At 32.0% G+C, this 72,089-nt stretch overlaps 2 protein-coding genes and 1 pseudogene across 2 annotated transcripts in view; 1 reads left to right on the top strand and 2 right to left on the bottom strand.

Annotated features, from left to right (window-relative positions):
* Nucleotides 1-417: 417 nt before the first annotated feature.
* On the bottom strand, nt 418-42,367 carry LOC133186953 (inositol 1,4,5-trisphosphate receptor type 2-like). The gene is made up of 67 exons (XM_061322336.1): nt 42,285-42,367; nt 40,027-40,097; nt 38,086-38,210; nt 34,279-34,365; nt 33,951-34,028; nt 33,678-33,758; nt 32,907-33,010; nt 31,894-32,069; nt 31,466-31,573; nt 31,152-31,294; nt 30,621-30,699; nt 30,086-30,171; nt 29,584-29,709; nt 29,207-29,257; nt 29,045-29,125; nt 28,625-28,683; nt 28,256-28,385; nt 27,977-28,099; nt 27,661-27,766; nt 27,092-27,273; nt 26,689-26,821; nt 24,632-24,717; nt 23,937-24,068; nt 23,574-23,703; nt 23,239-23,332; nt 22,935-22,989; nt 22,604-22,716; nt 22,114-22,201; nt 21,561-21,668; nt 21,084-21,220; nt 20,718-20,785; nt 20,442-20,497; nt 19,991-20,152; nt 19,504-19,742; nt 19,114-19,195; nt 18,561-18,748; nt 17,412-17,525; nt 16,579-16,657; nt 14,773-14,859; nt 14,386-14,490; nt 13,235-13,306; nt 12,805-12,934; nt 12,457-12,595; nt 11,960-12,112; nt 11,285-11,441; nt 10,954-11,051; nt 10,740-10,839; nt 10,451-10,534; nt 10,071-10,304; nt 9,567-9,710; nt 9,127-9,276; nt 8,874-8,975; nt 8,682-8,795; nt 8,415-8,423; nt 7,710-7,778; nt 6,836-6,908; nt 6,342-6,460; nt 4,952-5,121; nt 4,694-4,801; nt 4,457-4,612; nt 4,211-4,325; nt 3,732-3,855; nt 3,259-3,437; nt 2,885-3,034; nt 2,649-2,726; nt 1,098-1,352; nt 418-739 (listed from the first exon to the last, which is right to left on the bottom strand). Exons 1-67 carry the CDS (start codon nt 42,365-42,367, stop codon nt 620-622), a joined length of 7,737 nt encoding a protein of 2,578 aa, XP_061178320.1. The 3' UTR covers nt 418-619.
* A 28,026-nt stretch (nt 42,368-70,393) lies between these two features.
* Nucleotides 70,394-72,089, top strand: part of LOC133186601 (uncharacterized) — a 2,758-nt pseudogene continuing 1,062 nt past the window's right edge.
* The window catches only part of LOC133186605 (uncharacterized), a 2,824-nt gene continuing 2,589 nt past the window's right edge, over nt 71,855-72,089 (bottom strand). Inside the window, exon 3 of the mRNA XM_061321836.1 lies at nt 71,855-72,089. This exon is cut by the window's right edge and continues 4 nt beyond it. The gene's annotated coding sequence lies outside the window, so the exon portion shown is untranslated.

Below are 72,089 nucleotides of genomic sequence, written 5' to 3' on the forward strand. Positions count from 1 at the left end.
GCAATTTTGGTTGAAATGTTTCGTTATTTATCGGGAAGAAGCTGAAAATGTGAAAGTTTACAAAGGATGCAAAAAGATAGGCAGACGGACACCGGAAATGATCTCTATCAGAAAAACTAATTAATGTCTTGACTCAGATGAGCTTAAAAAACTAAGTTATTGTAATTTGTTAAAATGCAAGCTGAAACACAATGAATTAAAGTCATACCAAAAGTAAGTTAATTCAACTTTTCTGTCGTGGGATTATGCAGACAAAATAAGAAATAACAAAATAAAATAACAACAAATGTGTTCTTATAAAGCAATGTGTTCTTATAGAACAAATAAAACCAGATAACATTAATACATGACTGTATAATACCCAGTGTTTACTCAAATTAGCGCCCGAGATATATTTCCATTTGACGCTCTGTGTATGTAAACGTCATGCATGCATATTTCAAAGGAAGCACTTTTTAGTTTCAAAATTCTGTTTCCTTTCCTCTTCTTGTGTAATTTAAATGTTGAACGTTTACCCATATTAAAAAAAGTCTTTTCCTTGGTTACTTAAGAACTTCTTTTTATTGGCTACTTGAGAATGTTCTTTTTATTGGTAACTTGTGAATGATCTTTTCATTGATTACTTGTGGATAGTATTTTTAGAAGACTTTGGAGACATTTTATTGGTCACAGGAGCCTTATGCTCCGCCTCCCAGGCCAGCTGGCGCTGCTTCTCTTTTTGTCTTTCCTTTTCAGCTGCCTGAAATTTGAACATAAAAAAATGTTGTAGAATTTATGTTTTAAAAGGGGGGGGGGGGGGTTGCACAAATTCCCTCTTCCTAACCAAGATCTAAATGTTTACAGAAAAAAGTCATATAGTGCATTTAATAATTTTTTTAATAATTTCTTGTTATATTTTGTTTAACTTGATCATCTGGTTGCTGTAGGAATGACAATACCGATCTGAGTCATGCCTGCACGCGCTTTATCCAGTAATGTACAAGATACAATTATTCTCTTTCTTCAAATGTCTTAAGTAGGCCACTTTAATAATTTTTATCATGTTTTATCGTTGCATTTGTTTTAAATTCAACAATAAAAACATAAACTATCCCCACCTCTTCCTTCATTTTGTTGACCATGTACTCCACTTGAATACGTAAAATCTCTACTTTTCGTTCATTAGAGTCCTCTTCGTTTTGTAGACTGAGGGCTCGATTCAGGGGGAAGAAATCATAAATATGTCTCTCTAGCTGGTTGTAAACAAACAACTCCAGAGCGGAGAAATCGTTAGGACGTGTTTCTGTCAGGTGGATGAAGAAAAACAGGTAGGACCACTGGTGGTGCTCTGTTTTCACGTGTTTCTCAAAACCCTGAAATCATTCCGTAAAAATTCTGTTTTATATTCACTTTAGTACAATGGGAAAAATGTTGGGCTTCCAAAAAGGTACCATTTATCCCTTTTCTTAGATAAAATCTATCTCCACTATCCGAATAAATCAAGCACAGTTATATAAGAAATAATTTACTTTTTTTTTTTCATTTTCATGTTGATCAAACAAATCACAGAAACGATTGAATAAATAAACAAACAAAGTAATTTGATATTGTACAAGGGAAGTCTTATCATTTTAAGGTATCCTACCCATATTAGGACCTTATTTTCTAACCTTAAATATCCATCATGTGTAAAATATTCTATTATTAATTCAAAGCATTTTAGAGTAGAAGAAAGTATACCAAGAGAAATTTTCAAAAATATAATTACCTAAGGAGTAATTACATGTAATCAATGTAGGTATTACTAAGGTCTATGGGGACAATCAATGTTTATGAAAATGAAAAATATTGATAAATGCTGTGATGGAAAGTTGTATTGATTGAAGACTAAATTTTTACCAGATAGATTTTTTCAGAATTGATTTTTATCGATCGAAAGCAAAGGGAGAGACAAAGGACAGGACAAGGTCATTAATAAGGGAACATTCTGCTCTTACTTACTGATAATAAAACATATAAAAATATGTCTGAATAACTAAGAATTCAGCCCACACTTATCTATTATGCATTACTGCACATTCATCGATTCTGAGGCTATTATGGGTCGGATATCTTAAACGATACGTAACGGAACATTTTAGTTTCTGTTTAGAACGAATCAAAATTCTTTCATAAACATTGGTTAAAAAAACATCGTATAGAAAAAGGAAATATTTGTTAACAACGGAACCATTTCTTTGTACAGCACAGAATAACATGATTCTCAGGCATTGCTATCGAGGGACCATGATTATTTTTATCTGAAGTAAAGCAAGGTTTTGGTTTCGAACATTTACGCAAGTTGTCAAGATATATGTTCAATAAACTTCAAAGCAGTTTTATAAAGATAGCAATAACAACGATTAAACAACAACATAATTATAAAATACAACAGCTATAAAAATCTTCCCTTTTTTATGCTTTTTCTTTGATGCTGCTATTATATGGTATAGCAACTACAAAATGTGACGCACTAACAAACTATTCTTAGAGCTTGCAAGTTTTCAAAACACATTCTTTATAATGTCGTTTTTAAAAATAATCTATAACCATTGTAAGTATTTTACTTATAGTATTTTAGTTTTAAAATATTTAAACTTTCATAGTATGAGTTTAATCGTCATTCTCACCCCGCCATGTCTCTCAAAATCATAGGATTCTCTGCTGCAAATGAAGCAGTTATTCATCATATCTTTGTCAATTTCCCACTGAAAAAAAGATGAATTATCATAAAAATAACGATGACTGACTTCTGGTGTTAAAGTCAAACAATCGCCTGGTAGGGTCGTTAGAATTTGTTACAAAATTGCTATTATATAACCTGGTGTGTGTTTGTATAAAAAGAGAGAGAGAGAGATGGTCATACCTTGGCATCTCGAAGCTGTGAGAACGTGTCCACTATGATACCAAAGATAATATTCAGCCCAATAGTGGTGATAAGAATGAAGAATGTGACATCAAATATCGTCACTTTGATGACGTCAGTATAGTCAGAGGTCATAATACCTTCAAAGGTCTGAAAAAGGTCAAATAAAAGTTAATTTAGCAAATTTAATACATAAATAAATTGCCTACTCAAGGCATTTCCTTCTTCATTATCAATTTCATATATAACATGTATATTTGCAGTAGTGCACTTCGCTGAGTTTATGCATTTGTTTCTTACAAAGATTCCTAAGTTATATTGTGATTTCGTATAATTGTTCATTACGATAAAAAAAGAATACAACAAATATAAACCGTATAAGGTGTGTCAACAAAGCCATGATGAATCATAGTGATAAAACACTGGTAAACAGTTCGACAATGTCGTCCGGCTGATTCTTGGAAGAATGACTCCCGCAACACAGCAAAGGCCACCAAGGAGTAGCAGAAAAAAATAGCCAAGCCAAGGAGGGCAACCATTAACAAAGATTTACCTGAAATACATTAAATTATTTCATCTTAAGTAAATTATAACAAACACTGTTCTTGGTGTATGAAACCAGAGCTTCTAAGTACTTGGAAAAATGCCAATTTAAAAAAGTTACTGGGTTTTCAAGGGTATCATATTTGAACAAATCGAAAATGGAAGAATAAAGGATAAATTAAAAATGCATAAAATAAACTAGAACCAGATATTAACCGATTTTCTGGAAACTTTTTCTCGGACACAAAGATATCATGCAAGCAGAATGTACTTAGCATTACATATCATAAATATAATTGCTCACCATTGGTGGTAACTGCCTGTCGGACCCTCTTTAGGAGCTGATTTAATTCAGCTAAATGGAGCAAGTGGAAGGAAAAGAAATACCCATAATAAACTGTACCTAGAACGGAGCACACGAAAAACAGCTGAAAGTAGAGAATTAGTGCAAATTATTATTTGATGCGGTGAAAAGGAACTAAAAATGTTATCTTTGAAAGAAAATATTTAGATACATATTTTCCAAAAATAATGGAGTAAGTATATCTTAATCTCTTCTCAACAAAGAAATTAACAGCAAGTACATTTACTTATTTAAAAAAGGAAGTACAGTTATTTGATTTATTGATAGTTATATTAATTTCAGTTACATACTCTAAAAAAGAAATATGCATTATATTTCAAATTTTCCCATATGTAATTGTTAAATGATGTGTAGCTAGTTCTTTCATGGATCGAAAAGATGATTATATAATTAAAGTGACAAGTTAATATTTTTCTTACAAAATAATAAATTGTGTATATGTTGTAAATTTCAAATTCTAGATGTGATTGGTCCGATTTCTTTTCATGCCACGATCTGACGTCATCATCGTCGCCATCTTCACGATTAGACGACCTGAAATAGATGGGGAAATCACAAAATAGGATTTGCATAAAGCGTGTTTTATTTCATTATCTTTAATCATACTCAAGAGGGCTGCTTCCCTAATTCAATTTTATATTAGACACAAAGTTTAAAGTACTCACAATTTCTTTTTGAGCCAATTGTATGGAGGGAACGTTGGCTGGTTAGAAATTAAAAATGTCACCAACATACTTAAGCTAAGAAAGTTGTGTATTCCTCCGCACACATACAAAAACAGATAGTATGTACTGCTATCTATGGTGAACTCAGGGACTATGCTAAAAAACAAGAGAAATTGAAGTTAAGATTTCCTTTTCCGTCAAAATATAATTGTCATTCAATGGAATGTAAAGAGTTACCTCCCCGTGTTCGAGGTTCCATCCGCGTTTTTGGGGTCTCTCCATGTCACCATGATGACGCAGCTAATGATGAAACTCAAAAAGAGCACGATATAGTTCATGGGAAGCCTAGAATTAACAACTACAGGTATGGAAGATGGAAAGTTTAAATATCATGGTATAATTTTTTAGAAAATGAAAAAATGTGACATTAAATTAAAACAATCGTCACTTTCCTCATTTTAATCTGAAAAATCTCTAGCTTTTATTTACACTGACCACATTTTAAGTAATATCCTTCCGACAATGTTGGAGTGGATCTTTCGTTGATATTTGATGTCCTGGATGATATCACTGGCCCAATCCATGAAATCTCTAATTTTGTTACTTGGGGAGGTTCTGTCAACCTCGTATTTAAACTTTTCTTTGATCTCTTCTCTTAACACGTTCTGAAGCAATGAGAATTATTTTAAATGTATATGTGCTATTTGCATAAAGCAGTTTTATTATCAATAATGATAACGTCAGATTCAAAATCAATGTTATTTTCAATAAAAACCTTTTGGATTTGAAATTAAAGAGTACCTTCTGTCAAAGAGTAGTTCTAGATTTTAAATTGGATATATTGATAAGACGGAGAATGTATTTATATTGCAAAAGTATAGTTAACATAAAACAGTAACAATACTCATAACCTGTGATTTAAAATCAATGTTCTTTGTACCAAAACCCTTGTTAAAATTGTTATTTATCATCCATCTTTTATTTTTTTTTTCAAAGAGTAGTTCTAGATTTAAAATAAGAAATAGAGGATATTCTATGTTTTGTAGCTGGATATGGAATTTATTTCACTAGAGGGACAGGATTTTTTTAATATTTTCACGAGTGCGAAGCAAGAGTGAAAATATAAAATAAAATTCTGTCTCAAGGGTGAAATAAAGTCTATATTCAACTACACAACATTGAGTTTTCTGTTTATTACTATTTCGTTGATTTTCCCTCTGCCTCTGTCTTTTCTTAACACAGTGTCATAGGCTGTGACGTCATAGTTGAGCGGTTGAGACATTATAGCTCAGCAATTGTGAGGTTTAGAACATTGTGACATGGATTTAGCAACATATTTGGGAAGAAATTGGCAATTATAGTCTCAATTAAGACGGTTTAGTTATTATATCTATCTTATAATAGGCCAGAAATTATTTTTTACTGACTTTGATATCCTTTCATACTGAGAGAATATCACTTTGGTATCCTTTCACACTGTGAGAGAATATCACTTTTATTCAATAAATAAATCACAGTATTTCACTGTTGAAAATGTAATAAATATATATATACGACACAGAGTTATATCTTCATATCAAAATTAATTAAATTGTGAAGTAAAGACTTTAAATTACGAAAAGGTGCAATAAACTTTACAAGGAATGAACATGATATAGAAACTTATAATAAACATATAATTTCTCATAATGTGCTCATTATAAATTTCAAAAGATTATCAGTAACCATACAACAACAGTATTGAAAATTTTATTTCTAAATTTCAATATTAACTAAGCACCTCATATAATGAAGGAAATGTACAAGTAACCTTCAATTACTTACAAATTCAAATTAAGGCAAATATCTTATTTATAAAGGTCCAAAAAAAAATCTATCCGCTTACTTTATCTTTGACCCGGAAATAAACTTTCTGCAAGGCATCGTCTTTCAAAATCTCAATGGACAAACTACTAGCTGCATAGTAATCCCAAGCAGCTCGCTGCATGTCTGTCTTAACCAAGTCTGTTAGTAAGGTAAGACAAATAGATATAAAGTATTCTAAATAAGGAATTTAAGAGAATCGTGAAACATCACATCTCTCTTTAGAATTGAGACACCTTAAAAAATCAACTTAAATGGTTGAAAAATAAAAAAATAAAATAAATTAAAAATATGATTGAAGAGTAAGAGACAAAAATATATAGAATGGATTTTTTGCTTGAAAAAAAAACCTTTCAGCAATCATATTTCCCATTGTGACGTATTACTATTAAGTAGATAACATACTCAGTACACAATCTGTTATTGATTATATTGACTAGTATAATATCATATTGACTAGAATAAGATAATACATACTGTCCCTCCCTAAACTCGGGTCCATATCCATTTCACGACACAGTATATGAAAGTAGGCGAAGCCAGTACTCTCAATCAAATCATACAGTTCTTCAAACTCTCTGCGATCACCCTGAAATCATTTTAATAAAAAATATGCTTTTTAAGGAGCTCAAGAATCAATAACTGAATAAGTTGATATTGATAATTATGTAACCAAGTCCAGTCCTGTATTAATTATCAAATATCACATCTTATAATAAATCAGGGGAAAGTTCTTTATCAAATATGTTACAGAGTAATTGCAAAATATTCTATTAGTAAAAAATCAAACAAATAATTTGTTAAATATTCGTCTAATTAAGGTGTGATAAACAAGTATTTTTAGCAGGAGTATAGAATGTGATTCACATCTTAAAGCTGTACTGTGCAAAAAATTGAAAAATCCCAAAAGGAAAATTAGTATGTTCATGTACTTGGCTGAATGCAGTTCTCTCGCATCCTTAATTTAAATATTTACGATTTTTTAAAATGATTTATTCATAAGCAACGTACAATTTGGAAAATAAAAATATATGTGCATATGAAAGCAACTCGTGATTTTTTTTTTTTTTTTTTTTCATTTCCTTTTTAAAAATATTCTAAAATGAAAATAATATTTTTTCAAAGAGGAATCATGCACGTTTTACATGTACCAAAGTCTCAAAGGTATGAAGACACACATGTTGTGTAGTGCAATCGATGGGGGAAATGAAAAAAAGACTCAACAGAAAACACATTTTTATACCTTAGATGAACGAGATTTACTCATACTCTATGACAGAAAAGAATGAGCAAAATAATCAAGCTTATCATTTCTTTTCATAAAAAAAGAACTAAAAAAGAAAGGTATATGTTCAAAAATAGATGAAACATTGCAAACAAATATTATTACCATGATTTGAGAGTAGGCTTCAGTCATCGTGTTGACGCAATGGTCCTCATCGAGGTACTCCATTACTTCCTGTGCGTATAGATTTCATAACAATAGCACATTATTTTAAAAACGTAGTTTTATGTTAAACATGCATTTGTATTTGATTTAATGAAAAAATCTTCGATTTTTTATTATAGAATTTTGAATTTACAGGGTTATTCACATCCTTTATTTATATTTAACTTTTTTAAAAAGCTACATATAGACAATATTTCTTAAAATATATGTTTGCACCACCTGATAATACTTTAACAGTAAAAAAAAAACACGTCAACAATAATAAAATGATAATAAAAAGCAATAATAAAACAATTTGCAAAAAAGCTTACAGCATGTAAGCCTGTTACATGTACCTTAGTCTTGTACTGTTGAATAAAATACAGATATAACGAATACACCGAGAGGAGATTTGGACAGACAAAACAGTTGCTTTATTAGCATTAAAAGCAAATGTTATCACTATATAGGGCACACACTAATACAAGTAATACGAAGATCCTATGGTCTATGAATTTATTAGAGTATAGGAAAATTTCAAAAACCTTGCTGACAAACAAACCTATGAATTTCTTTTTATTTACTTTCTACACAATAATTTCTTAAAGTAAAATCCAACCAATATAAAATTATAAATTTTAATAGTTTTTCACCCATGACACCGACCATAGTGACCTTTTAGAGACGTTCAATCGAAACATTGCTCGACATTTTCCGGGAACAATAAAATCGGAAAAGGCCCTTCAGTGTTTCCAATGAACAATTGCAAAGGAAGTTCAAAGGGTGACAACTCTTACCTGTGTTGTGCTCAGTTCATGCCGAGTTTCGTTATTTAAAACACTCTAAACAGATAAGTATGGTTCGAGAGTTATATCATTTCAACTTTGTATTGTTTTCCTAAATATTCATTTACACCTACCATGAAAAAAAAACTTTTATACTCATACACTTCCTCACCTTTGCCATGATTTCTTCATCTACATCCGGGGTATTTTCTTCTGTCAAAGATCGTATCAGCACTGCTATAGACCTTTTCAGGATATACTCCTGAAACAATAATTATTGAATAACCTTTCGTGAAAAAAAGAAATGAATAAATTTAGTACTAAATTTGTTTGCAGTTACCTCCTTGAGTCCACAGCCCGGGAAATGGCCCGTCCTAAGTATGTGGTTGATGTAATCACAAACCTTGTTTTCAAACACTACCGACTGGTTTTTCTTATTGCCCTGATAAAAAAAAACGCTATGTATGAGAAAGATATCCTCCATACTCTGTTACTCATTTTGATGCGATCTTCTTTTTTCATATCTTAAATTCAAATTACCTATCATTTTGATTTAAGCTAGCCATTTATTGATAAAGAATACACATATTTACCGATGTGAATTCTACCAATGTGTCAAAGAGCTGCACCACTAACGGCATGGTCCTGTCGTTGATGTTGGAGTATAGAATGTTTAGGAACTTGGTTGTTTCTGCCACCAGGTTTACCGACTTGATGTTGTCATATTGCTCTCGTATGTAATTCTACAGTCAACAATTTATTAAAACACAATATTCACTGTGGAATCATTAATTATTCTATGGGGACCAATGTTTGTGGATTTCTTGGGTCACCTTTATCCATGAAATTACACATCAACGAACAATTTTTGGTCAACGTATATGTCCATTGAATCTGCTTAAAAAACGATTTATCCGCTTATTTACGGCCCACGAACAAATGAACATTTTGTTACCCATGAACATTGACCCCCACGAATAAAATCTGAGATAGCAATTTAAAATTCATTTCTAGTTGTTTGTCTCCTTTTTACCTGAAGTTCAAAGTGCTGGTTATCGCACATTAGTCCCAGCATACGAAGTACAAGTTCTATGTAACCATCATCCCTGAACGTGAAATCTCCTGTCATACTCATAGCTGCTCCCATCAGCTCTTTTAATTCTTCTTCATCTACTTTCTACAATTTACAACATATTACAACATATTATATATATATATATTATATATATATATATATATATATATATATATATATATATATATATATATATATATATATATATGCTATACCTTATTTGCGTGCGTGTATTTATATGTATTCTTCATATAAATTTACATATTCTCCTGTGCTTATAGAACACTCAAATATATTTCCATCTTCCAGGCAACATGAAAAAGTCATTTTTGACTAATTCCTTAATGCATTCTTCCTTTATTCTTTCTGAAAGGTCTAGTATAAGGAACTGTTAAAAATCGTAAATACGTATTAACACTTAAGTATTAGTTAATTTTATAAAATGCTAACTTTAACTCATACCTCGATCTGAATTTCTGGAGGATTTTCCATTGGTGCAACCTTCGATTTGGGGTTGGAAAAACCATTTGCACTGCCATTCATTTGAAGTGTGGATTTCTGGACGCCATTAACAGTAAGGGTAGGAGGCTGTAGAAAATGATTGCCCATCATTGTGTTCTCTCGACTAAAACCTCCTCCAAGTTTCGCTTTGGAGCCAAATCGCGATGCTGGTCTTGGAGACCCAGGTAAAGCAGGCTGTGGAAATAAATAATAATGCCATTTACAGCATTTTTAGAAGCTTGCAGCTCTCAGACGATTCATATTAATATATAACGAAAGAAAAAGAAGAAAAGGTAGTAATACTGTTATTTTATCATTGAAATGACTCATAAAAATCCTACCAAATTACTTCCTGGACGGAGTTGTGCCATGGATCGTTTTGCCATGGACATCATTGACCCTATTCTATTGGCCTTCAATATTTCCTGAAATATCAAAATATTTTTCATTTTAGGGTTTATCACCTTATCATAACTATTTACGTTATAATGATGAAAGGATTTATGAGATTCATTAAAATTTGCTATCTTCACGTTTTTCATTGTTACGAAAGACTAATTTTTATACATTTTCTTTCTGAAATGAAGGTTATAAAATCAGAGCTAAAGAAAGTTTGATCATAAAAATCACCAATTGTGCCATTTTGCCGGACGCCATTGCTTTCTGTAATGCTTTAGCCTGTTGGACGGCTTCATCAACCTTAGACTGGTACATCGCATGTAATAGTCGCCTGTCACAATAAAATGTTGGTCATACCCAAGATGTCTATACATTGTCTAGGTTTAATTATTCAATAAATGAAATAAAAGACTTATTATTTAAAACTAACAAAAATAAAAATTACTTCTCTCGTGTTGCAATGGCAGACATCTGCATACGAGCTTTTAAGGTAAAGAAAAACGACTCCTCTCTTGTACCCGTGAAATACTCATAAAGTTTAGTCTATAATGATAAAAATTTGATTAAATAAAATGTGTATAACGTTTTTTTTAATCTGTTCTTAATAAGAAATTTTTTTACTTTTACTTTTTTTTCTCAGTTACAAAAATTGACATTAAATATATATATATGTATTTCTCTTCAGATGATTGGTGTCTCTCTTTAAAACAGCAACCGATCTATTATTATTATTATTTATTTATTTCATCATTTTTCAAAATTTATATAATTTCTACCTGCACATTTTCGTTTCCATTATAGAGCAGCATGCATATAAAAGACAGTGTTTCCCGGACCACATTATCCTGGGGACGATTCAGGTGTTCCATGACGCTGATAACAACATCGAAATGATTCAGAGCATCTTGGACGTCAGAAATAGCCTTCAGTTTTCTGCAAAACAAAAACAAAGACGTATCAAAAATAATATGTTCATTTGTTTCATTACATTAAAGTCATTTGCATTGCAACTTAAAAAAGGATCAACTCTTAAAATAAATTGCAACAAGCAATTCATTTTTGTAAAATAAAATTTTATAACTTTTGAGCTCTGCACTCTTTAGTCCTTTAATCACATTCAAAAGAAAAAGAAAAAAAAAGTAAATACGTTTACTTAAAAGATATATTTTTAATGCATTTTTTATCAATCACTCAAACATTTCTCTTATTCTCTTCTGATCTCATGAAATACGAGTTTTTTGTTTTGAGTCTTTTAGAACCTATTAAGTGTTTAAAATGTTTAAGAGTTATGTATTGTGTACAAGTCGATAAACACTAGTTTCAACACACACTTGAAAACAAATATGAACATTACTAAGCTTATAATTCATCTCTCTCCCACCATATCTACTTTCTCTCCTTTTACAAAATATCAAAAATTACAATTTTATAAACCTTCCAGTAAGACTCACTTTCGATGGGCGGATACTTCAGCCTCCCAGTCATCTGGAAGCTTGACCACTTCATTATAAATCATGGCTCGCAGAAGCTGCAAACATTTAACATCGAGCTGTTCTTGTTCCAACTTCTCTTTTTCGCTTAGATGTGTTAACTGATTTGATATTCTGTTGAGGAAAAAGTCTTGTATTTGTAAACATGACTATTTACTTTTAAGTACCAGGATTAACGTTCTGACACTAAAATGAAAAGGTTAATCATAAAGTACTCGTAATTTATCAAATGAAATTATTCTCATGATTTTTAAACAGCGGAACTTCATTAATTTATACGGGAAAAATGCTAGAAGCATTATATTGGTAATTTGTTTTTCATAAATAAAGATAAGAGATCTTATTCGCAATATATATCATACAAATAATGTTTTGGCATATTTCTTGTAAGGTTTAATTCTTTTATTTCTATGTCATAAAATTAATATATACTTCGCTCGATATGTAGAAAATCGTACTTTAACTGCCTGATGAGTTTTTCGCTCATCCGATATCGTTGGATCGGATCTTTATTGCTAGGATCCATGAAACATTTGAGATGATCCTGAAACTCTTGACCCAATGGTAACTCCTCATCTCCGCCAACCTCAGAATAAACTGTAGAAGAGAAAGTGTTTTCTATAAATTCTATTTTTAAAATTTCTCATGTACAAAGTAAATAATAAATGTAGCAGTATTATATTTAGTCGAAAAGCATTCTTCTTCAGTACATTTAATTGGTCATAGGTGTCGATTTCATCCATATACTACATAGTAAACTGACAATGTCGAAATTATCTAATTAAAAAAGTGAATTCTATACTGACCTGCATTTGAATGGTAGTCAATCTGAGCCTCTATTGTATTTGGACCTCCATAAGCAATCCTCATGTTTACCGAAAACACATTTAGCTGTCTATTAATCTCTTCTTCCATTTCGTAGTAAGATTCATAAGACTGGTAAAATATTAGGGAGAGAATAGTCGTCAGTTTTATATTTCTTAATATAAATTCTAAAGTAAAAAAAACAAAATTGTTTTAAATTACAATTTATCAAGGAAACTCTTTGGTTTTGATATACATGTATGAAGCATGTATTTAGTTGAGAGGGTCTTTAACATTTATTTAGATTCATAATCTAAGACCATTGCATAAATGCAAAGTTTTATGTGACATTGGATTCCAATAAAAATTGCTTCAAATGAAAAAAAGGTATGTTTTGCTAAATGAATACGTGTTGTATACGTGTTGTGATACCTTTCTTGCATCACTCCGAATATCATGTGAACCCATTGTCTGTCCATATTTCTCATTGAATTCTTCCATGATCTAAAATAAAGGAAAAATTCTCTATAAGGTTGTTGTTTGATTTTTCCTAGTATCGATTTAGGAATACAACTGTATATACTGTAAAAGTGGTTATTTACACTGGTTGTTAAGTACGCGTTTGTGACTGTCAAACATTACGCGTGGGTGTAATATACGCGGTCGCACGAGTTACCGAGAAAAATTTACGCGATCATCGTTTACTAATATCGAGTTGTCCCCCTTTGAAAAGGTCAAGAAGTTTATACTAATGAATAAGAAAAAATAAATTAGAAATTAAACAAATAAAACAAAACAAAAAGAATTTATACTGGTCATCGATATGTGCATGTTCCTTGGATTGCTAAATATAACGGCGATCTGCACAGTCAAAAGCGGTGAAGTGTGAACAACCGGTGTACGCTTCATTGTAATTATTTACGCAAGCTCCAACTTCAAAGTGGGATCTACTTACCTGTATCTGGGTGGCGGGTGTTGACAATTAATTCAATAGGTATGTTTGAATAGTTAATTCAATAGATATGTTTGAATAGTGATTGTGAATTTGTGTAACATTTTGAACTAATTATTTGAAATTAAGAGGGACGTACTCCTACAATCATACAAAGGAAATGAAAATGAGAATTACGTTTTGAAGCTCTACTTGCGTGACGTTGCTTTAAGATATTTAATACGAAAATGCATTTTCATTGCACAATTTAATTAAAAAAAAAACAGAAACATTTTCATCACTGTTTGTGATGTATTTATCTACTCGCGTGCGTTCAATACCACGTTTAATACATGACAGGTTCGACCGGTATATCAGTATTAGAAAAAGTCTAGAATTATTCCAGAACTTAGAAATTTTGTGACCATACGCGCGGGGGTATTTTACGCGGTTCTAAGCTTACCGCGTAAGTAGTGTAAATTTCCCCCACGCGTAAATAACCACTTTTACAGTATATAAAAAAGGTAATGCTTATCAAAATATTGAACGTCTGTTAGTCGGATACTTTACTGTCTTTCAATTGCATAAAACTTTTAAGAAAAACATTATATTTATATGCGTAGTATTTTAATTTTTTTAGCCGATTTATTACTTTGACAGGAAGAGTAGACGCTGACAATAGTGACGTCATACAGGAAACCAAGTTCTTCATCTGTCTCTCTACGCATATCAACGGAGCAACTACCTCCATGAATTCCTGCAAATCATTTTAAAATCAGGCAAAATTGAACATGATTATCTTCTTCTGGTTTAACCATGTGTGTATGTGTGTGTGTTTTATTTTGAAAGTATGATTCAAAAAAGAAAAGAGCAAAATCTAAAGGTAAAGATCTGCATCATCCTTAAAACTCTGTTTGAATATATATATATATATATATATATATATATATATATATATATATATATATATATATATATACAGAGAGAGAGAGAGTAGTTTTGTAATCTTTTAAATTGTGATATTGTCATTATGCTCTACCTTAAATGAATTTGCAAGTTTATCCATTTTTTCTGGCTCATCAGGAAACAATGACGAATCAGGCTGATAAAATGAGCGACAGAAAATCTAAAAAATCAATGAGGGAAATACATGTATGAAATATATGGAGATAACGAACAGTATTCAAGCTCAAAAGTCCATTATACAATACAAAATAGGAGCAGAGCAAACACGGACCTCCAAACATCAGAGGTGGGATCAGGTGCCATGGAGAGTGAGCATCCCCTGCCGACCGGTCACACCCGCCGTGTGCTCCTTGTCATGATCAGGAAATAACGGAAAAATCCGTCGACAATTCAGTGTGTAAATAATGGCCTAACAATTAGTATGAAAAATGTCAGTCAGCATTTGACTCAATGATAAATTGTATTTGCTGACAAGGTCATTGTATCGACCATAGAACTTATGAAATGATGATTTTAAACGAGACAGCTGATATTCTTGTTTCATCAACTTATTTGTCAATAATTTACCTCGTTTTAGAAATTGTACATACGTAGAGCATGCTCTTGCGTATAGAATCAACTGAGAGATATATACCCCGTATGCAGGTGATGAAGGTATATTGCTGCATAAGTAAGGGAAGTTGACGATTGAAAAGTTAAAGTCATCACGTTTATCATAAAGCTTGGTTGTTAGATTACCATTAACGTCTTTTTCAAGTAAAATATCCAAATATGAAACAGATATGTCAGACTCTGTGGTATCTTTTATCTCAAGTTCACTAGGATATATTGTATCGACATAAGAATGAAAATAGCCATTGTTAATTGACAATACGTCGTCGATATATCTAAATGTCGAGTTGAAGGCCACAGCAAGTGTTTTCTTCTTTTCACGTGCAAGATTTTGGACAAATTCTGCTTCATATGAATACAAAAAAAGGTCTGCTAATAACGGGGCGCAATTGGTACCCATAGCAATTCCAATAGATTGTTGGAAGACCTGGTCTCCAAAAACCACATAGATATTGTCAATCAGAAACTCAAGCATCTTTTTAATGTCAACTTCAGAGTACTTGTGTGTACAATCAGAATGTTTTTTAACAAAATAATTTTGCAAATGACCAATGACAAGGTAAGTATATTTATGAGTTCCATTTTTATTGAAAAAGCAGCTATCAATGATATCAAAAAGCCTAGACTTTAATTTATCGTGGGGAATGGTTGTGTATAAAGTTGAAAAGTCGTAAGTTTTTAAGCTGTTGATTTTGGTAAAATCTTGTGATTTCAAATTTTCCAAAAGTTCCTTGGAATTTTTAAGTATCCACATCTGATTTACACCACTTCTCGAATATATTGTTGCACAGTACTCTTGAAGTTTCTCCTTCACCACTGTTAATATCTTAGTGAGGAGTAAAGATAGAGGCTTGGTTGAACATTTACTGGAACCCGCTATGTATCTTTGTTTGTAAGGATTTTTATGAAGTTTCGGAATCCAATATAAATATGGTAATTCGAATTCATTTTGGTTGTTTGGAATATTAAAAATATTCAAAAATATTTAAAAATTGGATAATAGAGACACATAATTAAATGCTTCAGTCTTCCGTACCTTTCCCATTTTGTATATTTTAAGTCCTTAACAATATCCTGTAAATTCCATCTCAAATGATAGTTTCCTTTACGTCTGAGGTAAACCCTATTTAACCCCCTGAAATCCCATGATGTCGACCAGTACTATTGCATATAAATCATTATTCAGACTTTCACAAAGGTAGATGAATTGTTTCCCTAATAAATGGTAGATTCCCTATAAGTAATTTTATCTGGAGGAATGATTTACCTGAAGAAATGGCATGATTCCATCAAATATATAGTGAAGCGTTCCCTGTGTCTCTTCTTCCTTACTCCCTGTGGTGTTACTGTAAAAGGGAATACATAAAGATAGTATACACAGTAAAATTATAAGGTAACAAAAAATCATTTTGAAAATATTTTTTGATATTAAAACTTTTAAGTATGGGAACAATATCATTCTAATATTAATGTGCAGTAGTAAAATTTTGCTTTTTCGATTTTTATAGGTATATGTACTATACTTCAATCTTAAAATACATTGGGGTTTTTTTTATTATTATTGAAATTAGAAATTTTCGTATTCTTATGAGAATTTTGAACAGTTAAAAAGTACAAAAACATAGAACTACTATCTATAAATTGCGAAAACTTGTACATGTAGTTGCAAATTCTCTCTGAAATGTATGAACGAAAGTTTACTTTTAAATAACAGTTATATTTAGTGAACATTTCAAACCTTAGCAAAACGCATGCTTTATAAATTCTTTTTGCTTTTGTTTTGTTTTGTTTAGTTTTTGGTAAGTTTATTCTCCATTGAACATAATCGATAATTTAAAACACATCATTAATTTCACATAATATGTAAATAAATAATACCACTTACATTGTATATGATATCCTTTAAGCATTGCAGAATATAAAATGTGATAGATAAGTACTTTATCAATTAGGTGCTTACATAAATTTCAGATCAGGCTCTTACTATACTGTATATAGTTTTGAATGTACAAGTCACTATTTTTTCCGTTATCAGAACTGTTGAACTAAACTTCTAAGAGGTTGTCAAAAAATAAAGTTATTTTGCAATTGAGTGATTACCTTTTTGGTGGTGGTGCTTTTAGAAGCATTTTGGTGTTTTCTGTGTTATCTTTCGCATACTTTGTTACACTGTCTAGATCCGTTGTTATCTCAGAAAGGTACTGCCACATTAAGCTGAAGGAAGAGGAAAATCATTCAACAATCAAAATCAGTTCATGCATTCTAGAACACACGAACTATAAATTTCATCTAATTAATAGTGTTTGTGTATATAACGTCATAATTTTGTTATTTATGATGTCAGAGTATTGATTTTTTTTGACACACGAGCACTCTAGATAATAAAGTTTCTAGGGATAAGATTTTTGTCACATTATATTTCTGTATAGCCTGGTAATAAAGAAAACATTTCGGTCAATGCTATTTTTGAAAAGAAGAAATTGCCGTTCGCCGACCACCGCTATTTAACACCCCTTAAATGTTGTTCATTAATGCACATGGCATTGGAACCTTATATTATTTAGCCAAAATGACAAAAATATCATTTCCCAATACTATGCCAAATATGAATAATTTTGGTCAGGTAATTTATGAAATATTTAAAAAGTTCGATTTTTTCTGGGACAATCCTCGTATTGTCATGTTTTTTTTCCGTTCTGAATATAGCAAAATCTTAGATTATGGGCATAGATTTCTGTATCTTTGAATTTATGTACGAATGTTTGCAGATACTTTTTTTGCAGCTACTACATTTTTGCCTAGTGTTTCTTTAGTATAATGCACTGACTTAAGTACATATGCAAGGGATATTCTCAAAATTGAGAGGGTAAATATTGATCATCACTCAACGCAATAAGACATGTTTTTTGGAACAGGTAGGTGTTTTTAACCGAGTGAATTTAGTATTATAACTTTCAAAGCAATTCCTTCTTTACTAGTTCTATGGTTTCATTAATTGATATAAACAGTTTATTTTCAGGAATAAAGAAATGATACCACAACAATATTTTAAATGTATTCTTCTACACTTCCTTTCCCTTTAATGTATCATTATGGCGGTAATATCCAATGTGGGGCCTTTATCATTGTGGTTCCGCTTACCTATTGTGAGTCATGTATCATTATGATTTTAATTACCTATATAGGGGCATGTGTCATTATGTAGCTGCTTGTCTATCGTGGGGCATGTATCATTATGTAGCTGCTTACCTATCATGGGGCATGTCACCAGCTCCACTCTCTATCATCCCACCTGCAGTGTTCAGGTAAACCCAGAGAAGAAAGCGGAGAAATGGAAGTTTGAAGTTGTTACTAATAATCTGATTTGTCAGTATTTTTAGAAGATCTCTGATACTGAAGATTGTCTGACAAATTGATTCGATGTGCCTGTTTTCACCCTGTTGGCGGAAAAAAAGTTTATAAAAATTCAAGTGAAGTAAAAGAGGCTGCATTAAGATATGTAAATGAAAAATATGAAACTTGAATCCTTCCTTCTTAATATTGAAATGACCTTGTAATGACTTTTTTATCGATTTACATATATATATATATATATTATCTGATCATGCTAACAATGGTGTCAAATTGCAAACTTTGAATAAATCGAGTTGCAGGGGATAAGACACCATGGTTTATATTTTGTAAAATAAGCGATATGACACTTAAACCAGTTCCAGAAAATGTGATGCCTTAAAATGGATTGCTGGTTTGTGAAATTAACTGATCATTCCTTTTTGTAAATTTTCTTGTTGTGCAGCCTTACCTCGGCACATGTAGCTAAGACATCCACCATAGAAATCAAGTACTGTAGTTCTGGGCGTCCTGTATTCGTTAAAACTTGCAGTCTTAAACAAAAGAAAAAAACTAATAAACGTTTGAAGCTTACCTGGCAAAAAAGAAACAGTAAAGGAAAACAGTAAAACTTTTCTACTCCGGACACCACTGGCTCCATAGAAATTGGTCGGATTAGACAACATTTTAATCAATTGGAAATGTTGTCAGGGACTTAAAGCTTATATCGAAGTAAACAAGATTTCGAAATACACAACATCAGGATCAGACAAGTTTTACAGTAAACCCAAAAATATTTGCATTAAAAAAAAACCCAGTGCATGTATCTAAAATTTAAGAGGTTACATATTCATTTATTTACCTTGCCCCTTCATCTTGATCAATCACTTGCGCAATATCGGATCTGTATTGCATGAAATACTGCATAACAAAACTTTGGTTTCTTTTTAATGGAAGATCAAGTTCTTCCACTTTCACAATGGCATTCAGCAAATCAAGAAACTGTGGAACATCTTCTTTATGGATTGATACTAGTGTCATAATCTTGTGAACCTGATAGGAGTGGATCTTCATACACGTGTTGGAATTTCCAGTGAAAACCTTCAAAAGTTTATGTGTAAGTTTCTTCTTTAGAAATAATATAGATACAATGTATTGTAAAAACATAATATTGTCATCATTCATTGATCATTTTACATTCTACTGATATGAAAATTTATGTTGTATAATTTAAAGTAACATGTCAACCGTTTACATTGTATTTTTCTATTTAACTACAATATGTTTAGTAAATGGAAAGTTTCTTCTAAGAAAAAGAATATTCATATCATTGCTGTAAAATCCATTACCTCTGTGATGCATTCTGCCAATTCTGCCTCTGCGCCTCGTTTCGACAGAAGCATGTCTAGTCGGTCAAACAGACGACCTTGAACGAGTTTGTTGTCTCTAGCCATCAATTTCAACAATGTAAATGCCCGCTGAAGAACCTTTTTCTGCCCTGTGTACTGATCCTATTATTAAATTATCAGCAAAGAATAAATAATTTTTGTCAAACTTTGTTGTCAAAATTTTACTTGTATTTCATGTGCAGTTAGAAGGATTGAATATTATTTTGTAAATGATAAGAAGATATCCATTGTATACAAATTATTTTATTAAATTTCAAATTTCATCATTCATTTGTGTGCTATTTGAACCCCATTGAAAAAAGTCTCAAACACTGTAAATGTTCGTATGAAATTCAATCTACGAAATGTAATGAAATGTGTATAAAGGATGAAAAATATTAAAGATTCAAACCAGAAGGCGAACGTCAATGTCCTGCTGAAGAATGATGAACATATCTTCAATTAAACCTGCAATTATTAATAAATTTTATAATAACATTAGATGCAATTTTGTCTGGTTTTATGTATATTTTTCTTTAAGGTAACGTTATGCATAATATGATAGGGTCAAATCACCCGGACTGAGATTTAAAAATAAGGTGTGTTTTGAACACATTTGAAAGCATTATATCACAGACATTGAATAAATATGCAGGAAGCTATTATGAACAGTATCCTGAACAATTACCGTGATTATATAAGATGCTCTGGTTCATTCCATGTGCTTCCTCTGGTTCCTTTTCTAAATGGCACAGTCTTAAAAAGCATTAAAAACAAAGTAAGTACGTTTTGAAACATTTTATTGATAGTGTGATTGCATTAAATTTTGAAAAATGTAAATTAATTTGGAAACTTGCATTTTAAAAAAAAAAACATTTCCTCATTGTTTTGCAATATTCCTCCCCCCCCCCCCCCTACCCTGGAGAAAAAGTTTTTTGATATGATTTGTGACTGATGACTTCCTATTATAAAGCAAAGTTGCACATACTAGTAATTTGCATGATACAAATACAGTCATATCCATATTTTACTAATTTTCAATATGAATGCTTACGATATGAGTTTGTCTAACATGGCGACGAGCTCTTCTGCCTGCTGGTTGTCTAGTTTAGCAGACGACAGTCGCCTTAGGCTAGGGAGTAAGGTCTCCAAGGTTTCCATCACAGCCTCAGATTTGTCAGTTATGAGTACCTGACATTGAAAAAGGGAACATAGTTACTCACAATGCCTTTGCAAAATATTTCATGACAAGTTGTACCCATTTCTTGTAGACATAAACATATTAACATGTATTTTCCTCATGCACAAACATGGTGGACACAAAATACTTTAAGTGTATCTAAAATTTATTCTGTAAGGGAAAATTGGTTTCGTAAATTCAAAGCATGTTTGAATATGAAATTGTGTCTTTATCATAAGTTTGCATATTGACGTCGATTGAAAAGGAAACTGCATATGTGTATACAAATAATACAAAACACAGCATATATCTAAAATGTTAGGAAATTTGGATTTAAATTTATTAAAATACCTGAGCTTGAACAGTATTTGTGAAAAGCTGGTGGTGGGATGAGAAGTATCTGTTTAAGAGATGCATGGACATCCTGATCATTTCGTCATAGTGGTAGAAGGACAGGTCCTAAAAAAGCATTTCATAACATGTATGTACTTCAACAATTGAAATTTGCTTTTTAGTTGGTATGTTATTTCGAAGATTAACAGTAAAAGACCGCGATAATTATAATTGCAAATTAATATTTTCGGGAAAAAACACACTTGCATTTCCTTTCAAGATAAAAAAGATTTATGATACTAGGTAATCTGTTTAAGTTTATTTTCTGTTCCCGATACACATTTTTTTTAATTCATCATTATTTATTGAATATTAAGATCAATATTTAATAATCGTCGTTTCCTATATTTTAAGTCTGTGGACCAAAAGTCAATTGATTCAAGTACCAATGCAAAATTGTTCTCCCCCCCTTCTCTCTCTCTCTCTCTCTCTCTCTCTCTCTCTCTCTCTCTCTCTCCAGTGTTATAAATACATGTTGTTTTTAACATTTTGGTGCAGCTTAAAGGCCTACCTTAAGGATGTCTACCACTTCATAATTCTTCAGAAAGGATGTCTGCTCAAATATATCTCTCAACTTTTTCAGGGCGGACTTGCAAACACTGAATAGGTTGGACATGATTATATTTAAAAGAACTACATAACTCAGACCTCCTCAAAACTCAAAAGAAAATTAAGTTCATCAGTGAAGTACCTAAAAGAATATGTTTTCTTGGCCGAAACTAGACATTTAAATTTTGACAACTAATAGGGAAATTGTTCTGACCGAAAAATTGGCAAAACCAGCAATGACAGGGGTAACAAGTTTTCTTACAATATCATTTAACTTTATTTGTTGTTTAGATGAACAATGTAACATTGATCTACAATACACCTTTTGTGATAATATATTGTTTGTTTACATAAATTGGTCGAATCTCTGAAATTTTCCTAAACAACATAACTGTCATTATGCAATCAATTCAAAGAAGTCATGAGTAATTGTACTTGCATTATTCGCTTACCTGTGCTGAGAATGTAAGTCGAAATTTTCGGATAGAAGGGGACCCAGTTCAGGTGGTGAGCTGCTCGGATTATTCGCTTGCGTGTGTGTAACTTTGAACATACTCATAAATCTCTGAAATCATTCATTAGTTAAAGATAAACAAAATCATTGAAGTGTTTTTGCAGTGGGATATATATTTGTAATACAGTAATCTCTTAAATCATACATTGATGCAGTAGTCTTATCAGAAGAAAACTATAAATATCTGCATCTTCAAATGAAAAAGAAAAACTGAAGATGTAATTTTCATGTAAAAAAAAAATTCTGAATCAAGGAAAAAAAGTACAGACCTCCATTCGAAGGTTGAAAATGTAGTTGAAGAACAAATCGAGTGTGTCTAAAGCCCTACAAAATAGAAAATAATGTAAAGAAAGATGTAAATAGTAAAAAATGAAAAAAAGGATTTTCAAAACTTATGAAGTAGGGCGCTAAATATTCTAAATTAGGAAAGATATATGGATGGAATATTTTCTTTTGAAATAGAGAGGAAATTTTCACATCGTTGAATTCAATATAAGGACTTTTTTCTTTCTAGCAAAAAACTTGACGGTAAAAACAATAATAAACAACTAATAATTAAGAACCATGGCTTACTGGCACTTGGCTTCCACAATAGCTGAGGTTTCTTCACTTCTTTCAAATCTTTCTTTTGTTCTAAAGGCTTTCAGAACGTCGTCTGCGTCTTTTCCTGCCGTGGTTTATGATAGACGTTAATTAAAAGTTTGTATTGATATAATAATCAAATTTTATATTTTAGTAATAAATTTTTAAGAATTTATTTAGTATATTGATAAAATGTAAATATTATTTTTAGTAGAATTCACAATATTTTTTTTTCCGTTCTCTTACATAAATGTAATAAAAAAGTTTCCCACGAAAAAAGATAATTAAATAAATTTTAAAGTGATTTGAATAAAGGGTAGTATTACCCGTGACATTCGGATACGGTTTGTCGTTTCTGCCGTCAATCAGGGACATGAGTGGCTCCAGCAACTTTTTGATATCCTCCGGTTTGTAGTAGAACCCAAATGATACTAAGTGGTCAACCAATCTTAGAACCTAATATGAATTCAATACCAGTTGCAAAACAAATGTTTCTGGACTATTTGTCATTATTATCGTGTAAAATTATTGAGACATTTTTATCTAAAGCTCTAGCTTTTTAAGCCTACTTTTTGCATAAGAATGCTGTAAATATGGTAAAAATGAAGGACAATTCATTTTTATTTCAATCCTCCATGATCTGTTATTTTCTTTTCATTTTCTATTATGGTTCTCTTGGAAACCCTAACCTGTTTGACAAGCAAATTGTTGCCAATGGTCGATGCCGTCATATCGCCATTACTAGTCAGGAAGTTGGAAATCCACTCGCTTAGCATCGGAAAATATTTGTACGTCTTAGACTGTGTATTGTCAACTCGATCCTGATAAAGAAATATTGAGGGGAAACGTGCTTTTCTTTAGATATGTAAAGACAAAAAAACTATGTTAAATAGTTCTTTTTAAATTATAAGAAAAAGACATTTATCTTAACCTTTAACTTTAATTAAATGGCTATCATCAGATTTAATTATAATTATAAACAGGTTTATTAAAGTGAAATTGAATGTGAAGAGATACAAGGTAAAAGAGTAATTGTGAGGTAAGTATATTCACTCAAACCAGATTCAAGTTATAAAGAAAGTAAATTTTGTGCAATATTAACATAATAAAAAGAAAAACTCGTAGAATAAAGTCAGTGTTCTGGTACCGTATTTCTTATCAATCTGCTACTCTACAGAGAACAAATTTTAAAAGATTTTTTTGATGATGTTGTTAAAATCTACATAAACTAAATATAGGATCTTGATTATTTACCGTTATATCTTTAGAATAGTTCTGAAGTAAACCAATCATAAAATATAAAAATTTCCCTTGCCATTTCTAAAATGTTTTAAAAAAAGAACATTTCAGAACATATTATGAATATATTTTGATTAATTTGTACCTCAACTGAGTCGATGTCATCATATATGTAGGACAGTTTGACTCGATCCACTACAGAATGATTATCGCCAATATCCACAAACATAGCTGAAATGTTTTAAAATATCAATAAAATGAAATGAATGACTATGAATTGAACAAGAGGCCCAAGGGCCTTAACGGTCACCTGAGTATAATACAACAATTTAGGGTATCCATAGAGTATGAAACGAACTGAAAGGTGAAGCTTTGTTGCTCAAAAGCAAGAAAAATAGGGTGATCAGGATCAACAAAATAATAGTAGTAATCTAGTAGTAGTAATCTAATAGTAATAATCTAGTATTCATTAACAGTTCATAAATAAGGTTCTAATCTGTTCCCCATTTATCACTCTCACCAGACAGTATAAAAACAAACTATCAGTGCTTCTGTACTCTTTTAATTCCTTGTTGACATTGTTGCATTGTTACATTGGCCTCTCTTGGTCTTTGATGAACATTTAGTAAGACAAGTTATTTTTGCCTCATTTTTATTTATCTATTACTTACAAGTCTACCTGATCATTAAAACTATGAAAGTACTTTTTGTATTATACAATAAAAATTCTTCAATAATTCTCTTATTCTATTAACCTTTCAAGTACATTATTTACAGTGATTAGTTATCACACGTAAATGGCAAAGGGGAATAACTAATCTCAGTAGAATACAAATTAATAGAGCTCTGGCCTGGACCAGAACACTTGACCAAATGGTCCTGATCATGTTCAAAAATCTGGTAAAAATACCCTTCCTTATTGAAACTTTTACTCTTCTTGCCTTTGATATGCCCAGGTGCAGAGAAGATTTTTAAAGCATTTTCACTATATAATAAATAGAGCCCCGCCCTAACATTAGAACCTCTGTTCCAGGGGTCATGAAATTCACAATTTTGGTAGAGTCACCCTTGCTTATCATAATCATGTATTTGTTTATATAATAACCAGGAGTAGAGAAGAAGATTTTCAAAGAAATAATGCACTTTCACTATATGATCTATATAGCCCCGCCCTACCACCAGAACCCCTTACCATGAGTTCATGGATTTCACAATTTTGGTAAAGTCACCCTTGCTTATCATAACTATGTATTTAATTTGTTTCAATAATACCCAGTTGTAGAGAAGAAGATCTTCAAAGAAATAATGCACTTTCACTAAATGATCTATATAGCCCCGCCCTAGCACCAGAACCCCTGACCCTGGGGTCATGAATTTCACAAATTTGGTAGAGTCACTCTTGCTTATCATAAGTATGTATTCAATTTGTTTCAATAATACCCAGGAGTAGAGAAGAAGATTTTCAAAGAAATAATGCACTTTCACTATATGATCTATATAGCCCCGCCCTAGCAACAGAACCCCTTACCCTTGGGTCATGAATTTCAAATTTTGGTAGAGTCACCCTTGTTATCATAACTAGGTATTCATTTTGTTTCAATAATACCCAGGAGTAGAGAAGAAGATTTTCAAAGAAATAATGCACTTTCACTATATAATCTATATAGCCCCGCCCTACCACCAGAACCCCTGACCCTGGGCCATGAATTTCACAATTTTGGTAGAGGGCTCAATGCTTATTACAATCATGCCAACAGTTTGACTGCTTGATGTCCAGGAGTAAAGAAGAAGATTTTAAAGATTGCATTAATTTTGATGGTTTTGGCCCCACCCCTCAGGCCCCAGGGGGGCAGGGGCCACGAATTTCACAATTTTTGTTCCCCTTCACCCATAGATGCTATATGCCAAAATTGGTTGAAATTGGTTTGCTGGTTCCAGAGAAGAAGCTGAAAATGTTCAAAAGTTTACGACCGACGAACGACGGACGACGCACGACGACGGACGAAAAGAGATAGCAATAGGTCACCTGGGTGACTCAGGTGACTTAATAAAGTAAATTTTTGACCAAAAAAAAAACTAGTTAACAATGAAAAAAATATAGTAATAACTTTTTTCATTAATTCTTGTTGGATATGATGAAGGTTTATTCGCTTAACTGTGCCTGCATCAAGAAAGAGCCTTAATATAATAGCTTCCACTTACTAATGATAAGGTCACAGTACTGCGATCTAAGTTTGTCTGGAAGACGTGTGTCACTCAAACATGTAAACGCCTCCTCCCAGGTCAGATAGTTCAACTCTTGGGTTATGACTTTGATTGAAAATTCATTCTGACCCTTAATAGGTAAGGTAAAATTCAGCTTTAAATTTTAGTAAGTACATAAATAGAATTACCATGTATTAAAAAAAACAGTAAGCCTTTTATAGTCCTTTTGCTTTGAAACCATTTTTTTTAATTTTTACGAATATTTTTATGATGTCCAAAGAATGACCGCCCCCAAAAAGATTTTAAAGCAGAATAATCAATTTATATTTAAATGACGTAAAAGAAATTGTTACTGTTTTAAAAAAGAAACTGTGGTTTTGGAGAAGAAATTCATATGTACGTGACAAAGATATCCAAACAGTTCTAGTTGATGCTCCAGGAAAAGGTAGGATTCGCTGGAGTTACTGTCAGCAAAGTTAGACAACTCAGTCCACGTTCTTCCTTGTGTTGTGGAAACATAAACCACGCCATTCTCTTTTCCTATCTTTTGTCCAAGGTCGGTGTAATAAACACAATTCTGTCAAGAAAAGAGGGTACTTTAATATCAATGATGAAATATAAGAAATAGTGGACAATTTGTCTTTTGCAAATAGACGCCGTTTGTGTAAGACAGAGAGAAACACAATATGCAAATCCAATCAACATGACGGGATTTTCACTGACACTCAGTTTTGCAGAGATTATCAAACCTTAATTTCACAATTTTAATTATATTTAAATTTAACCTTTTTTATAACTAATGAATGTCTAGAAAAAAACCTAACGAAACCGGGAAAATTCTAAATTTTCCATCAAATTTTCATATTGCTTATTTCTACACTTCACCAATTGCTTCTACCTTCTGAAGTTTATAGAGGAACAAAATATTTAGAAACAATCACCCTCTTTTCAAACAATTTTAACATACCTTGCTGCCTCTCATTAGCCACGCCTCAGTAATGTACTTTTGATTGACAGCAATAGACACGCCGTCACATACACAAAGTACACCAAGCAAGTCTAAATATCTGTGATTCTGGGAAAACAAACACATATAAATGATTTCTTATTGGCTGATAAATCGCATACATTTAACGCAAAACAATTTTCATTCACATTTTAATCTACATTGTAAGTTTTAGAAAACAAAAATCTACATCTAGAGATATACAGAGATGCATGATGTTTTTGAAAAGTTTTGGAATCCACTGCTGACAACAAGTCTCTAAAATCGAACACAACCAACCTTGTCTCTTTGTAAGAGGTCAACAAATTTGTCGATGTGATCCTTAGAAATTCTATCAACAATTTTTCTGTTGTCACGGATAAGTTCCATGACCATGTGGACAGCGTTCAAACCAATTTGACCCTGAAAAGATCCAACGATCATGTTCATATATGTATATATTTACCAACTTAAACTTCCTGAAATATTTTAAAAGTTTCATACTAAGCAGATAGATTAATGCACGTAGCTGAAAGAACAATACACGTAGCATAAAAAAAATCATTGACATTTACATACCTCTCTGAGTTCAAACTGCGACTGGAAGAAGTCGATGTATTTGGCGATGTAAAGTTCGTTCTTTCTGCTGTCTCCCATAAGATACACATACATTACACGATACGACTCAACGAACAGCTTTGTCATGTGACTAGAATAAAAGAATGTCGGTAATAAATATTAAAGTTATAAACATAGGGAGATAGATATCTACCATTTCAGAAACTCTGAAATGGAAAGTAATAGACTTCTGATGGATTTTTCAAGTAATGACTTGCTTTAACCCAGTCATGTTGTACAATTTTCAATGTAGCTTAAATATGATGACAGGATTAAATGAATGAGTAAACTGAAAACTTTCTGACTCTTGTGCACGAAAAAAAAACTTACATTTGATCAGCTGAGCCCCTAAATGGTATTTGCAAGAGCCTCACAAGCAGTTCTACAATCTAGAAAGTAAATCAATAAATAAAACTCATCAAATACATCTTATCTGATCTAAACATTGTTTTTTTGGACTATGATTTGAATTGAAATAAATAGGATAAAAGATGTCAATGAATATTATATTTAGTTTCGCTAACGTTTCCTTGAATTAAACACGTTTGAAATAATCTTGTGATTTTTTTATTAAAATGGATAGATGTAATTAGTCACACGACCAAATTTCATTTGATATACTAGTACTAGACCAATATTTCTAATATCAAGAGAGAAGTTATGACATAATTTCTTAATACTGTATTTTTAAAAGAAATGTTTGAATTTAAAAAAAAAAACAAACAAGTAAGATCATAAAAACACACTCACTCTTAGGTTTCTCAGTAACTTTTGTCTCCTCTTGATTGGATACCCGTTGACTACCATAAAGGCACTTAATTCTTGTAACGCCTAAAAAACATGTTTATGAAGTGAAAATTGTGTATATACAGGTTTCCACTGAATAGCTCTGATGAAAATAGATTTACTAACACATTCAGCATCATGGGCCATCTTTGCGTTTAGTTTTAGTCCTGCCTTTTTCTGAAAATGAATCAAAAGGCATCATAAAAGACTGTCAATCAACAAAATATATCAAATTTCATGTAATTTGATAAAGTGAGAGAAAAGTAGATTTTAGAACAAGAGTTAAACATAGCTTAATTAAAAACATGTCTACTCCAAAAAATGTAGATTTTAAGTGTACATGTATTTTAAGTGTATTTCAACAAAATTGATAATAATTTAAAATACATGTCTATGTGAATTTGTTTCAAGTAGTTTAATAGAATAAAATTTAGGATTCTTCTTTTGGTATATTTGTATATGAAAATATATATTCAGTATTTGCTTTTGTATATATTATTTACATCAACTATAAGTTTCTGTATAAATGGAACCATTCCAGCCATGTAGTTGAAGATGCTGACAAATTCCTCATCCACTTTCTGTATGGTGAAGGCGTCATCATATTGCATCTCTTCTATCGTATTAATCTAAGCAGGCAGATGAAAAAAATGTGAATCAATGGCACTGCATCTTTGGGGAAAAACTTGTATAATCAAAAGTTGGTTCTTGTTAAAGTTTTTCCACAAATGAAATAACATGAAAAACAATTTTCAAGCTTTTTCTTTTAAATGTTACATATGTGAAACAAAGTGATCTGAAGATGGTTATAATTCTAGAGAAAGTAGTTAATCCATTTTTTAAATATATTTAACCAAATCAAACATTGGATGGCATTGTTAATTGACATGAATTTGTATTGATAAAAACTTACATTTGAAATAAAGGTCTTATGAACGTCCTCATAATGAAATCGCACACAGAAAAAAAAATCATGCTCGTTTTTAATACTATCAATTGTCATACCTCTTTCAGTTCCGCTGTGCTCCACTTTAATGATGACATAGATTGTGTGTTATCATCTCCATCTTTCTGCTTTTTCTTGTATTCTTCTGTTTCATGTAACGTTAATGTATTTTTATTTCATAACAGACAATTTAATCGGTCATACTTTCATGTCTGATCGGTAAACTGTATTAATCAGTAGGCTTGTTTTATAGACTTAAAGTTAAGCTATATTTGTTTGTTTTTTTTAAATATCTATGGTTAATAATTGTCTTTGCTATCATTTATTTTCATATGTGCTTAAATGCAGGACGGTTCATCTTATTGTGATGAATTTGATAAATTATAAAAAATCAAATTCATGAATATATTCTTTGTACTCTTTAAGTCTTTGACAATATTAAAAAATCAAATACCTTTCTATATAGTGTTTCTTTATTGGTTTGATTTAAAACAGTTAATAAAAAAGTTTTGTACAAAGCATGATAAGACAACTGGCACATTACTTATAATAGCCTTTACTATCTTTTGCCAGCTATAGCTTTCTTTATCTCACCTGTTCCTCCGTGAAGCCAGCGTCCTGTTACCACGTGTTCGATTCGACAATAACTGTCTGGGGGTATGTCGTCATTTTCCTGTATAACAATAAAACAGGGGATATATATGGTCTCAAAAATTTCCTTTAAGACTGGAACATTTGCGTAAGACAGGCAAAAAAAGAATTTCTATTACATTTAAAGCCCAGAATAAAATGGCAAAACGAATAATACACGTCTCCTTATCAAGAGGAGGGATCCAATGTTTACGTTATCAAGCTTATAAAAAATACACTATTAGGTTCAAATTGTGTTAATTCTGAAATAATTAAGGAAAGAAAAAAGGTGAAGACAAGGAATCTAAACGTAAGTTGTCTCGAAAAATTTTTGCACTATTTCAGGTTTAATTAAAATTTATTCTATTTATCTGTTTTATTAATGACTTCGACAGATTAATTGAGATTTCAAGGCCCATCCCTTTCACTTTTCCATCTCTCCAAAAATTCTTCTTAACAACCACAAACATTCATGTAGTCAATTCTACATCGTACCCTTATGACAGGATGTAGCCTGAACACAGTAGTGGGATCTAGATGGTCACTGGTTAAGGTCACATGACCGTCCTTGACTGTCAAGTATTTTCTTGTGCACATATGAATGATTTTACACTGCTGTTCCCATTTCAAAACGCCTCCTACAAATATAATAACCGTTATATGTTTATATTTACATATTTACATGTATATCATAGAACCTAATTCTTTACCTTTTCATTGAAAAGAGAGAGATTTTACTTATATTATAAATACTGGAATAAGTTCATGCTACATTCGAGTGTTTTAAGGGTTTCTTTTATGTAACCTACCAGAAACAGGTCCTTCCTGTCGTTCTATCTGCCAATATGTGATTGCGGAGGAGCTTGGGAATAAGGTTTTAGGAATTGTCTGATCCATTGGTCTTAGCCTCATGTGAACTAATTAATGAAGTAGAAAGTGTTACTTCAGCCGAACTAGAGTGTGGATGAAATCTGTTCAGAAATGAGCTTTAATAACGATCGACAAGGTTGTACGTAAGTGGAACATTTATCTTCAAGAAAAATACAAGTTACAAGGTTCTATTATTTGATAGATTTTTGTTTAAATTTGGATGGAGTTTATTAAAATTGTATAATCGGGTGTCATAATTAAAGGAAGAGAAATTAATTCAGTTGGAAAACCAAAGTCTTATTGTATATCATGGATAATCGGTTTTCCTTTTATGATGGTGTCTCTACGTGTTTGTTTCATTGATTACCATCTTCTAAAAGTTCATCATCAAACAGCCCCGATGCCACTAAATAGGCCTCCATTTCCTTGTGGTAGAAGCGAATCAGATCCCCAAATTTTATTTTAGTGCTGTCCCCAGATGAAGGTTTATACTTCCGGCAGATCGTGAAGCCAGACTGCTGAACCGAAACATTTAGTTCATGACTGAAATGATATTTAAAGAGATTAACAGTATAAAACAGATATTACGATCACTAACTAGCAACCAATTTTACTTCCTTTAATTCTACATCAAATAATATTTATTGTTATTTTTTTTTATTTTGCTTATAGGCGTCTGTTATTTATTTATGGCTTCATTATTATGTATTTTTCGTACAATGCGTATGGTCAACAGGCTATTTTATCTGTGATAATATTCATTAAAACAAGTATGGAATTTGAAAGACAAAATGACTATATTGATAAATCAATCTCAAGCAGTATTATGAATACAATAATATACCATTATGGACCCTTTGATGGTGAATATGATTTGTTATTCACCAGAAAAAATAAAAAATTTGACCGAAGCAAAACCTCGATCAATATTGATATTTTTCTCGTGTATATCAAATTCTGGTGAATGCCAAACAATATTCATCATTTAAAGTGTCCATGATTGAAAAAGATTGCAGTTTATGAAGTAAATTGTAAAGCATATACATTTATACATAATAACAGTGCTTTACCGTGTGTTCTACTTTTGAGATATAGACAAAAGTCGATGGTTTGCATGAATTTATCGATGGGAGGGAATTTGAACAAATAATGGCGGCGTGATAAAAACGTAAAACAAATTATACTTTAACTTTTACATTTATGCTGCTTTTAAAAACTTTCGAACTCGATCTTGCCAGCCTCAGCACTTTGTTTTCATTTCTTGACTAAATTTGAAGTATCTGTCTTGTGTGAGAATAAAATAAACAGAGCCCTAAAACAATACCTCGGGGTTAAATGTTTCTGAACTAAACAATTCATAGAGGAAGATGGTACTTTTACCTTTTGCTATAGACGGACAACTGACCGAGGAAGGATTTGCTGACGTGTAGGTACGAGTCTGGAGACTTCACACTCTCCAGAACAACTTGATCATCAACTTGGACCTAAAGAATATGACACATATCACACAATAGGAAAACTCATATTGAAATGGCAATTTAAAAAAGTATACTTGAGACAATATTGTGAACTCCATTAATTTCGATACGAGAAAAATAGTGGTCGAATGTTTAACATTCTATTCCATCTAAATGGTCTTTGTTCTTCGGAATGAAGTCAAAAGAACCAATCTTGAAATAAATCTGTAACTCATTATCAGATAACTTCACAACAAATTTATTTTTATGCATTTAGCGGCAAATACTCCCTAAATTGCAAATTTTGTAGAACTTTAAGGATTCTGGATCATACTAAATACTAAGTTAGATAATATAATGAAGTTCAACTTCGTTGGAAACTCCAAGCGATATTTAAATCATCGAAATGAGCATTTAGCTCAATATTCGTACGCATATATATCAAATCAAAAGAAGTTTGTACATCTGTTGTATTCCGGAATGACAGAAGAACAGAATGAAGGACATGCATATTTGCAATATTATTTGTCTAGAGCACAGGGATGGAAATCATACAGTGCCGTTTGAAATTACTTAACTATTTCTCAATCTCAATGGCAATGTCCTAATTTTAATTTGTAATCTATATTTTTCTCGTATGAAAAAAATGCAGATAAGCATATGAATATTATGTCTAAAAAAAAAAAACCCTTACCACATCTCCTTCTGCTTTGACTTTATATCTCGGCATTAAACGGAACAGCGCATGCTTTGAATTCTCTTCCTTCAGTTCCACCTATGATAAAAAAAATATTTCAATTGGAATGCGTCATAATAATTCGTGATGACGTTAAATACGGCATTCATTTTCAACTTTCCACCAAAACGAAGTTCCTGTTTGGAGCCAATTTTATTATCATAGATAATGATATTCTCCTTTGATTGAAACTCTGAATCTGTATCTCTATTTACATGTAATAAGACATACCGCCATGTTGTTTGTTTCTGTGTCTGATGTTTTTGTTGTACTGACATGGATGTACTTATTCGTAAAGAGATGCCGTAGCTGGAAAACAAATGTAATTTTGAGTGATTAATTAAAATTCGTTGTTTTTACATAACATTACAAAATACAAATATAAATATATTTGTTAAAAATGCATATAAGTTTTTTTTGTTCAAAATTTACCTGATGTGCAGACTAATTTACCCATAAATTTCATTGACTCTCTATTCATGCTTTAAATACGTCAGTGCAGCATAATGAAAAACTCTTAATTGTGTATAGCATAACTTCTAGTTTTCTGATTATTTACCTGTATGATTTGGCCATAAAGAACCTTCTTTCCTTGTTGTCTCTTTTGTTCCAAAATGTTGTCGTCATTTTCAGCCTCAGCAGCGAGCTTTGAAAAATTCCATTACATTGTTTACTTTTTACTTTGAGGGGAAAATATATTCAACACATAAAGGGAAAATACATTCCTTTGATAATACACAGCATCAACAGTAAATAAAAAAAAATACAATACAAAGAATTATACATATGCTTAAGAAATAGCATTAAACACTTTGCTTTAAGAGGGCTGGATGATCATGGCCAATTTTTACTATTCAAAGCTCCTGAAAAGGACAGCACTGCATAAAAATATAGGAAAACGTTTTACATATGATATAGTTTTATCATATATGTGGTTTTCATTTACTAATTAATAATGTATGGATGTAAAATCCTATTTCACATTTTTAGGTAAATCTGTGAGATAATTTTGGACCAATGAGTCTCCTTAAAAATCATTTAGTTGATTCTTTAATTTCAATCCACGAACTACAATTGTGCAAATATGACATCATATTTGATATATATTATTTATTATTATTTGATGATATCACAAACTATTTGAGGAAGGGGAGAAGGCTATGTAAACATCTTGAAAACAAATATATTTTCAACAAAGCAGAAGAAAAACATTAAAAGTTTTTGGGTAAAATGTAAGTTGTATTTAATTAAATAAGAGTTAAACCTTATATCTTTTAAAGAAATACATCTGAATGAATATAAAGGATGTTTTATTTTGTCAAGTTTTTATATCAAAATTTTACAACATCGATTGGGTACACGTTTTTTATCTTCTTATAAATGTATGGCAATAATTATCTACATATATGAAAAAAAAAAACTTAATTTAATTTGATATGCATTATAAGAATCGTTAAGAATATAATGAATTAACCTTCAAATAAAATTGCAACACTTTATTGCAAATGGAAGTATGCATTTTGAAAGTACACGCCACTTTTTTTAAAAACCTTTACATTATTTGCACACATGATCCCTTTTTCTGTTAAAATATTTGTTTGAAAGAAAATCAGACATTCATTCTTTGTCAACTCAAAATTAAATTTGAATAAAAAAATATGTAATAAAAGATCAGGAAATATGCCCACCCTCAGTATTTGCTCGGTTACGCACCTCGCAAGCTCGGTCCGCTTTACTTTGCATACTCCAGGCGGGCATATTTCCCGATAAACAGTCAGTGAGCTATATGTATTATTTTAAAGAGTCGTCATCATACAATCACGCATCAAACAATGAGACATTATCCATTGGTTCTGATGGAATTCTGTTGTGGGCATCTGTTGAGTCGGTAAGGCTACATTTATTGCAATTAACACCCATCACTGACTTGGGTACTTAAATTTGTGCAAATTAGTAAAATCCAGAACAATAAATAGTACACAAATTGCCTTTATCATGAATTGTGTGGAGATAACGAACAGTATTCGAGCTCAAATGTTGATTAAACAGTACAAAATAAGAGCAGAGCAAAAACGGACCTCTGAGATATCACAGGTGAGATCATGATCAGGTGCCATGGAGGAGTGAGCATCCCCTCATCAAACTCTACTCAAAATTAAATTTGAATAAAAAAAAATCCTTCCTGAATTACGTATTCTTAAAATACTTAATAATAAAAATAAGCATTTTCTGTGTTTCCGAAAGAACACGAAAGAAAATTGATAATTTTTATTTTTAAACAGTATTTCAGTTCGCGTGTACAGACACTATTGTAGACAAAGATTTGTTCTGAATTCAAACATTCGATTTAAATCGGTTACTTTGATTTTTACCGTAATCAACTACAGACTGCATTTGGTCACAATACACTGCCCGGTATTAACATGCGTTTGATAACATGACCTTGGGTCATACTTAATGGCTTAAAGCATTTAATTTAAACTCAAAATATGCATAGCTCACGTGATGACCTCAATACTCTATACAATGATATTTAGGGATTACGGTTGATCTTGCTTTGATGGAAATTTGCCATTTAACTTTAATGCAATATTGTATTTGGATAACCAACCATATGCATTAACTTAAAGTGAAACCACTAAAAATAAGAGAGTATAAAATTCGTAGCATATCAAGAAATATTTTTTACAGAGGACAGACGTTTATACATATTTTTTTCAAACAAATATACATAACGGATTCTAATAAATATTTTAACAAGCCTCTTTCTTTACTCCTCACAAAAAATTAACAGCTAGCAGCGAAGAAGCTTCAGGAGAACTGTGCATTAAAATACTCAGTATTGGATAAGTGGTGTTCATCATTTGGATACTTAACAGTAAAAACTATAAGAAACGTTCAGAATTTTTTTTAACAAAATGAGTAACATCAAAACGTACGACTTTTCAAAATTATGGTCGCCCGCGTGGCACAGTGGTTAGAGCGTCTGCACTAGAGTCGCGGAGTAAGGAGCTGATCTTTACATCGCGGGTTTGAATTCACTGCGAGACGTGGAGACCGGTCCTTTGGATGAGACCGTATAAACCGAGGTCCCGTGTTGCAGTAGGTGTTGGCACGAAAAAGATCCTTCACTGCTCAATGGCCCTGAGTGCCGAGTATAGGTATAAATTTGCAGCCAACCACCGGCAAGTGGTGGCGTCCCCATATGAGTGAAAAATTCTCGAGAGGGACGTTAAACACAAACAAACAACTATTCCTCATGATAAAGTAAAGACCAGCTTTTTGACATCATAGACAACTGTTTTTTCAATAAAAATGGAATTCGTAATTTGCATAAGTTGTCATTGGTCATCTGCAAACTTTTCTTTGTTAAAGATACATGTGTACTCTGATTCTACAAACAAGTACTCCAAGGCTGTTATCAAAAAATGCTTGAGTTTCCTATTGATAATATCTATGTAATCTTTGAGGACCAGGTCTCTCAAAAATTTGCTGGAATCCCCATGAGTACTAACTGTACCCCTTTATAAGCAATATACACATTATTCCTGATGATGAAAATAGAAAACAACTGATAGGGCAGTTTGTTATAAGCTTCATATCCTTTTTTCATTAATGGAAGTTTCCTAGTTGCAGTTTTTCACACATATTTTTGTCACAGGATTAAAAAGGCTGTGCTTTTGAAACAACAATCTTTTATTAATCTTAATGAAAAAGGTGAAGATAACAAACAGTGATCTAAAAAAAAAAATCTTCAAACCATACAAATCTGGAAACAGGGCATAAAACACGAACTTAACATATTTTAGTTTCATAGCTGTCAGACTCATTATTAAAATTGTTCCATTTGAAACATTTCTCAACTTGAAATTAAATGGCAAATAAGCAGATGTTCTATTGCAGATTGTTTTCAATAGTATTACACGTTTAACTGTTGAATGCCTAGATTAACATTTTTGGTCGAAACATTTTATTTTGAAATCTCGTATCATGAAAATTTGAAAAATTGAAACTTTGTTATGATAACAAATATCTGAAAAGAACAAGGCATGATGACTCCTTCTTCTCTCTTAACAACTCTGTTTTGCTAACACTCAAAAGAATCTTAAAAACAGACATTTATGGTAATGCTTGTCTCAAAATTAGAGTTGATCTTAGTTCATGACGCTTACGAGAGTCCCAGAAAAATGAAAAAAAAAAAAAACCCATCACATTTCCTCAACTGTATGTTATTCACATCTGTACTTCGTTTATTTTGCAAAACTTATTCTAGCTTTTTCATTTTTCCCTTTTCTGTATGCCCATTTGACAATAATGTTGTAAAAGCAAATTCCAATTATTTTATGCAGATATACATGTATTATACCTTTGCCCTGGAGACTGTGTTTCTGAGGGATATATTTTCTGGATCTTCTGCTAATTTTGCCTGTAACTTTCTTAGTTGCTTGTTGAGTTTGTAGCGATTAGCAACCTCCAGATTGAATGAAATCACTGAAAAACAAAAGATATAAATAGATAATAATGAGGCAGTGCGTATCTTAGCAAATATTGTGAAGGCAGAAAACTCTTGCAGGGATGAACCATAAGGTCGAGTCTTTACTCTTTATAAGAAGATCTCCCAGAAAACAACCATTTTATTTGCTTAAATTTGTTTCTTTAATTTGGTAATAATTGGCGAAAGACGTCTTTTTCCCAGTTTAAACAACCTTATGATACGAACAAGACAAATTTATCTGACATAAAATAAGAAAATTAGCTCGTAAAATTTAGAAGTGTAGTGGTTCAAACTTGATTTTCATTCACAGAATACACAAAGATAACTACAAGGTTTTGAATGAGAAAACTTTTGAGATTTTCAAAAAACAATTTTGATATATTTTCATAAAATGTTAGATACGTTTATATTATAGAAAAAAGAGCGCAGGTTAGTTTTGAATTTTTATATGCAATTACATCTGATACAGCTGTAGTATACATAAAAAGTATATCAAAAACATGGATTAAGTGGAGGGAATACTCACTATTCATCAAAAGTACTTCAATGTATGTATTTCAATAAAAGCAGTCATGTCACTCTTGATATTAAGTGGCTATTCGCGAGTCATGCACGTCAAAAACAAGACTTGAAGCGACCTTGTTACAAGTATGAATCGCATGTTAAGTGGCTGAAGTGTCTAAATAAATTGCTAGATTTTTTATCGTTTGGTTACATCCTGTAAGTTTCTGGTTACATCCTGTAAGTTTCTGAGGAATTTTTCATTCTTTTTTTTACCAAATAACTAAGGCGACAATTTTTCAGTAAAAATGGTTTTATTTTTCACTATTACATGCACTGCTTTGGATAAAAAAGTTGCACATTAAAACTTTGAAAAAAAATAGTAACTTTTCAACGAAGTGACAGCGCTTATTAAACCTTATTTACCGAAGTTCTTTAATGGTAGATGAGCTTTTGTCTATATTTCCCACAGGGATATGCACCTAATATATAAAACTGCCTAAAAATAAAGAAAACTGAGCAATTCGGAAATAGAGAGAATTCTGACATCCCTGCGATCAAAACCAATTTTGAAGAATGACAAAGTAGTAGGTGTAAATCGTTAACTTTTGCATTATTCTGTGAGGGAAAAAATTGAGACATTCTTGGTTCTTTTCTACATCTTCCAACGTTCATTTATTTCAATAATTGGAGTAAATTTGCTTCCAATGTTTTTTTTAAACGAATTCAGGTTTCGTCCATACGTTCTTCACCCTCATTTAGCGCTTCAATTTCATGACATCTTCATTACAAATTCGACTTGGTCATGTATAATATTTTGCAGTAAATCTTGGGCCAGGGGGAAATGGTTTTTAACAGTTTATAATGCAATTTAGTGTCCAAACATGTTTTTTCAGAGTAACATACAGTAATTTATTTTCTTCATTACTCTGTTTCAAATATGATATTTAAACTCTGTCATACATATTTATGTTAGGGAATTAAAGGAAAGACTATAGGAAAACTTTGACTCGTCAACGTTAAAAAAATCATTCCTCAAGAGCAGACTTGAACAACTGAATAATTAAGATGTATGAATACATAATTTTCACTTTCTTATAATCTAGGATAAGCTAGCATTCTTTTTAACTAAGTTCTTTATAGCTATTCTTTTATTTACTTAGACTAATTATGCCAAATGATAATATGGAGTTTGATCTTGTGTATATGGTTCGACTCTCTCTCTCTCTCTCTCTCTCTCTCTCTCTGTGTGTGTGTGTGTGTGTATGTGAGGGTGTGGGTGTGTGTGTGTGTGTGTGTGTGTACACCTACCCTGTTGATCCTGTACGTCGGGTCGATGCCTGTCTTGTCGTGAGCCCACGGCAACTTCATTGTGTACTGAGCTACAGGAAAAATAAAACGAAAATATGAGTCAATTACTTTCAAGATTATATAAATGTATTTAAATAACCCCTCTTTCCGAAAAGGCTAAACCTTGAATTTTTCTAAGCTAACAAAATTCTGTGCTGAAGATAGCAGCTCAGAATTATTCTTCAGGAAATCCATCAATTGAATTTCTTGAACTTGGGGCGTTTAAAATAAGAAAACTAACAAGTGGACTTAAAATATATTTAATTTCCAAAAACTTATCTTTCAAAATTTTATTGAGTTCGGTTTAATCTGAAGAGTTACAAAATGGGTGACAAACAGTATTTCATTTTAAATATTACTGTATAATAATTTTCAAGTTGTAGTTCACTTAACATTGCCTTCATTTACTCATTTTTTCTTCATTAAAAAGAAGAAAAAAATAGCTTTGGCGATCCAATTAAATGCTCTTTAAATGAGTTTAATTCAAGGTCATTTAATTACCATATAAACCAGTACATTTAGGTTCTTTTTAATTCTTTTACATAAACATGAATTAAAGGTCCATTTAAAATCGCTAAATATTTTTTAAAATATCAAACAAAAAGCATTCTGATACCTTAAAAGTTTTGATAGCTCACCAAACACGTCAATAGTTACCTTCAGGGTATCGCATAAGTCTCAAAAGTTGAATATTGAGGAAAATATACGATCTTTTTAAACTTTATTAAGGTTTTGACGGTATACAAAACGCCTTTTTTTCATAAAAAAAATGATTATTTATTCTAAACGTTAATTTTCCTTTTTTTTTTCATCAACTACTAGAAGTAAATATTTAGTACTGCAATGAACTGAATTCTGAGATAAAAAGAATCAGACTGAATTACGTACTTCTGGAAATTGATGTATTCTTGGAAGTGGCAGAGGACAGTTTAATATTTGAATGCCAATCATGTGCCGCGGAGGGTTGGCGTTTAACTTGAGGTTAATAAAAAAAGATTATTTAGGACTGATTCTTGGGGACTCATCAATCCCACTTCCTGTACCCAAACTGTAGTTCAAACAATATGTCGGTATAGAAAGTAATCTCCATGTAAGAGTGAACCAAAAATGCAATCCCCCCCCCCCCCCCCGATTTTGGTTTGTTTTCTAAGATTTGTGCTGCACCTGGACAGCCCATCCCTGTCGCGTGTATGACGCCCAACATACTGGAAGGGGAGCGGGAATTCCGAGTGTTCAGAGGTATTTCAAAAGATATATAAAAATCACCTGGGTAAGATTATGATAAACTGTTTTTTTTACAGCATTGAAAATCACATGGTGTTTAGAAAAGAAGAAATTGTTACATGACGTACGTGTTCAGAATGAGATTAAAACTGGAGGGATTAAATAAATTTAAACGGGTAATGTTTCTGGCAATCATTTATAAGTTTACTATGACTTGTTTTACTTGAAACTGGGATTAAGCGTTCTCACACAATACTGGTATAATATCATATATTTAAAAAAAAGCTGGTTCCTCTGCTCCAAAAATGATTGCAGTTTAAGATATTTATTAACATTTATCCTAATTTAAGAATAAAAACTCATACATGAAAATTTTATATTTATGAAATAAATTTTCTGAAATTATTTCAGAAGGGGTTTTTTTCTCCCAAAGAGAACACGAACATGATTATTCCTATCAGGCAAACAGTGTATTATATCTATTTGCTTTGTAAATGGAATAGGTTCTCAAAGTTTGAAAAGGTTACACATTTATACGAACCCAAGATATACAGACTTTGCATACTTTAAAGCAAGTGACTGTACGTTAAGAAAGTTATTGTGTATGGAAAGAGTGTGTAGAGGAAGATTTAAAACGCTCTTAAATGTTAACTGGAATTTCTTCATAACCTCTAATTCAAACATTCAACAGTAAACACAGGAGAAGATTGTGTAAAGTTAAATGCCAGAACAAGAAGACATCGCGGCATTGAAGGACATAAGCAGAGATGTTTTGACAATCTTTATAAGGAATTGGTCGAACGGTACAAATTGTACACACCAAAGTTCTCTTGTAGAAATAGAAAGCTTTACATGTTACTTATATCATACAACTTTTTTCCGTATCATATCGTAAACAAACAAAAAAAGTCCGTTTTCTTGTTATTAATGTGGATAATTTATCTGAAAGTAAAAAAAGTATAATTACAGAAAACTAAAGGTTGTTTTAATCTCACCTGGACTGAGTGGAGAATATGAAACCAAAACTTTCCGCCGAGTACAAACACACCGTATCACCGACACTTAATGTGTCATCCATTTCTAAATAATCCGCTAGTAATCCAAAATTAACATCTTCACTGGTTAATTATCCAAAAGAAATTTACGTAAATTATCCGCATTTGAACAATGACCGGAAACTTTTTTAAAACTCTTCCGCTGAGCAGAGGGTTCGCTCAAAATCTGCAATTAATCCCGTGCGATCGATTTATGTTTTGGTTACATTAACAGCGGCGTGAAAATAACAGTGGTCTCAATCGTGAGGAAAGATTCGGGTGTATTAAAATTTAGACAACTTAATCCCATTGGTCAGGTCGATGTCATTACTGCAATTACAAAAGGTTTAAAAGGAATTCATTCATTTTACCAGCGTTATTTATTATTAAAGTAATGCTAAATTGAAAACCTTTTAAAGAAAAAATACTTTTAATTCGATTAAAGAAAGGGGGCTCTAAAAATGAATGTCCGATTTGAAGATCAATACATAGTCATGATAATCAAACGTTGTTTGGATGACTGCAATTCATTTTGTCTACTTAAAAGAAGGATACGTAGCACTGCTAATTTGATACAGACTCTGTAAACTAGTTTAAAGACTACAAATGGTCTGGGGATATATCATAAATGCAGTATCTAACAACAAAAATATTTGATTTTTTAAAATCTTAATAATGTATATTTTTGGTCATAAAAGCCCCCTCTCCCACTCCTGTGCTTCCTTTAAATCCGCCAGTGTCTTGGAAAGCGAGTCACGACTAGGAATATGGCTGGGAATTTCTATCTCATTTCTAGGGGATATAGCGACCTCCTCCTGCTATAATTCTGTTGAGTCTATTTAGCCAGCTATTAGAGGCTGTATTTTTATACATTCTGATGAGAAAATTAGTATCAATTAAAATTTTTAAGTTTTGGGACTTTAATCCGATGTATTCATTATTAAAAAAACACAAAAGAGAATAATATGAGTTTGTGAGCATATTTTTGAGATAAAAGGCTTTGAAAAAATGGCGGAAAACCAGACTTCCTAGATTTTTTTTCATAGACAATGAATAAAAACAAAATCTTTCTCTGAAAAACTGATCTGGAATTAGGCTTTTCTTCATAATATTTTAGAAGATTATCAAAACTTCAAAGAATCAAAATGTGATTGATAATTGGTGGTTAGTGGACAAAAAATATTATGCAAATTTAGGTATATAAAACCAGAGAAGTTCCGACAAAATGGCTGATACTCAGCAGAATCACCAGAATACACCCTCAAGGAATGCGTTTAATAGCTACCTGAGTTATGCCGTATACCCATATACCATACAATCTCAATTTTTGGAAAATCAATCCAGATTTTCATCGACTACCTCAATGATCACGATTGTTACATTTATTGATCCTGGAGAAGAGATAAGGGGTATAGGTTTTTTTTCTTTTTTTTTAAACAAGAACTTTAAAGCGGACAATACCTTTAGACTATTTCAAATTGCAACAGTGGCTAATAAAAGGGAAATAACCCAGTTTTTGATTTCACGGTGAACAAAATCAAATCACGTTTCAAATATCAACCAAAAAAATAATTAATTAATCAATTAATTAATTATTTAAAAAAAAAAAACCTAGTCCCTTTCTCTTGACTGTTTATCTAGATTGAGCTGACCATGACGAATCCATTGCACCAAAAGGAATAGAAGACCGGCAATCTACTTTTAGAAGAGCAATTGTACATACTGTCCAACGTTTTAACAAGTTTGTCAATGCATGCGCTTTTCAATTTTTGTCATGATTTAAGGTACTAGATCCAAATAATCTTTATATGTCTTATTAAGTTTAGTTTTAGTTTTGGGGAGGGAGTAAATTGCCCAAAAATTTAAACTGTTTCATGACATCAATAGTTACACAAAAAGTGCATATTGTACATGTTTTTATTTTATTGACAATTGAAAAATTGGAACTTCCTATGAATATTAAAAAGATATATAAATTATTTACAGTGTAATAAATACAAGTATTTGAAATTAAATTTGAATTATCATTCAACATATGTTTAGTTTTGAAAGGGTGTAATGCATGTTTATGAAAATGGTTGCAAAGTTTTTTATTTTATATTTGAAAACCTCCAAAAGTTATTGTAACACTCTTACAATAATGCATTACTTTGCTAAAGTAATGTTAATGTAATGCATTACTTTAAGAAATTAAAGTAATGCATGGTAATTTGATTATATATATATATCTGTTTGCATGATAAAACAATTTAACTACTTAATTAAATAAACTTTTTTTTTTTTTTTTTTTTTTTTTTTTTTTTTTTAGATCCGATGAAAATTAAACTGGATTCGTCAAACTTCCGCTACTATGTATATATATATGTGTGTAGTTGTGTGTTATATTTTTTCCGCATTTTGACCTGTGTATTTGTGATAAAGACAAGATCTGGAACTGCATGTAAGTAGACATTATTTAACTTTCTATCATGTATGAATTATAATTCTTCAAAATCATTAGGAACTTGCATAGGTCCAGCAACATTTAGCGTGCCCTATCAAATTTTATTTTTTTTTTATTATTATTATTAGATTTCCTGCATAGTTTGTTGATTATTTGATGGTTAGAAAAACGACGTCAATAATGCCTAAAAATTAAAAAAAAATTGTCTCAAGTCTTTTTTTTTTTTGGTCGTCAAATGTACTCTTGAACATCATTTAGCCAGAAAAGCATAGTCTACCTGTATGTATGTATGTATCCTTCCTTAGTTACACTGTATCAGTTGCTATTTTAACATGTATGGCATGGTAGTTTCGATGTCCCGAATAAAGTACGCGTTGAGGTTCGGTGAGGAGTATCTATTATAACGGACGTTCCATCATGCAGATTCACCCTATGCATGCACAATTTTGGGTCATACTTGCATCATGCTTTTCAATTCTCCTTTGCTTGGACATTTAACGTTGGAATATGAATTCAGTGGTAAGCATTTTGTCAAAACTTTTATTGCATATTTTACTGTAGAAAAAACTAAAAATATCCTATTTTAAAACACAGTGGATAATTTCGAAAGCAAATTTAATGAAAATAAATTAAAGGTTTCAAAAAGATAAAAAAAAAAAAAAAAAATTGCCCAGTTACGTTTTTTACCATTTTGTTAAATATTGAATAAAAAATGTTGAAGATTCCAAAACATTAAATTCTCCAGTTATTTCGTGAGATGCGTAGTGAATAGGCACCTGCATCGATTTTGAAAAGGGGGGGGGGGACAACTTACCTTAAAAAATGTTTGATAAACGGAAAAAATAGAATTGTCTAAAATTCCATCCAGTGGGCGGAGAGTATATGTGTGGGGATGGGTGGGTGTGTAGTTAGTTCCATCTTAATTTTAGATACATTTGCATTGGAGAATTTAACTATACAAGTACTTTATGAAAAGTTCTTGTGAGGGCGCGGGGGGGGGGGGGGATAACCGACTTTTTAATGAATATATATTTAACTGGTAATAAGAATTTAATTTCGGATACAAAGTCTGTATATAAATGGCGTCTAAAACATCACATCAGGGTATTGAATTTCAAATCGGTATAAATAACACGCTACATTTCTGAAAAAGCTGAGGAAATCAGGAATCTGCATCCATGTTTCCTGCAAAGTCAAATGTACATCTCTCTTCATTTCAAATTCGATATACATTAGGGCATATCGATTTCTTTTTTTCTTCTTTTTTTTGGGAGGGGGGGTGGGTGGGTGGGTGGATGTTTTGATAGACAAGCAAAAAGAAGACAATTTAAAGCTGAAAAATCTTTAAATTTCAAGTAGTAATTATTGTAATAAAATAAGAAATAAAGTAAAGAAAAGTTCAATATCAAAAGAAAATAAGAGAGAAAAAAGAAAATACATTCTCGATGTAAGGTCCGATTCCGAAGAAACTGACTGAAACTTTAGTGTTATCCAAATGTTCCGCATTTGTTCCTGTTATAAATGTCGCAGAAGTATGCAGTTTATTTGATAAGAATAATATTAAATGCCGTTGCATTAATTCAAATACAAAGGTGATTTATAAATTCTACATTTTGAAATGTTCCTCTTATTTAAAGTCCGAAGTCTGAAGTCCGTTGTCCACTGTACGCTATTCCGCAAATGTCCATTACAAGGCGAAAGTTAATTTTCGTAGCATAAAAACTAGAGAAAGAGGCAGGGCGGACCTTAAAACGCAGTATAATTAAAGGTCCGTCCTCTGTATTTCTTTTTTTTTTTTTTTTTTTTTTTGTTATTATAATCTTTTTTTATTAAATGTATATTCATTTGTATAATATTATATAATATACACAGACAGTTCCAAGATAATATGACAATACACTTAATCAAACGATAAATAATATCAATCTAAAATGATACGTTAATTAACATTGTTTAGTACACAGGGCGTATTACTCTTCCATCACATCAATTCAACTGTTTATACTACTATATTCAATAAGGAATAAATTATTTATAATGCCACCAACATCTGTATAAACTATATATGTATATATGCACAATACACAGTAATAGATACATAAACCTCAGAAAATGAAGAAACATTTGGAAAAAAGGAGATTTTATGCACATGTAATTGATTGTTTAAAAAAATTTTTTTTATAACAATAGTAATATCACATACACATATTCAAACATGACCCTTGTTACAGTGGGAATTTCTAATTAAAAAAAAAGAAAATGAGTCCATCATTCCCGCTGTAACTAGTATCGAGGGCCAGGTCACCCTCCAATACGGGTCTTTTTTTATGTTATAATGCTCAACAAAAACAATACTTTAGAAAAAAAGAGGAAGAAAAACAAAAAGCAAAACAAATTTTCTGAATATATGTATAATTTTTTCACATTACATTTTACTGGGAAAAACAATGAACTTAACATTCATACTAAAATTATTTTAATCATAAAGTTTCCAATTACTATTGTGTGTGAAAAAAAATGACACAAGCAAATTAAAGTAACCTAAACAGTAACTAGTGTAGTAAGTGTGTCTGCAGATATTGACTTTTACTACTATTATAGTAGTATTATACTACTACCTCTGTATTTCAGATATCTTACTTTTACAAGTCGAAAATTTTGAACAGGGTTTATTTTCGTAGCATGAAAACTAGAGAAAGAGGCAGGGCGGACCTTAAAACGCAATATAATAAAAGGTCCGCCCTCTGTATTTCAGATATCTTACTATTACAAGGCGAAAGTTAATTTTCGTAGCATAAAAACTAGAGAAAGAGGCAGGGCGGACCTTAAAACACAGTATAATAAAAGGTCCGCCCTCTGTATTTCAGATATCTTACTTTTACAAGGCGAAAGTTTATTTTCGTAGCATAAAAATTAGAGAAAGAGGCAGGGCGGACCTTAAAACGCAGTATATTAAAAGGTCCGCCCTCTGTATTTCAGATATCTTACTTTTACAAGTCGAAAATTTTGAACAGGGTTTATTTTCGTAGCATAAAATCTAGAGAGAGAGGCAGGGCGGACCTTAAAACGCAGTATAATAAAAGGTCCGCCCTCTGTTTTTCAGATATCTTACTATCAGGGCGAAAGTTTATTTTTGTAGCATAAAAACTAGAGAAAGAGGCAGGGCGGACCTTAAAACGCAGTATAATAAAAGGTCCGCCCTCTGTTTTTCAGATATCTTACTATTACAAGGCGAAAATTTTGAACAGGGTTTATTTTCGTAGCATAAAAATTAGAGAAAGAGGCAGGGCGGACCTTAAAACGCAGTATACATGTAATTAAAGGTCTGCCCTCCGTATTTCAGATATCTTACTATTACAAGTCGAAAATTTTGAACAGGGTTTATTTTCGTAGCATAAAAACTAGAGAAAGAGGCAGGGCGGACCTTAAAACGCAGTATAATAAAAGGTCCGCCCTCTATACATGTATTTCAGAAATCTTACTATTAGAAAGCAAAAATTTTGGACAGGGTTTATTTTCGAGAAAAGGAGAACATTCTGTACTGAAGCGTATTTCCGATGGTGGATAATTAAGCCGGGGTTGTTTCTTACAAGCTCACTGCATGTCATTTCCGGAATTTTGCATTGCATTTCCGACATTTTTTGTTTTCATTTTTCACATTTTTTTTTTATTTCCGACATTCATTTTTTTTTTACGTTTCCGGAATTTTTAAGGCCCCTTTCTGACAATTTAATGTTAACCAAGCAGGTGGAAATAGAATTTTAACAGGATATAAATATTTAATATAACATTTATGTCAAATCCCATTTTTCCGATTAAAAACATTACAATACATGCAACACTAAGTCTAGTAAAAAAAACAAATTCTGGTTATAAAATGCAATAAATAATTTCAATAATAAAACATGCAGCAATTTTTGATTACCAAATTCTAATGCCCACTGAATTATCAAATTCTAATGCCCACTGAATTATATGTGTTTTAAAGCACCGAAAAACAGAATCCCCTCAACTACGATTACATTATTCCCTCAAACATAGTTTCTGTATGTCATAAATTCTATCTTTAAGTAACCTTTCTGATCTCAAATTCAATCTGATTATCTTGATTTGAAAAGATGAACAAAAATTAAAAACACATGTGTCCGAGGACAAAATCATCATAAGATTCTTTTAAATAGAAGCAGAACTTATTATGTGGAAATCAATTAATTATTCTTGATTTATTCTTTAATTATTTTTTATAAGGGAAATTTCAATTCTGTTTTCATTGCCAGAGAAGTACTTTATGATAAATGTCAGAGATGAAAATTTTAAAATGTCAGAAATGAGAACTACAAAATATAGGAAATGAAATGAACAATATTTTAAAAAATTCCGGAAATAAAATCCTATGCTAGGCTCATTTTCCAAAAGGGGGAGGGGTCTCTAAACCCAAGTTCATTTTTCCGGGAAAAAATATTAATGAGGGAGGAAAGTCTACAACACTGGTACTTTTAAAACTATTTGACATGTATCAACATAATTTTACTATACCATACCCACCAAAAACACAACAAGACCAGTCTGTTTTATAGAGGTTATTTTTCCCTTTGGAACCCCATAGCAGTTGACTGAATGGCGCGGTAAATCTTAGCAAGCTTTCGATTCCGCATTGACTTTTCAGGCATAATATTAAGATTATTTATCTTTGCAAGCAATGTAGTCTTTTGTATTACCTGTAATATAAGTACAGGGTTGTCCCTAAGCTAGACCCGGGGACCGGGGAATTTCCCCGCCTATAATGACTAGTCTAGTATACTAGTCTAGTATCCCCTTCAATCCCTTGTTAGGGAAGGAATCTCAGACCCTTCTACCTTCTCAATGTCCCCTCCTATTTCAATTCTTAGGGACAACACTGTAAGTATTTGTTTTCCTTTCAGCCAAAAGTTTCATAACAATGTCAAGCGTACAGGAGGAGATGAGGGGTTTTATCCCCAGGGAAATCGACAAGGACTCTGTGAGAATTGTTCAAAGGAAGTATATGGAATGGTATAAAACCCCTTTGTCTGCATCAGATATGAAGACAGCTATCAAATACATTGATAGGATTTTGGAAGGTTTGTAATCATATATTCACAAAACTTTCATATATTCAACGTACAAGTAAAAATGTACTTATAGTTATAAAAACTGTTAGATATCATAACCTTACATGTTTATCTGCAACTGTTTATAGTGCAGATATTAGCAATTTTATATATCCTTTATAAATTATCAAATTAATCAAAGTAAGGTTCAAGGTTGCATACGTATGTCATATGAAAGTGATAATTTTGCCACAGAAATTTTACTACATATTTTACAACATTGTGCTTCAAGATCTTTGGTATTTGATATTGGTATGTGACAGGTATTAGGTCTTAATGACTGAAGTTGATAAGGTTAAAATAAAAAATCTTAAACATTTGAAAAAAGTGCTGTTCCATCTATTACAATTTACAGTTTTTTTCGTCTAAAGAAAATTATTTCATAATGCCATTCAGTTATATTCTCTATTTTTTAATTTTGATTCATGTTAAACCCACAGGGGAAGAAAGTCACAGGAAAGCAACGAAACTGTTTGGTGCAATACAACATATTGAGATAATGAGAAAGAAAGGGCGGCTGAACCCAGATGGTCTTCCTGTTGATTATTCGATGGAGGAGCTTCAACAAATCTTGTCTGAGAGGAATGGACACCCACAAGAGAACTTGGACAGAATAGTGAAGGAGTGCGAGGACAAAAGAGGTATTTTGGATTGAATTCTCAGATATTTATGTATATAAACCTGATAATTCAGGAGAATTTTACATTATAGTTAAGAAGCCCTTTTCTTCCGGTATTCAAAAGCGATCTTACATATATGTATATGCGTATATTGTCAATGCATTGATAAAAGAAATGTCTAAACAACCGTCCATTGGTCCAATTACATAATTATCAGTGTGCTATAAATCCTGTTCATATTCTAAAGATCCCGTTCAAACGTTCAGTAATTGGTGATTCTACCATTTCACTTATTTATTTTGTTTCTAAAGTGTTTAAATTGCAGAGTTATCATGGGTGATACATGTTTACTAATTAATGTACCTGAAAAGGGTGAAGATAACGAACAGTGATCAACCTCAAAACACCTACAAAGAATACAAATCTGTAAAACACGATTCCCCGGAAATTCCAGAGGTAGGATCAGGTGCCTAGGATGAGTAAGCATTCCCTTTCGACAGGTGACACCCGCCATGAGCCCTATGTGTGGATCAGAAAGGAATACTCCGTAGTCAAATTTAGTCTAAAAACAAAGGCCTAACATTTGGTATGAAAAATGCCAGTCAAAATACATGTACGACCCAAAGAAAGATTGTAGTTGTTAATAGGATCATTATAACGACCATAGAATCTACGAAATGTTGACTTCGAACCAGGTTTTTATTATTAAAAGAAGGTGAAAATGTTTAGTATTGCTGTTTGTAGGGATAGAAATTACATTTTTCTTTATTTTTTTTTATACAGGTACCTATTAGCCAGTTTTAAATGTTCAAATATGTGAATTTAAAGGTTTATTTTTTTTTCTCATTTAAATGAATTTTAAGTCACAAAAGGCCTGGTCAGAATGCTCCGTTCTATAAAATTTGGGTCAATACAGTTCTATGTTTAGGTGGATTTTACCATCAGACTTTGAAATTACATATTTCATGTTATTTTATTAGATCTCAGAATATCGTATAAATATCTCTCACCTTTTTCGAGATGTTGTGGAATTAAAAGTAATGAAAGCATAGTATGATTTTTATCTTTGCATTGCAAGTTAAAGCGTGGGGTTTTTTTTTTCTCGTTTAAAAACAGTGACTATTCTAAGTGAGATATTACCCAGACCATATGCCTTTCCTTGTTAAATAATCATACTACATGTATACATGTATAGTTAAAGAAATGATTTGTCACGGAATGGAAGAATGGCTTAGATAAGTGATAGCTTTAAGACAATCGTTTTTTTTTAATTCATTACTTCGTAAATTTACAGGATATCGACCCTCGCCAGAAGAATTCGAAGATTTGTTCAACACTCTGAAAGGTAATATAGGTAAATACTTCCTTCCTTATTCCTATTTAATTAAATTCTTCCGTGTTCCTTTTTTTTTGTATGCTATGATAACGGAAAAAACATTTAAAGATATAAGTAGCTTCATCGTAGCATATTTTTATGAGATACTAATAATAGAAGATCAATTTCGCTTATATCACGCGTTTAACGGATAAAAAGTCATAATTAATGAACTTTAACTAGAACCATTAAAGTGGACTTTTTCTTTAAAAACTGGAGTTTGTCATATATAATATAATTTAATACATAATCGCAAAGGATAGTCGGGGTTCTATACACATTATAATCAGTACATAGGACTCAGATGTGATTTAATCAAAGAAATACACTTCAGGCTGGGTAACGATATGGTGTTAATTTTTTGAGGGGGGAGGGGTTTGCTGTTTAAAGTCCCTCTCGAGAATTTTTCACTCATACGAAGACGCCACCACTTGCCGCTGGAGGGCTGCACATTTAGACTTATATTCGGCAATCAGGGCTATTGAGCAGTGAGGAATCTTTTTCTTGCCAACACCTACTGCGACACGGGACCTCGGTTATTCAGTCTCTTTCGAAGGACCGGTCTCCACGTCCCACAGTGGGATTCGAATTCGTGACCTAAGGATCAACTCCTTACTATGTGACCCTAGAACAAATGCTCTAACCACTGCGCCACGCGGGCTACACAGGGTGTTAAACAAAAATTAACACTTCACAAACTGACTAATTCACAATCTCAACCCGGAGAGCCTTTAATATCCCTAAATCAGCTTAAACATTTAGGTTAAAAATGCTAACTTTTCAACTTTTAGAGATTCTTATTGAAATTTAAGGATATTGCATTCAAATTTACACATATTTTAATTTTTATAAGACTAACCGATTACAGAGTTTCCAACCGATAACCATTTTTCCGACCGAGTAACACGTTAATCAGTTACTAATTGCAATTCCTATTAAAATGTATGTATTCAAATCTTGTGCCTAAATCTTATGTCTAAATGATTAATTATTATATGTTTAATTCACTTGAATGAAATATAAAAATAAGAAAAGTAATTCTGCTCAAAAGTCCATTGAAACAATGCAAATAGAGAGCAGAGCAAATACGGACCTCTACAAACATCAGAGGTGAGATCAGATGCCCTGGTGTCGTAAGCATCCCCTGTCGACCGGTCTTACCCGTCCTGTGCTCTTTGTCATGTTCGAATAAATGGGAAAAAATCGGTAGTCAGTTTAGTATGAAAATAATGGCCCAACAATTTACATGAAAGACGTCGGTCAACATTCGGCCTAACGAGAGACTGTATTTGCAAACAAGGTCATTGTATCGGCCATAGAATTTACAAAATATTTACTTCAAACGAGATTGTAGCTACCATTGTAACATCAACTTCTCTGTCAAAAGTTTGCCTTGTTTTAGAATTTTTTTGGCACGATAAAGATCCCTCACTGCTCAATGGCCCTGATCTGAGTGCCGAGTAAAGGTCAAAATTTAAAGCCCTTCACCAGTATATGGTGACGTATCTCTATGAGTTAAAAATTCTCGAATTGGAGGTAAAACAACATACAATCAAATGAATCAATCAATCATACCAATTCAATTTGGATGAAAACGTCAGTCAACTTTCGACTTAACGATAGATTGTATTTGCTAACAAGGTCACTGTATCAACCGTAGAATTTACAAAATGTTGATTTTAAACGGGACTCTTGATATCCTTGTATCATCAACTTATTTGTCAATAGCTTGCCCCATTTTAGAAATCGTTAATATGTAGAGCATGCTTTTGCGTATTGAATGAACTGGGAGACGAACTCTATAGGCAGGTGATAATGGCATATTGTTACATAAATAAGGGTTTTGTCCGCGTGACGCAGTGGTTACAGTCCCTGGAACGTTCTATTTTTCCGTTCGCTCACCGTTCGTTCACCGTTCGTTCAGCGTGCGTTCATCGTTCGCTCTCCGTTCACAGTTTTGCGTTCACCGTTCACCGTGCGCTGGCGTTCACCGTTCACAAAGCGTTCAGCGTTCGCTCTTCGTTCCGTTCACTTTGCGTTCACCTTGCGTTCAGCGTTCAGCTATCGTTCAGTTTTGATTGTCATTCGGAACTCCGAAGTGAAAGGACTTATCTTTTTGTAGGTAAGGAGTTACAGGTTTTTTAATTTAATAACTAACATATCGTGTTTGAAGAATCATTATTTCATGAGGAAAAATATCTACGATATATATTTTTATTATTCTAACTTAGCTGTTAGGTTATTTATTAAATTACTCTGGAAAATAAATGTTGTTATGAGCACATTCTGTACCTATGTAGAACGATGCTGAAATATTAAATTTAACTAAGGGTAATGTGCAAATACTTCAAGCACTGCAACAGTTTGTTGTTTTGTTAAAAACGGCAAATCGTTAATGGTGATATAATTATCCAAGTCAAATAATTACGCAGCAAAATTACGAAAATATTTATTTCTAACACGTTTTATTTCAATTACTACAGAAAACATGATAGAACTAGTTCTTAGAGTTATACATAGTACTGCGGATATCTTTGGAGCGAATTAAATTGATAGTGTGGTTAAAGGAAATATTTATTTAAAATGTAATGCACTACAGAATTTTCTTTACTTTAATATGTAAAGTCTATAGTTACAGAGAAAAAAATTCTTTCTTCACCGAAACTTTATATGTTTGCCATTCGATATGATTAATACCCCCCCCCTTCCCCCTAAAGTCACTTAGTCAGCACTGTATTTCCAGAATATTTTAATTAACATTTAAAAAAAAAAAGTTGAGGTCTTTTTTAGAACAAAAATTTCAGTTTCAAAAACAAACATGCATCTAAAAAAAAGTCACAAAACAATAGTAATTCGAAATGTACACGTGTCGGCAGTGGTATTTGAAATTGGCAGAGAGTATGTTTCAATTTCGAGTGTTAATGCCCAGTGTATTTTATTCATTTATTATTCAAATGTTGGAATCAAATCTAGAAATGATAAAAATAAATGTTATAACTTGTTGGAAATACTCGCACTTCGTCTTCGATGTGACGAAACGTTCACACCTGCACAGTGTCGATTGATTTTGATTGACAGGACAAGCACGTGGACTTCGTGTGAACTAGAAGCAGGAAAATAAAAATGAGTATGACTGTCAAACAAATGGATATGATTTGTTGATAAAAAAAAAAAGAAAGTTACTTTCACTGTCTGATATATTTAGAAAAAAATTCAGAGTTTTTGTTTGATATAGGTACAAACATTTAGTGAAGCCTGAAAGGAGGGGGCTAAAACGGAATCTCTCTCTCTCTCTCTCTCTCTCTCTCTCTCTCTCTCTCTCTCTCTCTAATTTGTCTGTTTAATAAAAAACTATAACCGCATATTACTTAAATATCAAGTTCTGAAAATTGAATTTATAGCAAATAATATGAATATGTATCTTTGTATTATCTTGTCCGAGTATAATCACGGCCATCTACAGATTCATGTAGAAGTCTGCTCAATAAATCATCATGAAAAATAGAAATGACACATAATATATTAACTGTATTAAAAATTTAAAATACGAGCGTATAAATGCAAAACGTCCACTGACCTTTGTAATTAATTTTTTTTTCATTACTTTACACGAAATCGCCTTGACAAGGAGATATATGAATGGATGTTACAACCGCTTTATTTCATTCTATAAGTCAGAAGTTTGCTCAGATTTGTTATCAGATAAGAATAAACATTTTTTTTTTTATTTTCCAACTAAAAAATATCTTTTATACTTCAGCGTTCGGCAACAATTGCAATGTTTTAATGCGATAAAAATCGTGTGATTAAAAACTTAATGTGCATGCATCGTCTTTCTTGGGACAATTTTGGAGAATTTATTTTATTGACTTATTTACTCATTCATTTATTGGTTTACTTATTTTTTTATTTTTTTTTTTTTTGGCACGTGACATTATAGTACAATAAAATAGTTTTAATGCAAGGAAAAGATCAGAGGCATTCCGAATATATCGTTCATCTTGCGTTCACCGTTCATTCACCGTTCACTTTGCGTTCGCGTTTGCGCTCCGTTCGCGTTCTGCGTTCGCTCACCGTTCAGCGTTCACACATCGTTCACCAAGTTGCGTTCAGCGTTCACACATCGTTCACTCACCGTTCGTTCACCGTTCGTTCAGCGTTCGCTCACCGTTCAAGAGGGAAAGTAGAACGTTTCAGGGACTGTAGAACGTCTGCTCGAGAGTCGTAGTGTAAGGAGTAGATCCTCACATCACGGGTTCGAATCCCATTGTGGGACAGTTCCTTAGGAAGAGACTGTATAATCCGAGGTCCCATGTCGCAGTAGGTGCTGGCATGAAAAAAACCCTCACAACTCAATGGCCTGAGTCCGAGTATAGGTCTAAATTTGCAGCATTTCACCGGCAAGTGTTGGCGTCTCAATATGAGTGAAAAATTCTCGAGAGGGGCGTTAAACAAAAAAACAAACATAAATAAGGAAAGTTGACAATAGAAAAGTTTGAATATTTTGTTTTATCAAAAAAGGTTATTGTTAGTTTGCCATGAACGTCTTTTTTCTAGTAAAGGAATTATTACCTTTCCATTTATGGGTTTTTTCTTAATTATGACATAAATGAAAAATGTTCTTTAATAAAATCTTTCAAATGTAAATTTCAAAGAAATTCATGGAAAAGTTGAGTAATTTTTTGCCAAGGAACAACTGATTATATTTAAAGTAGATCTTATACGAGGGTTGTCCCAGAAAAACGCGAACTTTTTAAATATTTCAAAAACTATTCAACCAAAATTAATAATTTTTTGCATTTTGTTGGGAAGTGAAATTTGCGTTATTTTGGCAAAATATTTTTATGTTGTTATGTCATATTCATGTAACAACAGCACTTAATGTGTGTCAAATATCGGTGGTCGGCGCACGGCAATTTTGTCTAGTTCAGGAAATAGCATTATCTATAAAGTTTTCTTTATCATCAAGCTATACGGAAATATAATACGAAAAAAAATTACCTCCGTAGAAACTCTATGATCTGAAGTACTCGTGTGTAAAAATTCATTTATTTGGCATCACAAGTGACAAAAATATGACGTTAAATGTCAAAACACTTTTAGTTTGATATTGTAAAAAATTTTGACATCGGGCGATAACGTGGAGCACCAAATTATCAAACAGTACTATACTGAGCGGGATATATGGCTCTTGTTCAAACGGAAAAAGAGATGTTGACGATGGAACGACACAAACGTTTGTCTCGGACACAGATTTATACCTAGCTGAAGAGGTTCGAAGATGGCTTGACCGGTTATTTAATGGAAGAAGCGTTTGGTAGAACAACAGAAATGAAGACAAACTGAAAAGTCAGGAGCTGAATGTCATGCAAGGCGACCGCCTTTCAATTATAAACGAGCAGTTAGGTTTATAAGCAGTGTTGGGAAATTTTCTAATAAAGGAATTAATTCCACGATCTTTTGGTAACACTAATATCTGATATGGATAAATTGGTAACTAAAAGAAAATTGAATACAATGTCAAATTTATGCTTCAAACGAATTTAATCAGAAGCACGATTCCATAATAAATTCACAAACGCCACGAGTTCCGTTTTGACGTAGTCAGTGCTGCGCCGACAGCTATTTTGTAAGATTCATTTACCTGAGAGAAAAATGATATTTATAGAGATTTTAAGCATTATTCAAAAAATGTTGATCATGATGTATGCCAATTTTTAACTTTATAGTATTAGTGAAACAAAAGATATTGAAAATGTTCGCGATTTTCTGGGACAACCCTCGTACAAATAAGATAATAACGTCATCGATATATCTAAATGTCGAACTGAGGGCCACAGCAACAGACTTCCTCTTTTCGATCATGTAAAAGTTTTTGAATAAATTCTGCTTCATATGAACATAAAAATAGATCTGCTTATAAAGGGGCGGCAGATTGTTGGTAGACTTGATATCCATGTAATTTTATAAGTTAAACCAGAGGAGGTTTTTTTCCCGCCTGCCTGTCTGTCTGTCTGTCAGTAAGTCTGTCTCTTGATTTTCTTGACTTTCGTATATAAGCTTATTGTCTATGTTGATGAGTTACAGATCAAAGCATTTCGTTCTGCTTCCATGATTTTTGACAATACCTGTAGAAGTATTTAGTATTGCAAAATAACATTATATATATATATGTATATACATATATAAAAGGATGTATAAATAAAGGTTTCAACTCTCATTTTTCATTGAGGTTTGATTCCGGACCGACGTTCGAACGAAATAAAATGTAAATATACGTATGCACAGAAGTCATTTAAAACAATTGATGCTTTATATATTTATATATTATTTTCAGTCAAACTAGAACAAGAAGTAGAAATGAAAGATATGCAAATTGAGGAAGGAAGCGAAGAACTGCAACGAAAAAATATCCAACTTCATGAGAAAGATCAAATTATTAAAGATAAGAATAGAATACTGGAAGATAAGGATAGAATGCTGGAGGATAAGGATAGAATGCTGCAAGATAAGGATAGAATGCTGCAAGATAAGGATAGAATGCTGCAAGATAAGGATAGAAACCTGGAAGATAAGGAGAGAGGGAAAATGAGGTTATTGGAGGAAAAAGAGAAAGAAATACAAATGCAAAGCAGAATGATAAAGAGAATGCAAAAGTGCTTGGAGCAAATGCAGGTATTGCTTAGCAGAGGTTTGAGCAAGAAAGAAGCTAATTAAAAAGTTCAAAGTTTTTCCATCACATTCCTGGAGAATGTAAGAAGTACTGTAAATTAAAGAAACATGACAGAGGAGAGAAAATAATCTAACATGGAGAAAAGTTTTGAGATATATCTAAGACTGCATTTTATATGAGTGCTATTTTCATTTAATTTTGGTTTTGTACAACAAGCTGAACTCATTGATAAGCAGTATTTCTATTGTATTTAGTAGAAATTCATTCATTCATGGATTTAAGTTACATTTTATTTTTTCTGTAGGATTTGATAAAAATTGTATCTACATCTACTTCGTACATGTATCAATTATTTACAAGAAAACATACATGTAAGAACTATCACATTTATATGTCCAATTTATTGAATTTATTTGTTTACAGTTAGGGCTCCTCAATTATGAAATGTATATACAATTTTAAGTATACAATTAGTATGCAGGCATACACGTATACGAACATATTCTTGTCTTGAAGAAATCAAAATGACATGTTGTGTTTTGTTTGTGATTTAGTTAAAAGATGACTTTTTTAATAGTTTTAGGGTTGCTGGTCGACAGTTTCTTTTTTTAATAGACTATTCTTATATACATGTATATGCGTAAGGCTTTTTGAACTTCGGCATTTTATCATGTAAATTTTGAATTTACCGGTGGGCAGTAAATACAAAATTTACCACATAACAATTAGTTGACTTTTTAAAAAAAATATATCTTCATTACTTGGCAAAGTCTGTTGAGTGAATGTGTAAAATATGTTCTTAAAGTATAAATTGAAACCTGTATTTAATATTCATAGCATATTATAACGGAAAATAATCTCCAAGTAAAAATATTTGGGGATAAAGTTCCAAGAGAATAAATTTAACAAATGTGTAGATTGAAGTATTTTATGATGTTCAAGTTTCTTCTTTTTGCCACTACTCATAAATTTATCAATGATTATACTATATAGGACGTTATCGAAAAACTTTTGATGAAAATTGAAACTTTACGCTGCTAAACGTATTCATTTTACTTCTATAAAATAGATTTAGTTGTTATTTTACATAAATTTTTGGGAAAAAATGTTTGTAGCATCTGTCCTTCAGCTATTGTTGTGATTTATAAAGTAAATGTAAATAAGCCTGAACAAAGTTTAAATCGGAACCAACTTGAAGTTATAGACATTGACTAGAAGTTATAGACATTGACTAGAAGTCATAGACTTTGACTAGAAGTCATAGACGTTGACTAGAAGTTATAGACATTGACTAAAAGAGACAATCAAGGTTATATCCAATTGTAAATTTTGATGATACGTATGTAAACGATGTACAAAACTTAGAGCAACTTGAATAGTGCTATATCAACCATACGTGTTACTCTCATTTAGAAAATTCAAAACATAACAACCACACCGTTAATCTATCAATTTTTACATTGGACCTAAAAAAGCAGGGATTCTTCTAAATTATTAAAATTGGTAGTTTTTTAGTATTCCTAACTAGGAAAATAATCCTTTCAAGATGAGATTTTAAAATTTCCTTCAACCAGGTTACTGTAATGTGAGAAGTCAATAGCTCATTACATTGTACTATTACTACATGTAACAGAGTTAAAGTTATGATTGCTTTTTTTCTTATTTGCTTTGCTTTGTTTTTTGTACTCCTGTTTATTATTGCACTTCTTGAGACTGCTTTTATGTAAAAAAAAAAAAATAAAATGGGGAAAATTATATTGACTGTTTTTGTCATTGCATGTGATAATAAAAGTCTATAATTAATTAAATTTAATTTATTAGGATACAATTCAAGGTTCAGGGTATTACCAAAGATGTAAAACTTGTAAAAAAAAAAAAAAAAAAAACAGAAAGAATTACATTGAAAACAGTGTGAATCATACAATTAAAGTTACCATTTACTCTTTTTTTCCAAATCTAAGACTTGCTAAAACGATTTTTGAAAAAAAGCAGAAATTGGCATTGTATTCTTCACTTTTACCAAGCTCTCAGAAAGATCACACAGGAAGTCCGGGAAAACTGGTGAATGGGGAAAAACGGTTTGAAAAACAAATCAAAACTGAAAGAAAAAAGTACACCAGCATGTGATGCATGAGTAATTTATGTAACAATAATTACAAGGCCATCTTTTAAAATAATGTTTGATGTTTGCCCTCTCCCGACTCAAGGTAAAGGAATTAGGCCGGTAGGTAGGTGGGGGTAAGTTTTTAAAAAATGTCAACATGCATATTGACGGAATGAGAAAATTCAGGAATAAAAAGACAGAAAAATCATCGTTTCCTGCAGGTAAAAAAAATGTTTTGAGTCGGGGCTTTTTTAACATGCATATTGACGGAATGAGAAAATTCAGGAATAAAAAGACAGAAAAATCATCGTTTCCTGCAGGTTAAAAATGTTTTGAGTCGGAGCTTTTTTAGTCGGTCGGGAGAGGGCAAACAAACAATTTTTTTAAGCTGGTCCAATAAGGAAAATTAATACCTGTTTCAAGATGGTACTAAATGTAAAATTGGAATCCAGGAATAAACACTTAATCGGAGACATCGCGGTTGCAACTCTGCCTGGTCTCTTTTTGATTTTTAAAAAATATTTATCATTTATTTTGCTTCACTTTAAAAGATCAATATCACACGTCCGTTATATGTCAAGTAGTACTTAAAAAACAACCTTTTAGTCAAGTATCATGACTTGTAGCTTAATAATAGAAAATTTGTAAGAAAGGCGACAGAGAGAAGGGATTCCCTTATTTTTATTTATTTATTTATTTTTTTAAGAAACACATTTTCCAATCGAACAAATTTACTATCACAATGTAGACATTAGTTCTGATTTTGCTTACCACATAAAGCTCTTAACGGACGTCGATGCAATGAAATTCATAGGGAATAAAATTATTTTTCTTATAGATCGGAAGACGTGGGATGTATAACAATGTGACCAAAAGAAATAAGCTAGAAGTAATTAACATGAACACAATTTTGTCAACAACAAAAAAAACAGAAGATAGAGAAGGCATTTTATTTTATCTTTTTGCTAAAATATGCCATCTGAAGAGACCCTTTACTTTCTAAGTTTAAGTGCACTTAAACCAAGGTACTCGTCATTTTTTAAATGTTGTCCGGCGTCCGTCCAGATTATTTTTCTTTTCTTTTTTTTTTTTTACATGTATTTATCAATGTTTTCACTTTTTATTGTTTACCATGAGTAATGAACCAGATTTAATATTTTTTAAAAGTACCTTTCTTGATTGAAGAGCATACAAGATTGTTCAGATATTGTCAATTCTGTTTCTGAGAAGAGGAAAATAATTAGTAGTTAGACTATATGGATAATCTTCGTAATAATTCACTTGAAACAACTCAAGAATAACTGGTTCATAAGAGGTATAAACTTTACATGAAAGCTTTTAAGCATTTTGTTCTCATTATAAACCCTTTAGGCTGAGACTGGGTAACAATTCGTATTCAAAAACCTCTTTTGAAATACTTGTATATGTATGTCAGATTTTTTTTATTTAAAAAAATCTTCTCACGAAAAGACAATGACAATAAAGGAAATTAACATGCAAGAATATATATGTAGTATAGAAATAAATATTAAAATTGTGAGAGGTAGTTAATGGTAGTAGGTATAAGCTATATACATGTATCTGATGTACAATGTACCATTAAAACCATATGCCTGGTAAGGTATGCATTCCATATACTCATTTCATAGGTATAGGTATATAGTTTCTAGGAATAGCATTTTCCCGCCCCATGGGGAGGTAACTCCAGCATTTCAAATGAAATACAGGATTAAAACACAATATTTCTCTATACGAAGATGTGCAAAATATAATACTAGATATTTAGTAAATTGTGATTGATGATAGTCATAAACTATATAATTTACAAATAATATAAATAATTTTCTCTTTATCAATTGTATTTTAAGAGAAAATTTCCAATTCAACACCCCCCCCCTTGCACACATATCATAAATAATATTTAAAAAGGGAGGATTGCATCTAGTTTGTTTACTGGTTATTTACATTTTAATCATGACAATGTCGTCTCAGTATGAAAACTTCTAAATAGTACTGCATAAGACAAAGACAATACCTGGGTATTACATTGTTGGCCATATTCATGGTATTTATTACATATATTTGGCTTCAGTCTTTGGCACCCTTTTTTAGATCTTCAAAGTTTTTTATATTTAAATTTTTCGGATTTCCATAGTTTCGGCATTAGCTTCACTGAAGAGACATAATTTGTCGATATGCACATCTGGTGCATCAAAATTGGTACCGTATATGATTTACATTGTAAAAATAAAACTAATTTAGTATATTCGTCCAATATGAGTGAAAAAATTTTGAAGGGGATGTAAATCAAGCAACTGTAATTTTGCAAAAAAATTGTGGTACACATAAAAAATTTATTCCAAGTAAGTAACAAGAACATTGTTATTGTGAAAAAAAACTTTACATAACTTGGGTATTACATTATCTAAAACTTTGCAATCATTGATAACTATTCATTTACCATAAGGATTGTTGGCACAAAAACATTATACAACGCAAAAAATTCATGATACACAAAACAAGAGGCCCATGGGCCACATCGCTCACCTGAGAACATTGGCTAGGAAAAAGCACAAATCACTTCAGTATTGAAAAGTTTAAAGGGGGGTGGATTTTGAACTACTTGAGGATGCTTCCTTATCAATATAACAAATGGCTTTGCTGTTCTTGAGCAGAAGATTTGTAAAGATATTTTCCTATATATTCCCCTGTTAAAAATTTTATCCCCCATTGTGGACCCTCCCTACCCCTCCCCCCATCATTGGAACAAACTTGAATCTACACTACCTGAGGATGCTTCTATATTAATATGACAAAACATGGCTTTTCTGTTGTTGAAAAGATTTTTTCCTATATATTCCTATGTAAAAATTTGATCCCACATTGTGGCCCCACCCTACCCCTGGAGGGTTATGATTTGGCTTTGCTGTTCCTGAGAAGAAGATTTTTCAAGTTTTTTCCCTATATATTCCTATGTAAAACTATGATCCCCCAATGTGGCCCCATCCTACTCCCAGGGGTCATGATTCGAACAAACTTGAATCTACACTACCTGAGGATGCTTCCACATCAATATGTCACAAAACATGGCTTTGCTGTTCCTGAGAAGAAGATTTTTTCCCTATATATTTCTATGTAAAAATATGATCCTGCATTGTGGCCCCACCCTACCCCTTGGGGTCATGATTTGTACAAACTTTAATCTACACTGCCTGAGGATATCCATATCAATATGACTCATTGTGGCTTTGTTGTTTTTGAGAAAAATAATTTCAAGATTTTTCCTACATATTTCTATGTAAGACTTTGATCGCCTATTGTGGCCCCACCCTACCCCCGGGGGTCATGATTTGTACAAACTTGAATCTGCACTACCTGAGGATGATTCCATATCAATATGACTAATTGTGGCTTTATTGTTCTTGAGAAGAAGATTTTTAAGATTTTTTTCTATATATTCCTATGTAAAACTTTGATCCCCCATTGTGGCCCCACCCTACCACTGGGGGTCATGATTTGAACAAACTTGAATCTACACTACCTGAGGATGATTCCATATCAATATGACTGTTCGTGGCTAAGTTGTTCTTGAGGAGAAGATTTTTAAAGATTTATTCCTATATACTCCTATGTAAAACTTTGATCCCCTGTTGTGGCCCCACCCTTCCCCAGGGGGTCATGATTTGAACAAACTTGAATATGCACAACCTGAAAATGATTCCATATCAATATGACTAACTGTGGCTTTGTTGTTCTTGAGAAGAAGATTTTTAAAGATTTTTTTCTATATATTCCTATGTAACTATTTAAACTTTGATCCCCCATTGTGGCCCCACTCTACCCTTGGGGGTCATGATTTGAACAAACTTGAATCTTCACTACCTGAGGATGATTCCATATCAATATGACTAATCGTGGCTTAGTTGTTCTTGAGGAGAAGATTTTTAAAGATTTATTCCTATATATTCATATGTAAAACTTTGATCCCCCATTGTGGCCCCACCCTACCCCAGGGGGTCATGATGTGAACAAATTTGAATCTACACTATGTAATGAAGGTCTCAAATAAGTTTCAACTTTTACAGCCCAGTGATTCTTGAGAAGAAGATTTTTAAAAGATACCACAAAATTTTCACTAATTCTTAATTATCTCCCCCTTGAAAGAGGGCGTGGCCCTTAATTTGAACAAACTTGAATCCCCTTTACCCAAGGATGCTTTGTGGCAAGTTTGGTTGAAATTGGTCCAGTGGTTCTGGAGAAGAAGTCGAAAAAAAAGTTTAAAGTTTACAGACGGACGGACAGACAGACAGACAGACAGACGGACAGACGGTCGAGGGACAAAATGTGATCAGAAAATCTCACTTGAGCCTTCGGCTCAGGTGAGCTAAAATACATGTATCTACTGTAATCCAACTTTTATTCGCGTGCGAGAAATATCCGCGAGCTTCGCGACCTACTTATTAATCGTCGCAAACCATTTATTATACATATAAGTTTAAGTGTTGGTATGTGGGGATTGAGGTGGGAGAAGTTATTCAGAATTAAAGGTTTTCTAAACATTAAAAAGATTGTTAATCAGAATGTTCTTTCCCTTTATAAATTACGAGATACATAATATATTTACTTCCATAAAGTGAATCTGTAAAAATATTATATGTTTTTCATATTTAATATATAGAGTTGCTTATCATTTACTATCGAAAAAACGACAGGTCCCTTTTTTTAGAACATCGAATTTTACTTATCGCATAAAAACGTAAAAATGTACTTTACACAGTTCGTGTTTTATATTCTTAAAGTGAAAGACATTTTTGAAAATAGGTGATGCATGTGTCTGGTTTCAAATTATATTTTATGCAGCCAACATTTACTCGAGGAATTGATAAAGTTTAAAAGGGTATCGTTCTTGTTCGATTTTCATCCGACTATAAGTTTTCAAAATATTCTCGACTATCGTCTCCATCATTTAGACGCATGCCTTTTTCACACATATCGAAGGGGTTTGATGATCAATACTCATTTCCATTGTTTACTTTATTTATTTCCCGGGCGACAATTGATGGTTACATCAATGTTTTCTTGTTTTGCTTTGCTTTGACACTTGGTCTCTGGTAGTCTCATCTTTTCTTTTTTCTTTATCCTGTCTTCGTCCAATTTGCTAGAGAACTTCATGATGAAATGATCGGGAGACAGACCACTTTTACTGAAAGCCTGAAATCGTAACAAAAACTATATACTTCTTATGCGAGTGACAGCACACAGTCACATTGCGACACGATGGATTCTCTATAATACTGTCACAGACAAATCATTTAGGTGAAAAACAAACACATTTTGACCATAGTAAAGATTATAAAGAAAAAGTAAAATTTGATTGTGAGTGATGATTATGTAAGAAAGGGATGTCCAAAAAGTCTAAGAAATGGCAATAGTTAACATAAACCAAGAAGGGATTTTTTTCTTTGGCATTGCAAACATTGACTGGAGTAGTGTTCTATGGAAACGGAAAATCTCCCCTTAAATAGGAAAAAAAGCATGTAAAACTATTCACTGGCTTTGGAATGCCAAACATCTTTGCTCTAAAAACAAAAACAATTTATGCAAAAAAAATATGAATAAATAAAAACAAAAACAAACAACAAAAACAATAGAAAAAATAAAAATCAAAAACAGAATTAACAAAAACAAAAAGTAAGAATAACAAAAATGCAAAAATAATAATAATAATGATAATTAATAAATAAATACTAGTAAATAAGTAATGAATAAATAAATACTAGTAAAGTAGTTAACAAGACCCCAAAAGACCCCAACCCTCCCTTTATTTTGGTCTAAAAAGAATATAATATAATATGTATATATATATATAAAAATCACAACACCGAAATAAACTCTACCGGTTTCATTTTCATTCTTCAGGAGTTTGACAACATATTGCTTATATATATATATATATATATATATATATATATATATATATATATATATATATATATATATATATATATATATATATATATATGTATGTATATATATATCCAAAAATAAAAAGAAAGAACACAGTGTCCGGTAATTAATATGAAAATAAAAAAATTACAAAGCAACAATGTTAGTAAAACGTAAGCGCTTTTCATGAATATTGATGAAGGAAGTGCGTAGAAAGCATAGACGACGAGGTACATTGCATTTTGACTACGATTATGGATGAACTTCATGTAGTCAGTGCATGACATTTTCATTAAGAAAAATCAAGATGTCTTCTTTTGTGGCACATGTACATGTACTCGTGGATGGTCCTACCCTCTTCCCCAAATACACAACACCCAGTTTTGATATTATGAATTATATTTACCATTGTAAAAATCTGGAGGGAAAGCCAAAAAAAATCGCTACTGTGTATATTTATGGTATACATGATTAACAAGATGTGTTTGTGAAACACTATGTCCCTGATGATAACACAATTCTGGTGTTGGACGTAGACTACAGTGCAATAGTTATGGTCAATGTTAAAGTTTTTCAAATGTAGGTCAAAGGTCACAGTTGAGGTCACCTGATCAAAAATTTGTATACCAATGGATAGGTCTTGTCATAATGAACACTCATGTCAAATATTAAAGCCTTACCCTTGACAGCGCAATAGTTATGGGCTAGGTTAAAGTTGACAACAGACAAACAGACAGACAGGAGAAAAACAATATACCCCCGGGATCTTTCGATCCAGAGGCATAAAAAGTCTTAAGGACATATGCAATGTAGTTTGAACTTTATTGTCTTTTTTCCTGGAGTTGAAGAGTTCCAAAACTTGAAGGAACTGTGTGCTACATTTTAATGTCTATATATGCTATTGTACACTTCTTCTAAAACAAATTTGGAAAAACAAAACATCTAGAATATATGTTTAATAATTTTTGTATATTTTTCTTTGAATTACACAAGAATTTTCATCAATTAATATCTTTTCAAAACCCCTGGTAATGCATGCTGATTTTTTGTCTACGAACATCTGATGGCACTATAATTTTAAATTCAGAATATCTTGAAAAATTATCAGTAGGTAAGGTACGTTGCGTATGTCCTTAAGAAAAATAATTTGTTGGGGGAAAAACCCCAACAAGCCCAGGGTGTATATTGGCGAAAAAGGGGAGAGGGGCATAATTGTTTGTGTTTTGTTGTTTAAATGTTGAAAACAAGCTTAAGGATATAATTAAGGAAAAGAAACATTTTTTTTTTCAAATTTCCTTAGCTTTTTTGTTGTCCCTTCGAGAATGTTTCGCTCAAATTAGAAAATCGCCAATTGCAGGAAAAGACTGCTTATGTCCATTGAGCAATTATGGCTCTTATTTCTACAGAAAACGGCTGTGACATGGAACCTCTGCATGTTTTTAAGTTCCCATACAATCCCATCCATTCTGTTTGTGCATATGACCAATACAGGTTTCTTTTTGGCACGAATCATAGATTTTAACTGCAGGGAGGGGGGGGGGGTATTATTAGCCGGGATCAGATATTTTGGCATGCTTATCGTGTCAGATTAATATTTTGCTATTAAATTAATGCAAGAATTATGGGAGGTATTAACAAACAGATGGCAGGCTAAATATCTTTTCGGTTGAAATCGGGGCAAGACCCCCACCCTCGCAAATACCCCTAAGATCTTGATTTCCTCCCAACGTAACTTACAATGTAACTAGTAGTAATAGTCTATTTTATTTTCTAACAGCTAGGCGAAGCATTCCAAATGAAGTAGATAAATACATAAATTAACAGTTCTTTTTGCTCAAAAGGTTCCACACCTCTTTAATGTAATTGTGAAAAATCATAATATACTTATATACAGTAGTGACCTTGTCTGTCATTTATCTACCATGTTATTTTAGTTGTAGGATCGCACATTAAGAGTTGCCGATCGCCAAAACGTTTGTATCGTGTACTCCTAATATCGTACTTTGACGCTTTCTGTTTGAAAAACATATTTGTAATATAATGAAAACTTTTATACTTTTTAAGGCCAATTACTACTTACATGTAGATGCACATTGTAAGTTACAAGTTGACGGAATATTTAGTTTTAACAAATGAAATGTTTGTTAATTTTTAAGGACCTTGAAGGTGTTTATTTATCTAGCACAAAATACAAAGCACAGGCACTTAATTGTTTTTGTGATATTTTTTTTTAACCCACAGCATAATAATAACATTGTTTTACTATGGGTTAAAAAAGTATTACAGAAACAGTGCCTGATACAAGTCATAAATATTGTAGAAAAAAAAGTAGTAGTCAAAACACAAAAAGGACAAAATAAGTTTTTATAAATCTAAGCTTCTTCATTTGATTGAATTAACAATCCATGTATTGCATCCGAGTTGCCGATTAAAAGTGGTAAAGACACCGAAGAAAACGAACATTTGGAAGTAACGTACGTCTTATAGTCGGTGTATTCCAAGTTATAATTTGTAAGAATACGATTACAAAAATGTGACAGTTAAAGATCAACATACTAACATTTGAACAAATATAACCATAACAATTATATAATTTAAAACAATACAAGTGGTTTCAGGGAAAGAAGTGTGTGTACATGTGGTTATATGTAAGGCCTATGTTCAAAAATATGTATAAGATTTACGAACAGAAATTAACCTTTTTCAAGTCCAATAGAATTTTTATGTTTTAGAAAACCTTCACTGATAGATTCCTAAAAGAGTTGTTTATGTATCACTGTGTTTCAATTACACTGCACTATATTTTTTAACTTAACTCGTACTGCGTTCAATATATGTTGTACATGTATACACTTGATCCACAGGTACCCTACCCAATAAATCACGTGAATTTAATGAGGTTATATTTTTTAAATAAGAAAAATATGTAACGTCAAGTGCCTGTGACTAGATCTACTAAGAATATCACTATTGTTTTGTGCGTTCTATAAATGTATTTTTTTTTTTCGAAGGTGCCTGTCGTTGTAGAATCTATTATTGTCTCTATTGTAACAATATTCTGCAAATACGAAAAAGTATACATGTATACCTTTACCTACGCACATTGTTTGTGACGTCACAGTTACGTTACATCATAGATTTAACGTAATAGAAAACTGTCACGGCACTGTACGTAATTTGAACTGGAAATCTGCACGGCGTTATTTTCCATAAAAATGCAATATTCACTTATATTAAATTAATATATAAACATAGTTGACTTCACTGATTTGTACACTTGCATATATTAAATATAAACCATGTAAACATAGTTGACTTCACTGATTTGTACACTTGCATGTATGTATACTTTAGTATGTGTTTTAGTAAATTGAAGTTTAGTCACGACGCAACATTCAATAGACCGTTTCACGATAACTTCCGTGCATGCGTACAACTACTTCCAGAGGGCAACTTGTTTACATAGGTTACGCTGACTACAATGACAAAGCCACATTTACTTGATCGAAATAAAGGATTGTGATATGAAAGTTTGTTTGTTTTCTGTTTTTCTAACATATTTAGACCTTTCTTGTGTTGATTTTGCGTGAATACACATAAAATTTATATAGAGAAATTTAAGAAAAAAACCTAGAACCGAGTTTAGTGCACAAAGGGGGGGGGGGGGAGCACTGAGGATTCTTATGTGAAAGTGTGTTTGTTTGGTTTTTTCTAACATATTTAGGCTTCTCTTGTGTTTATTATGCTTGAAGATACATAATATTTATATAGTGTAATTAAAATAAAATAGAGAACCGAGTTTAGTGCACAAAGGGGGCACTTCCGTGTTTATCAATGCGAAGATGGCTTCCCGGGAGAATTTAAATGACCTAAACAGGAAAAGGAAAGGGTCTCTCGCTGAAATGCCAATCAAGTATTAGACAATGGCATTGGTGAGTACTGTACCCGAGATTTCTAAGCATGAAAATCTCCCCCTTCTACAGTCTGCGTCGTTTTCCCCTGCCACGCCCACTTGCCTGCCTAAGATCTCTTTTCAACAGATCTATCATCACATGATCTTGAGACAAACAACAGAAGGGAGACAAGCAAAGAATTTCAAGGGATTAGATAGAGCAGTTAAGCATTTTGAGGCTGGAGATATATCCCAAATAATGACAGCTCAGGTATGATGGTTAATCATTTAAAAAAAGTATACTCAGTATGTTTATGTATCATCGGCCTTTTTAACATTTCAACTATATTAATTTTTCTGTATTTTTCACCTTTGATTTGGAATTCCACAGTGAATATATAGGGAATTGTTTACTTAATGGAAATTTTAATTACTCTAATAATGAAAAGGGTGAGTGAAGACTGACTTTAATGAAGAGAATAAAGTCCAATTTAAATAAACAGTAACTTTCTATCTAAAAGTTTCATGTCACTGATGCTTAATATTTATAAATTCAAAATTAAAGATTGATGAGTCCCTTGACTACATCAGAGCTTACTGCTTAGCCCCTATGAAAAAAGTGAAGTACAAAGTTTTCCTCTGTGTTGAGGACAGGAAAACGGTTCAATTTGCCTATTGTGAATGTCCAATTGGGTAGGCACAATTTTAGAAATCAATATGAAAAATAGAAAGTTAAACAAATAATAAAAATCAACATCTTCTTAAATTACAAACAAATTATACATGTATTTTGTTTGATGTAGTCTAGCCCAGACATGCAGCCATATTGGTGGTCTGCTATTTTATTTACACCACTGGCATCTGACCGAGGTACTAAAGTCAGACAGCACAACCTCTAGACCATGCCAGTGGAATGTCCCTCGTCCACTTAAGATGGACCCCATGCCCTTGAGGGAGTGGAATCTTGGGCGACCAAAACTGACGTCAGAGGGGGAACTGGAGTACCATGAGAGACTTTGATCCTTGGCATCCTGAAGAGCGAGAATTTAACTCCAAACATTCCATGGAACAACTGATTACATTAAAAAAATATTTACCAAAACTGGTATTGAAGAAGTAATCTTTTTCAATTATGTGTATGAAAAAGCAATACATAAATCATATTAGATAAGAATAGATACCGGATCAGTTTAAGATTTATTTTCAAAATCTTGATAAAATCAATCTACTAACTTCCAATAGAAAAAGTAATCTATCTGGTAGACACAGAAGTGTTATATATCAATGTGTAGGTTAAAGAAAGAGCTGATTACAATTTAAAAAGCATGATTTGCAATTTTGCCCTACAAAAAAGAAAATGCAATGTACATTATATTACAGTTTATACACACAAAAACCACAAAAAAGAATAACACAAATATTTAGCATTACAAAACATAAAATTTTTCATCAAAATTTTTATTTTAGGCATGAGTCACTTATGGACCATTCCAGTAGAGACACCTAATCCATCTGGGGAAATTGAAGTCAGAACAACAGAGGATCCAATGGAAACAGCACTGAAAAGTCTTGTCTTGTCCCAGG

The sequence above is a fragment of the Saccostrea echinata genome, unplaced genomic scaffold (assembly GCF_033153115.1).
Source record: "Saccostrea echinata isolate AGI-Se365-2 ecotype Australia unplaced genomic scaffold, CSIRO_AGI_Sech_v1 ptg000014l, whole genome shotgun sequence".
NCBI lineage: Eukaryota > Metazoa > Mollusca > Bivalvia > Ostreida > Ostreidae > Saccostrea > Saccostrea echinata.

What these genes read in the sequence shown, in the direction of transcription:
- LOC133186953 (XM_061322336.1), bottom strand. Translation starts at nt 42,367, where the DNA reads ATGGATGACACATTAAGTGTCGGTGATACGGTGTGTTTGTACTCGGCG. An exon ending in ACCTCTTACAAAGAGACAAG is followed by an intron (nt 27,767 to 27,976) that starts GTTGGTTGTGTT and finishes TTGTTTTCCCAG; the next exon opens with AATCACAGATATTTAGACTT. An exon ending in GAATCATGCCATTTCTTCAG is followed by an intron (nt 14,860 to 16,578) that starts GTAAATCATTCC and finishes TTGATTTTTTAG; the next exon opens with ATTTTCTGTCGCTCATTTTA.